General features: G+C 34.6%; 2 protein-coding genes and 1 pseudogene across 4 annotated transcripts; 1 reads left to right on the top strand and 2 right to left on the bottom strand.

Moving 5' to 3' along the window:
- The first annotated feature begins 14,312 nt into the window (after positions 1–14,312).
- LOC120182976 (O-glucosyltransferase rumi homolog) lies at positions 14,313–17,816 on the top strand. 3 transcript variants are annotated; one of them, XM_039187788.1, is made up of 7 exons: positions 14,313–14,577; positions 14,651–15,204; positions 15,649–15,748; positions 15,779–15,841; positions 16,942–17,006; positions 17,119–17,329; positions 17,440–17,816. In XM_039187788.1, exons 1-7 carry the CDS (start codon positions 14,320–14,322, stop codon positions 17,800–17,802), a joined length of 1,614 nt encoding a protein of 537 aa, XP_039043719.1. In that variant the 5' UTR covers positions 14,313–14,319; the 3' UTR covers positions 17,803–17,816. The 3 variants fall into 3 exon arrangements, with proteins under 3 accessions (XP_039043719.1, XP_039043720.1, XP_039043718.1); XM_039187789.1 differs by having other exon boundaries at positions 15,649–15,841; positions 17,230–17,329; XM_039187787.1 differs by having other exon boundaries at positions 15,649–15,841.
- A 1,958-nt stretch (positions 17,817–19,774) lies between these two features.
- LOC120183149 (cytochrome P450 86A8-like) lies at positions 19,775–21,762 on the bottom strand. Its single transcript, XM_039187907.1, has one exon. It carries the CDS (start codon positions 21,639–21,641, stop codon positions 20,046–20,048), a length of 1,596 nt encoding a protein of 531 aa, XP_039043838.1. The 5' UTR covers positions 21,642–21,762; the 3' UTR covers positions 19,775–20,045.
- A 2,679-nt stretch (positions 21,763–24,441) lies between these two features.
- Positions 24,442–55,668, bottom strand: LOC120183108 (annotated as a pseudogene).
- Between the last annotated feature and the right edge of the window lie 16,421 nt (positions 55,669–72,089).

Below are 72,089 nucleotides of genomic sequence, written 5' to 3'. Positions count from 1 at the left end.
GAGCTGGATCCAAAATATTTGGTGGGAGTAACGAATGATCCTTGACAGCGCACCCGACCATATCTTTCAGGACCCAAAACGTCATTAATATCTTGGTTTTCAATGTCATCATCATGAACAATACCTTGACTCGAAGCAATAGCATGATGCTCCGCCTTTTTCTCTCTCAATTTTTCCTAATAATAAAGTGAATAATTAATTAAAATAAAAAATGTCATGGTACAAATATAAATAAAGTCAGGTAAATTTAAAACGTCTACCCAATAAACGTACCATAATTTCTACAGCGTCAGTAGTCATAGGGGTGCCATTCTTCTTCGTATGTGTAATGTCGAAGAGTTGGATTAGACCAACTTTAGAACCAGATGTATTTTCCTACAATGAACCATAATATAATTACTATGAGTTAGTATGTACATGGAATACAAAAAACTATTTCAATAATCTATAATACATCCTCATGAGCTATACAAGCAAAGCTCTTTGATCCAGTCGTATGCGTAAACTTTTGTCGTTGCCTGCTAGCAACACCAATATGCTCTCGGTCCTACAATGTCAAACAATCACTTTTAATGATGATTTAAAATTCGTTACAATTATTTCTGAAAAATACATCATACATGTCCTTTTTTTGAACTCCAAAATCTGACTGCATCTTCCCATTGGTACCTGAGCATTCCTGGTGAGACTTTTTGCTACTTCTCTTCAAGGCTGAGATCATTCTTGAAGTATTTCTTCTTTAAGGAGCTCTTCTGGTCCCTCAATCTCTTCCCTAACGCTTGCTTCACATAATCGTCAGAGACCTCTAAAGAAAATTTCTCCTATACAGCAAATAAGTGTGCACCGTAAGTATAAATTAGTATTGAATTTCTATAGAGTATCTATTATATTGACATTATTACCTTAACAAAATCCAACGCTTGATTTTTTTACTATTAGCCATTTCGCGCCATGACTCGTAATTGATCGGTAACAAATTCGCATTAAGTCCAACTATGCCTAAGTAACCTGCTAGAAGACGTGATTCTGGGCCAATAGGTTGATCGGCATCATTTCTTGAAACTTTGACACGATGCCTAGGAGGAAGTTAGTATAATTCCTTCAAAGTTGTACGTCCTCGAGTCTTGCGCGTTCCAGCATTTTCAACTATATAATAAATTATTAAATGCCAGTTTTGAAAATGAAAAAAGTAGTAAATAATGTTTCGAAGATTACTTTGAATTTCTACTTCTTCTTCAACAGTTTCAGGAACTTCGGAAGACTCAGGTGCATTCGATTCCTCGTTATTTCTTTCTTCATGGTCTTCAGAAGCTCGAACAACCCGCAAATCAGTTATTTTTCTCCTCGACATGATATCTATAATAAAAAAACATGAGTAATAAAAAAACATGAGTAATAAAAAAATGAATTAATTAATGAATATATTGAAAGACAACATGTTAAAGGTTATAACATTATAAATAAATAAATGAAGATATAAAATCGTACAAAAGTCTTATGTAATGTCAGTTGCCATAAATATCTTCATCAACGTCCTCCCGAACCCATTGAAATTGTGTTGTATTAGTGATAGTTTCATCTAATTTTTTGTGGTAGTAGAGGTAAACATTCTGATCTTGTTTCAATGTCATCTTTACTTCCATCCCCGATGTCTATCAAGTCTCTGGGAGTATTTTGAAGCACAACATACCAACCGTCATCCATTGGATCGTAACAATAAAATACTTGTTTCACTTGAGAAGAAAATACATATGGTTCATCCATCAAACGTTGACCTGTGTGAATTAATCGAGAGAAATTCACCATTGTAAACTCGAATTTATCTCTTTTTATACATCTGTTTACATCAACCCAGACACACCGAAACAACACAACCTTTTGTTTTCCATAATAATCTAACTCAATAATGTATGTAAGATTTCCATAATAATCGACCTCTCCCTCATACGAATTATTGTCCCTTATAGTAGCATAACTTGTAGTTGACGAAGTAACTACGACTCCACAATTTTGTGTCCTCCTTAATCTTTCACGAGATTTCGTGTGGAACCTGAACCCATTAATGAGGAAGTCATTTCTCGCCAGAGATTATCATGGATAAGATGAAAGATGATTGTTTCATGCAAATCCAGGGAGGCAAATTATATGGAACAAGTACAACAGGCCAAGTCCTATACGAAGTACTCATTATTTTGAATGGATTAAAGCCATCAGTTGCAAGATCGAGCCTGACATTTCGAGGATCTCTGGCAAAAATTGGATACTTATTGTCAAATGAATTCCAAGCTAAAGAATCTGCAGGATGCCGTAATACTCCATCATCGGTTCTGCCATCATGATGGCACCTCATAGAGTCAGCAGTCTTGGAGGACATAAACAATCTTTGTAGCCTAGGTATTAGAGGGAAATATCGTAGAATCTTGACTGGTTTCTTTCTTGATCGTGCTTGAGCTTCATCCTCAGTAACATTTTCTGCCTCCCTATTCATCCATTGATATTCTCCGCATACATGACAAGATTCCTGATTTTTTCGACCATCCCAATACAACATGTAATCATTTGAACAAATATGAATTTTGTCATATCCAAGACCCAAATCTTTTTTCATTTTCTTCATATCTTTGCATGATTGAGGTATTTTTACAAAAGGAAACACTTCTCCTAGGAACTCCAACAATTGCGTAAAGGAGTTTCCAGTCCACCCTCCCAGGCATTTAAGTGGAAAAGACGAATGCAGAACAAAAGCTTTGAAAACTTTGATCCCTCATAAAGTTGTTCATTCATTTCATTCAGCAACTTGTAAAACTTTGCCGCTTCTCCATTTGGCTCTTCATCACATCCAATTCTTCTCGTCTCAATGAAATCATTAACATCATCCTAACAATAATTTTCTGTAACATACGGTTGTTGATTGTGCATATTAAATGCATCTCGTAGCATCCCTTCCATGTCATCTTCTCTGAAAGTTGGATGGTGAGAAGGAGCATGATAAGTCGAATAACTCGTGGAAGCAGATCTATTTGATACAGACTCTATAAAAGATCAATTTTCTATACCCCCGAACAAATCCAAAAATAACTATATGCTCGTACACAACTTCACGAATGTGCCAATTAATGTTCACACAATTCTTACAAGGGCAAAGAATCATATTCTCTTGGCTTGCATTCACAAAAGCTAAATTTAGAAAGTTTTCGACTCCATTTCGATATTCGATGCTTACTCTTGAGAAATCCATCCAACTCTTATCCATTTCATATTTCTGGAGTTTTAATTTAAAATGTTAATTGCGAATATTATATATACATTTATAACCTTAACATAAGCATTAAACTATCAGATATAGTCCATAATAATTTAAAACCTAAATTGAAGTTGCTCAACTCAATTACAGTTACAGAGATAATTCAAACCGATAAAAGTGTATAACAAAATATGCAAGAAAATATCAAATCTAAACAATAATACTTTAATTTCACTCATAAGCACGCATAATTTAATTTCACATAATAATTTAAGTTCACATTTATTTGCTAATACTATAGAGAAAAGTAGAACCTAAACAGAAGTTATAATTTAATTTTTAATTGTTCAATATAAATCAACATCATAATAAATTCACACTAGAGGAATAACACGCTTGGACCTTTATATATAATGCAATCATAATAAGTTTGTCTCTTAAAACAATACTTCATTTGTCTCTTAAAACAACACTTCATTATTTGTCTATTAAAAACAACACTTCATGCATCCTAAGAAAAGTTTAATAGTAACCTGGGTTTCACGTTCAAGCGTATTGTCTTGAGGAACAAAGTAGTCACGCTGGTATCGTTCAAGGGTCTTGTTCGTACTGCCAAAGAACAAAGTAAATGATGAAGTTGCATGCAAGGACTTGAGAAAGTAAAAGTAAATTCTATCAACGCAGGCGTTAAATGTTTGATCGTGTACTACTGTTCAATAATTATTTAGCTTTAACCAACTGGCGCAAAGCAAGGTTCAAACTTTACTGCAGACAGCATAAATATTTAATTTTAGTTCAAAATATAGCTGTGAATAAAATGATAATAGATGCTATACATGTTGTAATTCTAGATGACCAAGAAGTAAAATGATACCCCATTTTTATAATCCAAATCAAGATTCAAATATCTAATTCTACAATATGTATCAGTATCACAAATACAGATAATATATGGGGTGTTCGATTCTACAAAGCATAGTAATTTTAACAACTTAATCTAAATATTATTCGAATATTCAAAGACAGATCAAATATCTAATGACATCCAAATCTACAATCCGAATAACACTTCCTTTGAAATTAAAGATTAACCAGATCATTCGCTCGGATTAGAGAAACAAAATGAAAGTAAATGGGGATAAATTTTCCAATGTAATCAATGTTCTAGCGCAGTTCTAGCATTGCCTAGACAAGACAGATTTAGAATCATTATAAATCAATTAACCATGAAAAATAACATTCTAAATAACTAGCAATGCAATTATGCTCCCAAATACATGGTTCCATAATATTAAATGAAGCTACACTATTTCGTTCTCAGATAAAATTGAAAGCTAAAGCTAAACAAAAGATTTAGATTTCACCAAAGAACCTAAAACTAGCGATCTCAAGTCCTATGTGCTTCATTTATCATGTGTACAAATTACTGATATTTGGTTTAACAAATTAAATGAAATAAAAGGGAAATCATAGTGATGGACAGGGCACTTAAGAATCAAATTTGTCCCGGAAACATTTGTCTCTTAAGACATCACAGCTATGGTAATATGAAAATGCAGACACATAAGCACAAACAATATACAACTTAAGTTTATTAATTTTTACAATATCGAACTTTCAGAAAAGGTTTTCTGCGTTGATTAAATTAAATCAAAGGAATTTATTATATTCATGAACCATAATAAATGATTATTGTTTTAGTTTGAGGGTTGAGTTCAACCAATTGGCCACCAATTGGAAACCTTCTGTTGTATATATAGCTCTAGACCCTACACAAGATTGGAGCTTTCATAATGGCAACTGATATATATGTGAAATGTGAACCTATAAGCATGTGAAAAGATTTGATTTTTATGAAATGATACGATGGATCAGGATAAAGCACAGCAAGAAACGATTGTTTTGGATGGATGTGAAGATTAAATGAACAGACCGAGAGCTCTAAAGAGTCGTGTCCCAACTGACAATGGCGAATGTTGTTCAGTAAAACAGAATCAAACTTGGAATTAAAAAAAACATAGTATAAGAAAAGGAGACGGATTAGAGAACGTGGAGAGAAGCTATATATTTGATTCTGTGATAATGTGCGGATGAAGGAGCATGTTTTATGATAAAGAAATAGTATATCGTGGGCGGGAATATCGGCACTTGGACTTATGGTCTTTCCGTGCCATGTTCATCACATCAAAAGTAAATCATTCAGCAGGATGATGCATTGTGATATGATTTCTACCTACAAAACATTAATTCCGAGGGTTTGAAGTCACATTTAGCAGTGGAAAGCAATAACTTAGAAGCTATTTAAAGTGGGGTTGTGGAAGAGAATGTTGGTGAAAGAAGCTTTGGTCCTTTAGGGTAGTCGGTTTAGACTTAAACAAGATTCACAAGAATAAAAGTTGGAAAAGCTAAAGGGACTGCCCAATTCCAAATTGTGCACCAAGTTTGACAAAAGATCCAAATAGTTCAAATAATCAACCAGGAAACAAGAATTTCACTCAAACCCAGAAATTTGGCAGGGTCATAAACGAAGGTTAAAGTTCAAATAATCAACCAGGAAACAAGATTTTCTACATGCTTATTAAAATTCAAATTCTTTAGAGCTTTAATGCATACATACGTACCATTCGTTCAGTACCAAAAAATACCTTGTTGAAAGATGAAACCCACGGTGCAATTACAAACGGTGATATGGACGAAAGCAGCAGGGGTTTTGTTTATGGATTGATGGAGGCACGAGAGTCAACGGTGATGGCGCGACACTGGAACCGACAGCGTGAATGGTGGCCACTGCAAGGCCGATTGCGGTATTTTTTTTGTGAGGGAGAGTGGAGGAAGATATGGAGGATAGATGGAGATGAGATTAGGGCTCGGGATTCGAATATCTAATTTGGGGATTAATATCAATTTGCGGCGTTTGTAATCCAAACGCCGCTATAGTTATGTTATATCGCTGCGTTTTCTATAAACGCCAGTATAGTCCATATATTGCGGCGTTTTTGTTTACAAATGCTTCAAAGTAAAAAATATATTGCGGTGTTTTGTGAACAACCGCCACTATATCTTACACCTATTGCAGCGTTTATATATAAAAACCCTACTAAAGTACTATTCTATGTCGGCGTTTGTTATAAACGCCACTACTGTCCAAATATTTTACGGCGTTTGTGTTTAAAAACGCTACTATATATTACAACTATTGCGGCATTTGTACAAAAACGCCGCTATAGTACAATTTATTAGCGGCATTTTTATACAAACTCCACTATATATTAACTATATTACGGCGCTTTTAGATATAAACGCCGTAAAAAGTCAATTATATAGCAGCGTTTTTGGATACAAACGCCGTTAAATACCTTTATATAAATAAATATTTGATTTCTTCTCTACATAAACTAAAATTAATACCATGTATTTTTATGTAATTAACAACAACCATACATTTTAATTAAGACATAACTGATTTATAAAACTACTTAACAACAAAATACATTATAATTTATAAACATTAATTAAAGTTATGCATAAACATTCTTCACTCATATTACACCTATTGAGGCGTTTAAAGTTATGCATAAACAGTCTTCACCATAAAATTAATACTTAACAACAAAATACATTAAAATTTAGAAACATTAAAGTTATGCATACAAAGTCTTCACCATATTGTTCACTTGAATTTATTCTTCACTACTCCTTCGTGGGGAAAGGACATAAGAAAGCTGTTTTCCTTGTTTGACGATGCTTCGTTGCATTTTTCCTCTGTGTAAACTCTATATGGAGAAACTCTTCGTCCATTTCACCAAATAAATCTCGTACATCCGGTTCACCAAGAAGAGTCCTTGCATGCTGCAGTGCTTCACTTGAAACCGATAACAACCTTCCACCTACAGTATGAAACTTGATTGAAGGTGGCTTTGGAACTGAATCAAACATTAAAAAGAATTTAAATAGAAGATAGAAAAGTTTACTTGGAGTATCAGTAGAGGCAACGTCGTCTTCATTGAGGATATATATTGCTTTTGCAATTGAAGATTCTTTCAACGCCACAGATTTAGCAATTTCGGTTCTAAACATCGGGTCTTTATCCACTTCTCTATCATCGTTCTCAATAAGCTTTGAACATCCTACATACGTGCGATCTATGAAATTTGGGAGTACAAAATAAAAATATAATGGCATAAACTTTCAGCGATTAATTATTACCTTCAATTAGGAGATTGGCCATGGAAGGGTATTTTGCAATATGAGGGCCTTTCGGGTCATCATCGACTTTCGACGGTAAGTTCGGACTGATAGCCTCCCAACGATAACTCGATCCATCGTCAGAGCAAAGACGCCACGTTGACATTCCGACGATAATTTGTCTTACTGAATGAAACACCTGCTATTTGTACCACAACCATTTGTTCACGTTTTGAAAAGTTATTATTATCATATTCGAAAGCTATTATTTTTGTATTCGAAAGCAGAAAAACACAGCTCCCAAGCAGTAAACCAGTAAAACAATATGTATAGATATTCTTTTCCTATTCGAAAGATATTATTTTTATCCATTACACCAGCTTTCTGGGTTTTCCCCATTTTCAGAATACCAACAAAAAAAATGAAAAAATTTTGTACTTACAGAAGGGATCAAATCGTGCAATCGTGAGATAACTGTTCGCCGGTGAGAGGACCGATTTGGTCGCCGAGACAAACAGAAGAGGACGTCGCTTGGAATTGGGTGAGTGTTGTTGTTGTACCAGAGAAATCCCTTTTAGGGAAGCATCGTTGAAATGAATTTAGGGATCGGGCAGAAGAAAAAGGTGGAGCATATATTAACCCTTTGGCGGCGATTTTTAAAAAAATGCCACTATAAACAAACATATGGCAGAGTTTGTATAACAAACGCCGCTAAATTATTAATCTATTACCACGTTTTTTGCACAAACGCCGCTATAAACAAACCTATTGCAGCGTTTATCTGATAAACGCCGCTAAATTAATTCTCTATAGAGTTGTTTGTTGGACAAATGCCACTATAAACAACCCTATTGTGGCATTTTTATACAAACGCCGCTAAATTACTACTCTATTGCGACGTTTATTGAAAAATGCAACTGTAAACAAATCTATTCCGACGTTTTAGCTATAAACGCCGCTAAATTACCACTCAATTGCGGCGTTTGTTGGGAAAACGCCGCTAAAGAATAATTTGGTGGCGTTTAGATAGTAAACGCCACTACATGCTTAAATTTTGTGGCGTTTACCCTAAAAACGCCGCTAAAAACGCCGTTATAGAACACTTTTGCTGTATTGTAACAAACCATCTATCTTTGAAATTTTAGATAGGTTTATAGCATCCAAAGATTAGAAATCCATGTTCCTACAATGTCATGTGGTCTTGGAATACACAACATTCCGACCATTGTTACCTCATTATGACCACAAAGTGGCAGCATCAAGGTGGTAATGAGCATGCATGTGAAGACTTTTTTTTGTTATGATTCTTGCTGGTCGAATGAGCACGATTACAAGGACTGTGTGCACACGGCATGTTCATACACCCACGGTAATGCTATTAATAAAATAACGGCTGTTGGTACTATACTTCGGGACTGACAACTAGATAGATTTTCAAATGTTAAGGCTTGTATTAGTAGTCTTCGAAGAAAAGTTAATAACGGTCTCTCTAGACGTCTCAACAGGAATAATATGGCTCATTTCTTTGCTGCGAAGCATGAACTTCAACGACTACTCAATACGGAAGAGAAATATTAGGCCCAACGATCGTGTGTCAATTGCTATCTTATGGTGATCAGAATGTGAGATTCTTTCATGCCTGAGCTAGTCAATGACGTAAGAGAAACATGATTCATGATCTATTTGATAAATTAGGACATTGGATGACAAAATATGATGATTTTAAAGAGATTGTAGTAGATTATTTTTAAGAATTATTTATTTCCCGGTCAAGAAGATAGTATCCTTGATGTTATTGATATGGTAATTAACTCCGGATATGAATACAGAATTATGAAAACCTTTTATAACTGACAAATGACATTGCAGGGATATTAATCCTAATAAAGCCCCTTGCACCGATGGCTTACTATGAAGTTTCTTTCGTTTATATTGGGATGTTGTGGTACAAGATATCATTGACCTGTGCCTACAACTTATTCGTGGACATCTGTATATGATTACGATTAACAAGACAATTCTCATTTTGATCCCAAAAGTTGCTAAGCCGGAACATATGAGACAGATAAGGCCTGTAAGCCTTTGTAAAGTTATCTACAAGATTGTGTCTAAGGTTCTGGTTAACCGTCTAAAACCATCTATCTCACTATGTATAAGTGATAACCAAGGAGCATTTCTACCTGGCTGGCAAATTGCGGATAACACATTAGTTGCTCATGAGTTATTACATTATATGAACTCTAAAAATGGAATTAATAAGGGTGAAGCACTCAAGTTAGATATTCAAAAGGCTTGTGATCGAGTTGAATAGGGATTCTTAAGAGCCATTATGTTGAAACTTGGTCGTTCTTCTTGGAAAAGTTTAAGAACAAATACATTGGGGATCAGTTCATTCGACAGATGAAACAATAATTCATGAGCTTAAAGCAAGGGAATCACATTGTATATGAGTTCGAGTGCGAATTCAATAAGCTGAGTCGATTTGCAACAGAGTTGGTCTATAAATAGAAGGACTCATGTGATTAGTTTGTGGAGGGTTTACGCCCTCGATTGAAAGAGTTGTTATTGGCACTTAACCTCTCTTCATTCCAAGAGGTAGTGAACAGACCCAAAGCCCTGGAATGAGCTCAAAATGAGAGGTTTGTGGAGCAAAGAACGTAATGGAATAATAGAACTGGTTCCTCGTCCAGTGCTTTCCAATCAAAGAATGGTCGAGGTTCAACGAACTCATACCATATCAGAGTCAATGGCATATTCAGTTAGAAGATCAAATCCTAGAAGATCCAAACAAACTCACTCATTAGAGTCAGGAGTGGATAAGCCAAATCAATGTCAGCATTGTGGAAAATCTTATAGTGGTGTGTGCAAAAGAGTTTCTGGAGCTTGTTCTAAGTGCATATATATATGACATTTCATTTGGGATTGTCCATTGTTGATAGGAGAGTCTACTCAAACAGAAAGATCCATTGTTGCACCTATGAGAGGTATAGATCGAGATTGAGGTAGAGGAAGGAATCAATCTGAGTCGATCGCTTAACCTGAAGTGCACTCCACTACTGGAGTATATAATATAAATACTAGTGAAGATTGAGATAATCCTAAAATCATTGCAGGTACTTTTCAGATAGCTGGTAAATATGTTTTAGTTCTGATTGATCCGGGATTGAATTACTCTTATGTTAATAGTAAATTGGTGAATGACTTAAGAATTTCAATAGAACCTATTCATAGCATGGTAATTGTGACTAATCCATTAGAACTTAGTGCTAAAGTGAGACATATCTGTTGATGGTGTCATATATATATATATATATATATATATATATATATATATATTATTCAAAGTGAGTGGTGTGAGAAAACTTTTTAAAAGAAAGATTTTTGTGTGATTTTATTTTATTTTATTTTATTTGGGAATTTAGAGGGAAATCAATAAATTTTGAGAATATAGGAAAATTGGGAATTTAGAGGGAAATTGGGAAATTTAAAGGGAATAGAAAAATTTGGGAAGTTGGCGGCAAATATAGTGTCCAACAAGATATTTTGGGTTAATTAGGCTCATGCTTCTCCAACAATCATCATTTTTCCACTTGTATTTGATTTTTAATTTCTTTCATTTTAGTAATGGTTTGATTGTAAATATCTTCTTAAATTTTCGATGCAATTTATAGAAACACTATGTATAAACTATATAAAGTAATAAAGTATATAGTTTATATAAACGGTATAGTTTATATAAACGGTATAGTTTATATAAACGGTATAGTTTATATTTATATTATTTTTCATTTATATTATAATTGTTAGATAATTTTTTGTACAAAAATTAAACGGTATAGTTTATATTTATATTCTAGAGAATTAATCACGTTTAATACTAATATTCATTTATTATCAAATTAATTATTATTTTATTGCCAAAATTATTTATATTATTAATGTAAACCATTAATATTTATTACATAATAAATACTTTTATTATTAATATTATTTTTTCTTTATATAAATTAAACTATATAATTTATATAAATTAAACTATATTAATTTTCCTTTGCATTATTAATAATGTTTTATCTAATTTACATTTAAATAATTTTATTAATTTTATTAAATAATTTTATATAATAGTTCTATTTATTAATATAATTATCATAATAAATATTTTATTATAACATTTAAAAAGTAATCATATTAATATTTTAATTACATCATAAGTTAAAAAACTGATAATTTATAAGATTTTCATGGTAATATATAAGTCAGATAAATATCAGATCTGGTCATTAACAAGTTGGATCATTTACAGGTCAGGTTGAAAACAGGTCAGGTTGAAAACAGATCGGATAATACCAGTTATTTACCAGGTCAATCTCGGGTTCGGGTTCATATCAGTCGGATGCAGGTCGGGTTCGGATCCACAATTTCCAGGTCCAAATCGAGTTCATGTCAACACCAGTTCCGACTCGAGTCTGTTTCGGATCTCCACAGTGCAGGTCAAAAATAGTTTTGACTCGAGTCGGTTTCATTCAGTTTTACAGGTCGGGGCAGCTTTTTATAGTCCTGGTCAGCTTTTTATAGCCCTACATATCATGTGTGACTTTTAAACCAATCATATAACATCACACATAAACATGTCGCGTACTCATTTAGTCTATGTGATTCAGACACGCTATGTCAGCTTCTCCTTTTATATGTTTTTAAGCATTAACCGTTAGTTAACTAACGAGATAATGTTTTTTGATTCAAAATAGAACGCTTTATATGTGTTTTGTTGTATTATGTTAATATTTAAATGAAAAGAAAATAATTTTTAAGATAATATTATTTAATTTAATCAAAAATGAAAAATAATAAAAAAATATTTTCAAAAAAAATTTATTATTAATAATGATATTTTATCTGAAAAATATATAAAAATATAATTTCAAAAAATAAACTTAATAATGCTTTTTTTTAACAAACGAAACGTGGGTTATGTGTCCATTGTTAAAGTAGGACTAGTTGCAATAAACAAACTATTAGCGTTGCCGTGTCTGGCTGGCTTGACTTGCCTAATTTCCCAAGATGTAACGCAACTTATTACCGCCGTAGATTATGGATTTGCCTAATTTTCCAAGATGTAACGCAAGTTATTTTCAGCGTACATTATGGATTGGGACTATTATTGAAATTCAAATTTAGAGATTATGTGGTAAATTATGCTTTTAATTTTATAATTTTGTTATAAAAATTAACTTGTATAATACTTTACATGAAAATTTTATTATTTAGATTTGAAGAGTCGTAGTGAATTTTTCTTTTGCGGAATTGCGGACTTTAAAATTTAGATTAATTAAACTTTTTTTAAATATCATAAATTAATTGAATTAATTTAGTTTGTGTAAACTTAATACTCCCTTTATCCCAAATTTATTCACTGTTAGATTTTTTTCATTCTTTTTAATTTTGACTCATTATGATTTAAAAATTATTATTGACTCATTATTATGATTTAAAAAATTAAATCAAGTAATTTTGAAATATATATTTTATAAAATTTAATTATTTAAAATATTTAAAATAATTTAATATGAATACAATATAATATTTGTTCAAAGATAACTCTTAAATCATTTGACATTAAACACTCACAGTTATAGTGTTCGAAGAAGTCGTTTAATTCATGCGTGTAGACATAAAATTAATTAATGTAAGTCTCATTATAATTTTCGTAGCAGATTTATATATATAAATATTAAATGAGTTACAAGGGCGTGCCGTAATAGGCTAGAAAAGGTACTGGTCTCTTAATTTTAAAATAAATATTTTAAAAATTCTTAGTATTATGTTTTAATTTTTTTAATATTTTAATTACTCTTTTTTTTGCTAAATTTTAAAATGTTGTTAGATCATAATTTGTTTGAAAAGTGAAAGTTAATTCCTTAAAAATTTAAAATTTTTGTTTAAAAGTTTTAAATAAATCTATCTAAATTATATTGTTATCCACCAAAGATGGATTGTTTACATTTAAGCCTTATTAGCTTTACATTTTTAATGAAAAAGCATTTTAAAAATTAATCCAAAATTTTCCCGACCTTCCAAGCAAACGGAAGAGTTCCCTTTTTAGGATTTACGTTTAAACGTTCTCTTGTTTTGACAAAAGACCAACATTTTTTCAATTGAAAAACCAATATTAAAATCAAGATTCCAACTTTATGAGTATTAAATTTGAGTATTAAGTGTAAGATTTTGATTTTGTATAAAAAAGAAAAAAAGACGTGAAAGATCCATCTCTCTCTATGGAGCAAGAAAAACGTACGATATATGTCACTATAAGATAATGTATTCTCATCATTAAAAATATTTAAAAAAATGTCAAGTCAATAATTATGTTAATTTTTTAACTATGAATAATCAAAATGAAACCAAAACGTAACGTTGGGTCTGATTTAAAAAAAATAATAGTTGAGTGATAAAAATAGAATAAAAGTGATATATGAGATACTAAAAGTGTAGTTTTCCCAAAATAATAAAAGCCCTAGTAACCAAATGAACGTGATCTTCCCTTCACCTAGTCCCTCTCCTAAGCTTCATTAAATTAATTTTCAATCTTCAATACATTGATTCAATGTGAGAGACAATGGGCTAACCACATGTTTATACGCATCAAGTCACGCCATGTTTAATGTTATTGACAAAATTTAGGCCGAAAGTAATAAATAGATTTGTAGTTTGCCACGAGCCTCGAGGGTCACCATTTCCATATGACTCTGACGTAAAGGTCACATAATCGACTTGTTTTAGTCATTTTGACCTTCATAAGAAAATGCACTTGGACCTGTTAATTTGGTTTATTAGCACCAAATATTTGAAGTTGCTGCCTTGCTCGAGATCGTCGTTGAGCTTTAGCTATGTTAGGTATAAAGAAGAAATACCTAATTAAAGAAGAACCCGCCGACGGCAAGCCTTCCATCCATGGAAGAACAAAGAAAAACAACTACAATTATGACAACGATAATACCGGTTTCTGTCTCATGTCAATGTCAGAATTACATAAACCCATTACGGGTACATCTTGGCGACCCGTCAAGAAGGCGGCCGCTTCCTCTATCGCCGCCGTCTTACTCCTCATTGCCGGTGTCCTAGTTTCCGTTGGTTGGATTGATGCTGTAAGTGTTGCAGAACCCTTTCATGGTTCTATATATAATTATATTTGCTTTGCTTATGTTGGTTTCTACGTAGTCGGTATTTTCAGGTGTTTATTCCTACCAAAACATAGTCATCGGTTCCAATTCAACAACATCAAGACAGAAACCGGAGTTTCTACTTGAATGTTCGACTGATAATGACCAGACACAAACATGTCCGAGGGACTATCCTACTACCACTAGTTCAGACATTAATACATCGAACCTTACGTGCCCTTCATTCTTCCGATGGATTCACGAAGATTTACGGCACTGGAAACAAACGGGGATCACACAAGGCATGATCGAGCGGGCACGGAAGATGGCTCATTTCAGGCTGGTGATTGTGAACGGCAGAGCATACGTAGAGAAATTCAGGAAGTCAATACAGACGAGAGATAAGTTCACTTTGTGGGGTATATTGCAGCTTCTAAGGTTGTACCCTGGAAGATTGCCGGATTTGGAGCTGATGTTCGACTGCGATGATCGACCCATCGTTCGTTCCTTGGATTATCAGGGTCCTGATGCTCGACCACCTCCGTTGTTCCGATATTGCTCCGACGAATCGAGCATGGACATCGTGTTCCCAGATTGGTCCTTCTGGGGATGGTAATGGATAGTTTACAAATATACTATTGATTTTAGGGTTAAGTACAACCTAAACTATCAGTTTTGATCGTTTTAGTACCTAAATTTTTTATTTTTTTCAAAACACATTTAACGTTTAGTTTTCATTTCATTTTAGTATCGCTGTTAAAAATTTAACGCATTTAGTGCTTAAATTATCAGTTTTGATATGTCTTAATACCTAAACTTTCAATTTTTTAAAACGTTAGTATGATTTAAAAAAAAAGTTTATGTACTAAAACGAATTAAAACTAATAATTTACTTTTGCTTTTATTATTTATTATTCATAATATTTCATAATCATTCATAAAGAATACATAAGTGTTCAAATATAACATCTTTAAAAAAATATTTGCTTGTATTACTTATTGAATTCCAATATTAATGAAATTAATAGCGGAATTTGGGTACCATTTTTTTATTAGGGCTGAGACCAATATAAGGCCATGGGGAAATCTGTTGGAGGAGATAAAGAAAGGAAACCAGAGGACGAAGTGGGAGGACAGGGTGCCCTACGCTTATTGGAGAGGAAACCCCACCGTGGCCCCTACTAGAAAAGACCTTATGAAGTGCAATGTTACCGACAAAAATAACTGGAATACCCTCTTATACGTTCAGGTAAAAGGTTTTTTCTGGCTAAAATTCTATAAACCTCCCTCAACATTTGCACTTTATTTTAGTAAACCCCATTATTATTTTTAATACCTAAATAAGTACATATCTTTTCATTTATTACTAAGTACTTATTTCAAGTATAGTTTTGATTATTTTATAGGTTCATTTAGATGTACATTAAAGGTCAGAAAAAATTAGTTCATTAGAGTACAAGTTTATAATAAATGTGATTTATAAATTATCGAAGTAAAATGACATAAAAAATCAAAATTTAACATTTTTTTAAAAATGCAATAGATTAATTGTTTAGATTTTCACACCATTTTAAAAATATGAAAAAAAAATAATTTAATGTTTTAATTTATAATCGCTGTAATTTTATCTATTTTCTTTGTACAGAGACTAAATTGCTTAGTTTCATAATAGAGGAACTAGTTTACTTGTATCCTTATAATATAGGGATGCACCTCATAATTCAACCATATAAATAAATATCAGAAAACATGTTCCCTACCAACGACTCAGCTTTTCATTATGGTTGGGGAGCGTCACTTCCGAAAAATGCTCAAGAATTTTATCGGAAAGTTTTTTTTTGGATAAGTAATTTTATCGGAAAGTTTGGATTGTTGTTTTGAGTGTTTAGCGTTGATTTCAATAAATAAATAAAATAAAATATCGTAAGAGGTTAAGTTATTTTAGATACATGTTTAAAATTATATTTATTATAAAATATAAAGAATAATGAATACGTTTTGATAATTTTATATCAAAAACATTTTTTCAAAAGTCAAAACCATTGTTTTGTTCTTCTTAATTTTAGGTTTAGGTTAAGAAATTATTTAAAAGAGACGTTTTATTTTAAAATTTTAATGTTCTTCATTGTTTACGGTATTAAAAAATGTTTATTTATAGGCGTGATCAGCCTGAGCTATTATTTTATATACTCACAGGTCACGGTTTATAAGGCGGATTTTTAATGTTTTTATATGTGATATTTAAAAATTAAAAGCTTAAATACTAAATCCTAAAATCAGCAATTTCCTTGTCATTTCATTTCTAGTATTTTTAAATTCATTTATATATAATTTATGTTTAAATGTCAGGATTGGGGCCGGGAATCTAAACAAGGGTTCAAACAATCAAATCTAGAGGACCAATGCACCCACAGGTAATCACTGATTGTTCAGATCAGTTTCATTAAGAAACTGGACAGAAATGATTGCTCCTCCATAGTCCTTATAAAACGACTTCAGTAGAAAAGTGGTTATTATGTGTTACAGATATAAAATATATACAGAAGGATGGGCGTGGTCAGTGAGTGAAAAATACATTCTAGCTTGTGATTCGATGACGTTGTACATAAGGTCCCAATTCTACGATTTCTTCATAAGGGGCATGGTGCCATTGCAGCACTATTGGCCCATTAGGGTAAACAGCAAATGTAAATCCCTCAAGTTTGCAGTCGAATGGGGTAACCTTCATCCCCACGAGGTATTTTTTTCTGCGACTTTATTCTCGATTTCCTATTCTCTTCTAAATTTCGTTAAAGATCTAAGAAATGGGAAATTTTTATTTATTTTTTATGTTTTGAATTCATTTAGGCCAAAGGAATTGGAGAGGCTGCTGGAAACTTCATACAAGAGGATTTAAAGATGGACAATGTCTATGATTACATATTTCATTTGCTAAACGAGTACGCCAATCTCTTGAAATTCAAACCGGTGATCCCTCCGGCAGCCGTCGAGCTATGTTCGGAAACGATGGCGTGTCAAGAAACCAGTACGTGGAGGAAGTTCATGGAAGAATCGTTGGTGATGTCTCCCAGAGATGCAACCCCATGCGCCATGCCTCCACCTTATAAGCCCCCAGAGCTACAAGACTTTCTTGAAAGAAAGGCTAATTCAACCAAGCAAGTGGAGATGTGGGAAGACCAATATTGGCTTATTTCAGATAAAAAACAATAAAATAAAAAATTGTTGGACCTTGTCTATTACATTGAAGCTTTTACATTTAAAAAAAAAATAAAGTTCTGATTAATAAATCAAAATATCTAAACTTTTTGTCTATCAAATTTTCCATAACTGGCATGATATTTTCTAAGCTTAGATATCAAGTAACTGAAAAATCAAACTCAAAACCATCTTCACCCCGTGACATTTAAGATAAAAACCATCACCCATGAAGAAGAAAAAACCTAAACGTATCCTATGTTTGGATTAAGAATACTTCTAAAGGACGAGAAGGAAAAGAAAAGAAATGTGAGGAAGGGACAAAGTACACATCTCTACTAGTACTACACAACCCAAACTTCCCTGTTGAAATCTCAAAAGGGACAAAGGAAGATTAGTCTCATTCGTATAACATTTTGCAGGCATTCCTCAATGTTAATGACCATAAAAAGCCTTATTCAATAGACAAACCTCACAACTGTTTCAATTTATATCCTACGGGTGCTCTTTTGCTTCGCTGGATGTCCGCGAGCTTTCTTGGTGTTCTTTCCTTGATCCAATGATGAACTCTTTCACAGAACTTTGTGCTGATAGTATGGTGTTTTTATTCTGCAATTGAATATCATCTCAACTGAATCGCAACCAAATGGAGACAAAACCAAATACTAGAACCAATTTCACAAATAATGATAATATGGCACATAAACACATCACGACATTCGCCAGATCCTCAAACAAAGAATGTAAAGATCAAGCATTCGATACAGGTTTTAGCATTCTACTTCAAGAACTCAACAAACTAAAAGCCGATTCGACAATCAGCATGCTATACGCACTGAATATATAAGGCAAAGTTAAATTTATGCCTACCAAAGTAGAGAAATTTGGACTATTTTATGGAATTAAAGGAAATATAAACGGGTGCGGGCTCTATGGAATCAGAGAAAAATAAGAGTTTAAATCCACACAAAAGCTTGAAATTACAAGCATATTGAAACTTAAGAAGCTTAGTGCAGCTTATGTACATGAGATCATAAACCACTAGACCAACCATTTAAATTCCGCAAGACATTAGCAGCCAACATTTACAAACTATAAAGCTCCCTGTATGTTTATGGGTTTAATTTCTACTTGTGTATTTTTTTTCTTTTTCACATATTCTTGAAGGGTTATTTTTCTTTTTCCTTTTCCTTATAGAATGATTGTTCGTGTTTTATCTATTATTATGTTAATTTAACAATTTTTCATTTATCTTGACATATCTCTTGATCAATAAAGTTTATTGGTCTCGTAAAGTTAGATTTCATTTGTGATAATTTATCAATGCATTCGAAATTATTCATCGAACGATATGTCATATTGATCCTCTCAAACTCCATGTCTACATTAATATTACGTCTAAATTTGAATAGAGACGATAAGATTATTAACATTGGTTAGGTTTTTCTTTTTGGAAAATAAAATATGTAATCAGTACATGATTTTGATTTATTCTTCTTTATCTCTCTGGCTTTCTATCATGAAAAACTAGAGACTTTATGTTAGTAGATAAACTTCTAAAATTTTAGGTGACAACCTATTATCAATAAAAAAATTTAAAATATATGATAATTTCTATTTTCACGGAACGGATATCTTCGGTTATCCACTCAATCTATCTCTGATTTTTATAATATAATTATATTGCTTTTAGTATACCATACCATTTTATTTAATAAAAAACTAACTTTTTGTCGAAAAAAAGATGAGGATTTTTTTGTCATAGTTCAAGTGAATATGTGGGTCTGTTATGGCCTACAAACAACTAATTCCATCTCCCACGGTTAAATGAAACCAAGACCATATAATATTACTTGCTGCAGTAAATCCTGATAGAAAATTATGCAAGATCTTGAAGAAAGTTATATAATTATGTATACTAATATATGATATTAATTCAAAGATTAATATTTGATATAATACATCATAAATAAATTAATGATAACACGTCAATAATATTCACTTTTATTTTAATAATATTAGAAACAAGTGCAGAAATATACACAAACGAAAGAAGATGATAAAAGAATGTTATAGAATAACCCGCACAAAAGAAAACAATAATTATTAAATTGTTTTTCGAACAAAAATAAATAAATAAAAGGCTTATAAAGAATATGCCAAAGTTATGAATTAACCTCCATGTCAGCATGACCCCCACTTCCAAGTAGAATTGAACTCTGTTTTCCACCCTCACTCACGCGCCGCCCTGAAAACCATCATTCGCCGTTGCATTTACCATGTAAATTCTCTTCACTCATAATCTTTTCAACAATGCCTCCCAAATCTCTCCCATGCACGTTTACTTTAAGACCATATTTCATAAACAAAGTCAACGAAATCTTCTGCTCCACCTTATGCCCAGGCGCCACCGTCAGCTTATGCCTCAACAGCGCCGCAGCCGCAACCGACTTCATTTGAAGATAAGCCAAACCTTTGCCCAAACATATTCTTGGTCCCGCATTGAATGCGACGAATTTGTAAGAGTCATGCGTGATGAACTCCTTCCCGTTCAGTGTTAACCACCTTTCGGGACGGAACTCGAGGCAATCGTCACCCCATATTGACTTCATTCTCCCTACCGAATATATAGAATACGTAACCGACGATCCTGCCGGAACAAAAGTTCCGTCCGGAAACACGTCATCGGCCACCACATGCTTCGAATCCTGCGGCACCGACGGGTATAGCCTCAGGGTTTCCGACAACGCAGCCTTCAAATATATCAACCGATCAAGTTCTTCGAATCCCAAAGGTTCATCAAGCCAAGTTAATGTGTCGATGCCGCGTGTTTCGATCAGGACGGTGCTGATTTCACGTAGGATTTTGTCTTCAACGGTTGGATGTTGAGTGATGAGCCAGAAAAACCAACAGAGAGCAACGGATGACGTGTCACGTCCAGCTAGGATGAAATTGAGCGCCACTTGTTGGAGAAACTCGTCCGAGTAAGATTCTTTTTTCCTCATGAATCGGGAGAGCAAATCGTCGTGTGGATTCCCATCTTTTTGCTGACTCAGCAGTTCTTGCTTACGTGTAACGATGACGTCGGATAAATAGTGGTTTATGTGGAGAACGCTTCGGCTCAGGGTGGCTTCTAATCCAAGCCGAAGCCATTTCTTGATCTTCCACAAAACCTCGGGCAAAATAAACCGTTGAAGGGAGGCTTCGGTGGCTCGGTCAAAAGCAGAAGCGAAGCTGTTCTCGAGGAGCTGTTGGGCGCATGTTTGCGGGTCCTTTCCGAAAGCTAAACCACAAATGTTATCAAAGGTGAGCCGGAGCAACACGTCTTGTAGATCGACCGGTTCGGTTTTGTTTTGAGCTTCTTCGAGGATCGGGCAGAACCGGAACTTGATGGCTCTACTCACCCACCGAGCCATGGCTTGTTTAAGAGTCCTAGTCGTGAATTCCAGCGCAGCGGTCCTCCTCTGGAACAGCCACGTGTCACCGTCGGAGTTGAAGATGCCCTGACCGAGCAGATCATGGAACACGGCTTGCCACGTAGGACCTTTGGGGTAATTGTCGAACCGGGTCCTGAGGATGTGCTCCAAATTCTTCGGATCGCACGTGACCGTCACGAGACCTTGTTTCTTGGCCAAGAAGGGGACGGCACAAATGCAGGTCTGGTACGTGCCGCCGCAGGCACGGAGGTTGTCGGAGATCCAGTCATGCAAGCGGTCACAGTTCTCAATCAAGCCAGGAAGACTGCCCAATAGAGGCCAGACACGTGGACCACGCAGAGACCGTGAGATGAACGTGAACCACAGTAGGTAAGCTGTGATAGCCGCCAAAAGTAGCAGAGCAGTCGATACATCCATAATCACAACTACAACAAACCAAACCCCCTCCCAAAAGAATTTTCTCGAGAAACAGACTTTTTTCTTTTTCTTTTTTTATGGGGAAAGTTTTAAAAGACAACTTACCTCAAAATGGGGCAAAGTGGAAAGGCAACCCTAAACCAGATAAAAGGAAAATGCCTGCTTAATTCTCTTTGTATTTTACGAATGTAAAAAAATGAAGATAGAAGAGGTATAGAGCAAAATGGGGGGGGGGGTGTTTATAGAGAGATGATTTATAGGTGAAAATATAAAGAGAAGCAATTATTAGAGACAGACTGTTCCCTTGAATTGCACCATTCTTCGTCTTCTTCTCTCTCTCTAACCATGAGATGCACCACCATAAATATGCTGAGAGGTTGTTGAAACTCCTTAAAGATTCAGAAGGAAAAGGGGACCGACAAGGTCTTAAATTCAAGCAAGAGAATTTAATGAGTTTAGTTGAGGAACTAAGACAGACAGATAAAGACTGTAAAATGGAAAAGAAAATATAAGACAGAGGATGGAAATGAATATATTAAAGGAAAATAATCAAACCTAGAATGTTTAGGGAAGGAGGAGTCCTAAATGAAAATGGGCAAAGTCATGTGGGATTTGGTTAGGTGAGCAAATCCACCACCACCAATTTACTACCAACGCTCCGTGCAAGCAGCTGCTGCGTGCCTTCTCTTCTTTGTTTTCTTCATTCCGGAGTCCCATTCCTACCAGATTCAATTAGGGTTATACTGTATCAACCATTCTCAAATTCATCTATCGATTTTAACCATTCTATTTGAAAGTATCAACATTTTACAAATTATATTATTCTATTAATTTAGATCTTTAATCACATTTTAAATTTAAGACTTCATCAAAATTTAAATTGAATCTGATAAAAGATGCTGTTATAAGAACTACTTTCTTTTATTTTAATATGTTGCATTCAAATTATTTATGTGAAAGACAATTATATTTTAAGAACATAATTTAATTAGTACGAACCAAATGATCTCAGTGATTAAAAGATTTGTTGTTATCATTTGAGTTCTCGGATTCAAACATCGCGTATGTCAGCGATATAATGTTCATTGTGAAATAGTTTAGAGTTATCTTTGAATAAATATTATTTTATATTCATCCCAGATTTATAATAAAAAATAACATGATTAATTAGTTTCAAAAATTTCAAAATTAAACTATAGTTGGGCTATATCTATTGTAATTACAACAAACATCTTGTCGAAATCTAAATTTACAGCGAACATGATTATCCATTTGACTTTATTTTTTCTCGTAGTTTGTTATCGTTGACTTCTGTGTATCATTCTCTTCATGTTTCTTCTTTTTAAATTTAGCCGGGTCTTAAGTTTCTGTCTATATGCAGAGATTTTTTACGCAGAGATTTATTTGCAGAGATTACTTTCCACTACATACGCGTATATGAAGACTGTTCAACTATGTATTTATTTATTTATACATGTATTATATTTTATCTTTATTTTTAATTTTTTGACTGTCGGATGTCTTCCACGGAAGCTGCTCTCAACCTGGCGTTGAGGGCAGCCTGCTACCCTACCTCCCCTTATCCCATTGCATATGGGAATAGGGTTTTGTTGTCGTTGTCGTATCTTGTCGAAATCTAATTTTTTTTCAATTATTCATTCATTTATTAATTATATATATTCTAAAATTTATTTTTATTCATTTATAAAACTTTTATATATTATTAATATATATAATCACACTTCAAAATATCTTTAGATCCACGTCGATTATAATTAACCTTGAGAATATATATATATATAATATAAGTTTGACTCTCTCTGGGCCTTTAAAAGGTTCCTTTGTTAAAAAAGATGTGCCCATTATGCCTCTGAATTCTGATAACCTGCCATTTATCCTGCTACGTGAGAGGAAAGTCAAACGCATATCGACCTGAAAGAACTGGTGCGTTTCTGCAGTCTGCAGCATTATACAATACGTATCTATGTAGTCCAAGGCAATATAAGATAAATTAATTTTATTTTCAGATCCATTAATCTTTTTTCTTTTTATATTTGATTACAAGGAAAAACAAATGGGTTTGAGTTCAACAATGGAATAAATTACGAGACTGATAACCTAACCAACCACCATTGTTTTAGCGAGAATAATTAATTTCGATTATGACGTGCCCTTCAAGGCGCTGAATCATGTAGGAATTTGCTTCTCCACTTTGATGCAGTCAAGAAAATAGACTATTGTTTTCTTGTTTGGAATTCAACTGTATGTATTCGGTTTGGTGGGTTATCGAAGATAACAAATTGACTTCCCTTTATCTGGAAAATTAGTAACAAATTGACAATCATCTGGTGTATTACACTAATTACATGAATTTTCTTTTTACACTTAGAACAGTTACATTTAAATATATTCAGACCCACTGCTTCCAATAAAAACCACCACCTTTTTCTTTCATTCATCTGTCAAATTATTTAATGCATTGTATAACATAAGGCACATGCATGGTGGAAAGTTGATAATCAATATGCCCAAATGGAGTCCAAGACCAAGTGATAATGAAAAGGGAAAAATAGGTCTGGACAGCACATTTACATGTCACTTGTGATCCGATTCATTACTTTCAGGAATGAACACATAATTTTATACTAAAGCTACGAATTTAGAAATTTATATTACAAATTTAGAAATATAAAATTACATTATCAATAAAAATATAAAATTATATGAAAATTTAAAAATTTCAAAGTGCAACCGCACCTCCAGCGCCCTTCAGTTCATCACTAATTAAGAGGTGGTCTTTTATTTGGTTGTACCAATTACTGTGGCAGATGGAAATGTTCCCTGCATGTCTTGACAGTGACTTTATTTCCTTTCTATTTCAACTGCAATTCTCTCTCTCAATTCTTCCCTCTTTCTAATAACCTCTCGACAGAGAAACTTGGCGAGTTAACTGATAGTTTCCATCTGCGGGTCTCTCGCTTCCGCTGTTTATGGTATCTACTTTTGAACAGAGGAAGAAGAAAGACGATGTGTATATGGTGACATGCCAGACACTGTATCAAAGTTCTACAATCATATATGATACATATAGACGTGCGTGTGTGCGTAGAGAAAGGGAGAGGTCAGAAAGATTTTATAAAACAAAAAGGATGGACAAATCCAAACCTGTGCCAAATCCGGTAGTTTTGACTCTTCTCGAGATTCCTGCTTATTGCTGCCATGGCCAGTGCTCTAAAACCAGCAAGCAGAAAGCCCCATCGAAATTGCTTCATTAAAGTTTTTACTAGATTATTCATACATTCTCTGATCCGCCATCTGCAGTACAAAAAAAAGGCACTAAGCTTTTTAAGAATACAAAGTTAATTAGTTTATCCGGTAAACACTAATGTGTTATGTTAGGGTATTTGTTAGGCCACAACCTATCAACCAGGTTGTGCTTCTTTCTTGGAAGAGAAAGTTTCAGTAGCTCATCCAGTGAACACTACTGCGTTGTCTTCGGGCATTAACGTTTCTAATTATATGCTGATGTTTCTTTTGACAAAGCATGATTTCCACTTTTAGGTGAAAATCATGCACTTCAGACGGCAGATAATAAATCACAGTAACCCCAATGTTCCAAGCATAGTAAGCATAACAGTATAAAATTGAAAAGAACCAAAATTTTAACCCTCTTGGAATACATTACTAATAACTATAGGCCGGTTGTGTGCTAGTGCATGAATCCCAAGTATGCATTATATTTGTATCAGGAGCTGAAATAAAAAAACAAAAAAACATGCATGAGCTGCATGATGGTAGAGAAGAGAATCTCACCTCTCGAGTGTATAACATAAATCCATTGAAAAGGAAAGTGTTCTATACTTGCTACAGAACTCTATCAACCACCCAACAAGAAGAGCTAGTGCTCCAATTGCCATGACAAGAATAACATTTGATGACCTGCACAACTTAGCTCAGTCAAAAACCTGTTCAATCCGTTAGAACAGGGTCGTAATTTACGTTAATAAAAATGCAACAAGATCCGTATACCTTGTTGTCTTGGTTATGGCCATGAGGGCAGTAAGGATAGTCACGACCGTGTGGATTGTCCTTTTATAAACTTCACCGATTGTAGTGAGGTATACAAAGGTGCTCACCACAGCCAAGAATGAGTGCCAAAAGTCAAAAAACTGGAAGATTTCCCAAATTGCTATTCAATATCAGCTCAAAACAATTAGCTGAAAATATGATAGAGAACTTTAGCAACAACGGTATGCAATAGGTCCACAGATTTACATAAAAGTTGGATTTGTGTTTTTTCATAGTGTACTTATGATATGCTTTTTCAACGTTTGTCATGATGAATAATGTTATCCTTCATTAGGGGGAAAAACTACCAACATATACCTGTAAGACACCAAACGATAACGCACACCAGGTGCCCACATCACATGCATGATATAATCCACTCGAAATCCCACTTGTCGCGTAGATCACCCATTCTGCAAAAGCCTGCATAAAAGCAACTAAGTTATTGACTAAAAAACAACTATCAAAGAATGAGTAAGCAAGTTCATGTTGGATTATTAGAATTAGTTCAATTCCAATGCTTAATGTTCCTTTACTCAAAAGTTGGTTGATATTAGTTATCTCAAAAATACTATAACCATTTCAAAACTTTTTCTGCATATTAATACCCTTCCAATTAATGGTTATGCATGCCTTTGAACTGCTAAATGCTAATGATTCATCACAAAAGATTGTCATAAATATAAATCATATGCAAATGCAAGCGAGCCCATGACATATATGGCTCCCTTCTGCCTGAGAGTCCAAAAAGAAGGAAGCACCGCTGCACCATTTGATGCTATTAGAGCAATTGATTGCCATATGTGTTCTGCATCAGTTTCCAAGTACGGGATTGTCTAAATTTGATTTAATAGAAGTGAGAATAAATCTCTACTTTGGAACCGTAAACTATAATGTTGATGAATGTTAGTGGCAGGGATGTCAGACACATTTTTGCATTCACCCTTGTAGTGTGTATTTTTGTTCAGGTTTTATTTAGTATATATAACGTATATAATATAGTTTTGAAAATATTTTTTGAAAACGTATATAATATATAGTTTTGAAAATATTTTTTTTGAAACATATATAATATATAGTTTTGAAAACATTTTTTGAAACGTATATAATATATAATTTTGAAAACATTTTTTGTAACAAATATAATATATAATTTTGAAAAATACTTTTGAAAACGTATAATATATAGTTTTTAAAATACTTTTGAAAACGTACAATATATGATTTTAAAAACATTTTTTGAAAACATATAATATATAGTTTTTAAAAAAAATATTTTTAAAAACTTATAATATGTAGTTTTTAAAAAGAATTTGGAAACATATAAAATATAATGGTTTTGAAAAATATTTTTTGAAAACATATAATATATAGTTTTTTTAAAAAAATATTTTTAAAAACTTATAATATGTAGTTTTTAAAAAGAATTTGGAAAATATAAAATATAATGGTTTTGAAAACATTTAAAAAACATATATCATATAGTTTTTCATTATTATTATAATTTTTATATTGTTTATTTATTTATTTTATTATTTATTCTTTTATTAGGGGTCCAAACCCGATTTCAAAGGGTTCAAATCCGAATATCCAAGCCCAACTGGGCAGCCTGACCAAGCAGACCCGATAGGAGCCCAACAGAGAAGCCCAAGTTGCCTGACCCACCAAACTAAGGTTCAGGTAATCAGCAAAAGGCACCGCACGGTTCACAACCGTCAGATCGGACGTGAATCAAGGGTTTAGATTGAAGGATTTTAAACCTTAAATCATATAGCACTGGCATCGCATATGTGGCGCGTGGAAGCCACACGCAAAGCGTGGAGATCGAAAGCCAACAACCGACCGAGATCGAGACTGAACCATCCCAAAAATCCCGGTCGGACAACATGCACGAGACAAAATCAGAACGATTAGCTCAACAAAACACGAACAACCCACGAATCCCATCCCTTTCAGGACTCAAAACGGCCAAACCTGGGGTTATAAAAAGCCACTGGCGAGGCCAAGAAATGGGGGACTGAAAAAACACCTGAGCAAGCCGAGAAACAACAATCACCGAAACAAAAACAACCAACAACAAAGAGACATCACCAGAACAACAAAAGCCACATCAAGAACATTAAAGAGCAAGAGTTACCCAAAACCAAAAAACCAAACAATACACGAAATAGCAAAGAAATCAAACCAAACAACCCATCCAAATACCATCAAAAGTAGAAAAAGCCAAAGCTTTTTCCCATCGAAAGGAACAAGGACCGTAAAAGAGCGGCGTTGGAAGGAAAACACCTGAAAACGAAATGTTTTCCTCAAAAAGGTAAGAAAAACCGAAACTTGTTCGTTAGATCTACGCCGATTAAGCCTTATTTTGGGGGTTAGTTTTGGCCTCGGGAAGTTAGAAGGGTTCAAAAGGGGATGATTTGATTTTTTTCGACCACTGATGGTGGTGGCCGAAACAGCGGATAACTGTGGCGGGGCTACGTCGGTGAGTGGTTGACTGTTCGGCCGGGTGAGAGAGAATGGAGAGCGTTAGAGAGAAAGGGGGAGAGGTGTTTGGATTAGAATAAGAAGAAATGATTTTTTGGGTTTAAAAGGGGTTATATATACGGAGGACTAAAATGCAAATAGTAGATTCTTAAATTATTTTTGCAGTCCCTATAAGTTTGAAGTGTAATTCATTTTGGTCACCCATTGTAATTTTGCCCCTGAATTTCAAATTGTTTCAATTTAATCCATGTTTAAGATTCTTATATTTTACAAATTAACCCTCCTAACTTCATATTATTTCTTGTAGCTTTACAATAATATCAATTTGGTCCTTAATTTTAATTTCTTTACGATTTAACCCTTTTTAATTTAATTTTTTATTTTTTTCTTTCAATTTAATTTAATTTTTATTTGTTTTATTCTAACCCTTTTCATTAGTTAACTTTGTTTTTTATACCTTTTATTAAAAGAGGAAATCTGCATCGATCAGAGGTAAGGAATTTGAATCGAGTCTCTAAATTTCAATTTAACTTTTAATTTTTGGAATTAAGACAACCGAAAAATTAAATTGGTACCGAAAGGACAGTACAAGGGTGCTAATCATTCATTGACTGTAACTGACTCCCATACCCGACATATTTCTGGTAAAACACAGATCAGGTAAGAGGATAAATCAAGGTGTCCAATCAACCTAATTTTTTTATTTAAAAAAATGATCGGTGACGACTCTAACATATTTACTTAAGTCGAAATCCAATTCTGGGCCCACCCGAAAGATTGTTACGATAGCTTGGCGACTCCGTTGGGGACAGGTAAGTGAATCAGTCTAAATTTAATTTCCCATTATCTTCTTAAGAGAAAATTATAATAAATTTTAATTTATTTATTCAATTCTTCTTATTTATCTTTGATTATTTCTTTAAATAAATAGTTGTACTAATGTTTTTTTTCAATGATTTTAGCTTTTTTAAATGCATCTCAGGATCTATACTCAAGCTCCAAACCCTTTTATAAGTGGAGGTGAAAGCGACGTCTTTGTTTACTGTTCAAAGCATGCGAACTAGAAAATATACGATTAAGACTTGTTCAAAATTAAGTTAACATGCGGGAGAGAAATCATGTATGGGTAATAATTAAAGCATACAGGTTAGATATCATGCGGGGTAGGATTACTTTTTACTTTCAATATTATTTTGATTATTATCTTACTGACTTGTTTCCCTTTCATATTTTGTTTTCTTTTATTTTATCATTTGTATCATAAAAAAGAGGTGTGGATCCACAAAGAGTATTTGTTAAACACAAATAATTCACATTAATGGAAAAAAGGGTTGTAATGCAAGAGGTGAAAAATGAAGAGGTCCGACTATGGTAATAGAAGACTCAGAAGGAAAAGGTAGACAATTTGCAAGGCAACTATGTGTCAAATTTGGTTGGTTATGTTTTTGTCAGCCTTAAGCAGAAAGACGTTCAGGAACTGAAAAGCATTTGGGTTAGCTGGAAAAGCGACCAAAAACAGAGATTCTACCAACGGTATGGTGATATCGCGCTTATACTCCATGTCAAGATTGATGAGCCCCTAATTCAAGCCTTAGTACAATTTTGGAATCCGGTTTACAGCTGTTTCACATTCAATCAAGAAGATATGGTGCCCACAATTAAAAAAATATACTACTTTGCTGCATTGTGAAGAAATCAGAATAAGCCGAGTCTACACCAAGTTCATCAAAAGTCAGCCTTTTAAGAATGGGTTGGAAAAGGTTGCAGGAGTAGATGAAAAGTGGGTAATTGACCGGATAATACACAAAGGTAAAGGAGAAGGAATTGCTTGGACCCACATCGAGCAATTAATGAAGAATCATCCTGATGAATGGAAGGTGATTGATCTCTTCGCATTGGGTATCTACGACTTAGTTATTTTCCCAAAAACCTTAGGATACATTGAGGCGGCTGTAGTAGAACTGCTTGAACAACTTCCGACGCGAGTGAACCCGACACTGACAATATTAACTTAAACTTTCCATTCACTCAACCATTGCAGAAAGACTGGCGGAGGAAGATTTATAGGGTGCACACAATTTCTTCAGGTCTGGATCCATAGTCACTTCTAGAAGACTGACAGGATTTCTTATGGCCGATTCAGCACCACTTATTCTCCTTTGGGGGAATTATTTACACTGAAATGGAAAGAAGGTATCCTAAAAGAGAAATGGTTGAAAGTTTTCACGCATCTTTAGGATAAGGACATTACCTGGAGAACCCCTTGGTTAACCCATAGTGACATCCTTTATCGATGTAGAGACTCAGAAGTCTAAACACTACTTGGATTATTGGGAGAAGTTGGATATTCCCCACTTTTGGCGCTTCGCCAATATGGGGCACGTCAGTTTGTCCAAACTACACATGAGATATGTGGATCGGAATTTGCATACCATGAGGATAACTACAAAGAAGAGGGTCAAAAATGTAGTTGAGTCATGGAAGAATATGTCTTGTATGGATGTCGTGGCTGCTAAAGACATGCTTACTCTAGACTATTTGGAATGACGGAAGGTAAGAAAGAATGACATCATTCCTGTTCTAGAGCATGAAGATACTTGAACCATGGAAGAACATATTAAACCAGTCCCCCTCCAAACTAGAGATAACAAAGAAAGAATTCGAAGTCGAAAAAGAAGAGCTAAAATAAAGGCTAAGAGAGTTAGAGGCTGTAAGATTCCAATGGAAGTTAGATGATGATACTCAAAAAGATCGGACAGACAAATTAGAAAAAGAACAAAAGAAAGTTTATTTTGTACTAGAAGATTTGAGAAAGGGGTATCAAGAACAAGTTCAAAACAATTCTAGCCTAAAATAATCTTCTGAATACTGGAAAAGTTAAGCCAGTAACCTGAAAAGAAAGTTCGAAGGACAAGATGAAAAAGAGTGAAAGCCAAAGATATGGTCATTCGAGACTTCTTAGAACAAGTACGGAAAGCAACACATCACTTGCACGGTTTGGCGAGAGAAGTCGTAGTGGTCTGACAAGGTATTCAGCCAGTGACAGATGAAAGAAGAAGACTTGTCAACTTGTTAGAAGCCATTTGTGGTCTAGAGGACTTAGTCAGAATGTACCTTTAAGATATTTTTATCATAAGAAATAACACTTTTGTCCCAATAAAGATTATTTATAATAACAGACGCGTTTTTGGATCAATACCTTGAACATTTCATGCATCATGCATTTCTACATACTTTGCATTTATTATTTTTTCTTCATTTCTTTACATTCACATTAACTAACAAAAAATATCTCATCAAAAAAAAGATCAAACACTAGACATACCACCCCAAGCATTGGACATACCTCATCTTCATAATATCTGTTTAAAGAAGAAGAAAATGGAAACAAAGATAGCTCAACTCGAAGTGAACATGCTAAGGTTACAAAGGGAGCTGGAGGAGAAAATAAGTCAGGATAATCAAAGCACTATGGGATCGATCACCAAAAGACAAGAGTATTTGGTTGATCAAATTGTTGCAAAGTTATCTGGATTGAATCAAGCAAGTGCACCTAGGGCAAGGATATCTGAAGGGGTAACTATGTCACCTACCCCGCAGGTGGTTATCTCACCTGGAATCTTACCAGGGCTTCAAGGTGACTTATCTGATGCAAAAACAAAAGCCTCGTCTGCTGTAAAAGTACAGACTTCTGTATCCAACCCTGAGAATAATCCGGATGATTACCATATACTGAATTTTGATGAAGAATACAAGACAAAGAAAATGGAAGAAAATATCAAGCAGTTGGAAGACCAAATGAAAATGGTTAAGGAAGACCACGATTAATATAGAGTCTATGCCTTGGAACTAAGTTTAGTCCCAAATTTGCTTCTTTTTCCGAAATTCAAGGTCTCTGAGTTTGATAAGTTTGATGGGAACAACTTCTAGTCAGCCCACATTACTATGTTCTGTCAAAAGATGACATGATATGTAGGAAATGACCAACTCCTGATTCATTACTTTTATGAGAGTCTGTCTGGTTCAACCATCCAGTGGTACAACCAATTGAACCGGTCTCATATCAAGACTTGGAAGGATCTAGCCAAGTCATTCTTGGAACAATATAAACATGTAAACGACATGAGACCAGATCGAGTTATGCTGCAAAGTATGGAGAAGAAGCATAACGAAAGTTTCAGACAATATTCACAGAGATGGATGGATTTAGTTGTGCAAGATCATCCATATTTGGATGATAAGGAAACCAGGAAGCTCTTTGTGCAAACACTGAAGGCTCCTTACTTCGGGTACCTGGTTGCAATCATATCTGAAAATTTTTCTAACCTAGTTATGGTTGGGGAGATGATAAAAATGGCCATAAAGCAAGACAAGATTAAAGGAGGGGAGGCCAACAAGGAACCTCTTATGAAGAAGAGGGATAAAGAGGTCAACAATATCAACACCTACAACAACAACAAAGGTGTTACAATCTCTAACCCAAAATCAACAGCAAATGTACTGTTAGGTACTTCTAGACAAGATTCAAGGGAACATTTCGATCTTATTCCCATGACTTACAAAGAACTTTATCATCAACTCTTTGACACTCATATAGTGTCACCATATTCGGTGGAACCTATGAAACCCCCATACCCCAGGTGGTATGATGAAAATGCACATTACGAATATCATGGCGGTGTTCCAGGACACACTATTGAGAACTGCCTCACATTCAAGAGGATCTTGCAGAGAATGCGCAACAAGAATTGGATCTACTTCAACAACTTAGGAGCACCGAATGTTGTACAAAACTTTTTGCCTAACCACCAAGAAAGCGGGGTTAATGTAATTATTGAGGAAAGGAATAAGAGTGTCAAAATAAGTGTTGCTGAAATAACGTCTCCCCTAGCCTGGGTATGAAGACAGATGGTGAAAGTAGGATTTCTTGTACCACGTTCCGACACACAAAATGTAAAGATGGTAACAGCTGTTGTTACCACAATGAAGAAGAACATGATGTGTAGGATTGCTCGGAGTTTAAAGCTTTGATCCAGCTTATGATGGATAGAAAAGGAGTTGGAATTCTACGAGGAAGTCTATGACACTCTAGAAGTGGATATTTGTGCTACTTTAGATTCATCTGAAAGAGGAAACGGCATGAGCCGTCCTTTATTAATCACCCCTAAGGTGCAGTCGATAGAAACGACACTGGCAAAGATAGTGATCACAACACCCAGACCTTTTCCCTATAAAGATGATCGACAAGTGCCTTGGAAATATGATTGCCAAGTAAACACTGTGAAAGAAGGTGCTCAGGAAGTAGGGCTAGAAGGGGGAAGTGGTATTCCCAGGAAATTCATCCATCTTAGAGACTACTGGAGCTATTTAAGAGAGACAAACCAATAGTAATAAACCTATTAAAGAAGAGGAAGTGGTGGAATTTCTGAAATTCCTAAAGCATAGCGAGTGTAGTGTTGTAGACAACTACACAATTTGCTAGCACACATTTCGATGTTGGTAGTACTACTGAATTCGGAGGCACATAGAGATTCACTACTAAAAGTCTTGAATAAAACCTTCTAACCACAAGACATACCAGTTAGCAAGCTAGATAGACTGGTCAACAATATTCAGTTTGACAATCTTATCTCATTTTCTAATGATGAAATCCCATCTGGAGGAAGAGGTCGGGCTAAAGCATTACACATTACAACTCACTGCAAAGGGTATGCCTTGCCAAATGTGTTAATCGACAACGGGTCTACTCTGAATGTGATGCCTCTAGTCACTCTAAAAAGGCTACCAATGGATACCTCCCACATGCGAACATGCCAGAGTGTGGTCCGAGCATTTAACGGGATAAAGAGGGAGGTAATCAACAAGATTGAGGTACCCCTAACCATTGGACCCGCTACTTATAACATAAAGTTCTTGGTGATGGACATTATGCTTTTGTACAACTGCCTTTTAGGAAGGCCTTGGATCCATCAAGATGGAGTAGTACCATCAACGCTGCACCAGAAAGTTAAATTTGTCATTGACGGGGCTCTTGTAATCATTAATGCCGAAGAAGATATAATGGCAAGTGTGACCATTGATACCCCTTACATAGAAGTAAATAGTGAGGTTGTAGAGTGTTCATTCCGCTCCCTGGAGTTTGTGAATACCACATTTGTGGCTGAAGAAGATAAGATTTCCAAACCCAGGCTCTCTGAATGCACCAAGATGGAAATCAAGCAGACTTAGGGAAAAGGTGCCAATATAGGAAGAGGATTTGGAAGTCTTTTGCAAGGAATGATTGACCCAATTTTTCCTATCACGAAGTTAGACCAATTCAGGCTTGGATTCCAGCCCAATCACCAATAGAAGAGGAAGGAAATTCATAAGTGCCAAGAAAGAAGATTGGCGAGATTGACCGGGAATAAATTTCAGTGGGAACCAATGGTTTTCCATCCTCTTCATCACATATTTAAATCTGGTGGCTACGTGTTTAAGACCACCTTACCAGATTTGGAAGTTGCTTTGAAAGACTTGATTATCAATGCCATAATTACAGAGAATGCTGAAGATGCGGATAGATCTGGAATCCACCCATTGTCACCTGGGTTCGTGCTTAACAATTGGACTACTGAAGAGCTACCTGTGGTTTTCAAATTCCTTTCAGAGTAATACTCAAACTCTCCCTATTCGCCTATACCCAGAGAAATAGGTTATCTTTTGTAAGAGTGAATAAATGGTTTTTTTTATCAATATTCAATAAAAGATGCAGTTTCTTTCCCGGTAAACATTTATTCCTTCTTCATTTCATTTTAATTTTTCTTCATTCTGTGTGGGATACTTTCCTCTCGCATACACACATTTCTTTTCTCCTTTCCTTTTCAGGTCCCTATATATTAATGATGCAGATAATGATGATTCTGACCCGGAGGTGGATTTTGAACAGCTCAGTTATCTTGGGGAAATTAATGAATGTGATAATAAAGAAGAATGCAACTTACCTTCCGAATTATTAAGAATGGTAGAAAGAGAGGACAAACAAATATTTCCACATGAATAGAAAATTGAAGTTTTGAATTTAGGCACAGAAGAGGAAAAGAATGATGCTAAAATTGGCACAACTCTTTCAGCTGAAACAAGACAAAACTTGATAGACTTACATCAAGAATACAAGGATGTGTTTGTATGATCGTAGCAAGACATGCCTGGGCTAGATACGAATATGGTAGTCCAAAACCTACCTATCAAACCAGAATGCAAACCCGTACAACAAAAGCTAAGGAGAATGAGACCTGAAATGCTCCTTAAAATAAAAGAAGAAGTCAAGAAACAGTTCGATGTTGGCTTTCATCAGGTGGTCAAGTATCTGGAGTGGGTGGCTAACATAGTGTCAGTTCCAAAAAAGGATGGAAAAGTGCACATGTGTGTCGATTACTGAGACCTTAACAAAGCAATTCCTAAAGATAACTTTCCCTTGCCGTATATAGATACCTTGGTGGATAATACAACAACAAATGTTTTCTTCTCATTCATGGACGGATTCTCAGGATATAACCAGATTAAATTACATCCTGATGACATTGAAAAAACCACATTCATCATAATATGGGGAACATTGTGCTACAAGGTGATGGCCTTCGAATTAAAGAATGTTGGGGCAACATATCAAAGTGCCATGGTGACTTTGTTTCATGACATGATGCATAAAGAGATTGAAGTGTATGTTGACGACATGATTGTCAAGGCACAAACTAAAGACGACAATGTCGAGAATTTGAGAAAACTTTTCCAGAGATTGAGAAAGTATCAGTTGAGGTTGAATCCAAACAAATGTACCTTCGGGGTAATATCTGGAAAGTTGATAGGCTTCGTGGTTAGCAGGAAAGACATCAAGATTGATCCAGATAAAGTCAAAGCCATCCAGAATTTACCTCCCCCATGAACATAAAAAGAAGTTCTAGGTTTTCTAGATAGATTGAATTATATAGCATGGTTCATATCTCAACTGACCGACAAGTGCAACCCAATTTTCTTCCTTCTTCGAAAAAATAACTCTGGAACATGGGATGAGACTGCCAGACCACATTCGAGAAAATAAAATAGTATCTATCTCACACTCCTATCTTAATGTCTCCCATCCCGAGCAAACCTTTATTATTGTATTTATCCATATTTGAGAATTCAATGGGATGTGTCATGGGCCAACATGATGAGTCCGAGAGGAAAGAAAGAGTCATTTACTACCTGAGCAAGAATTTCACTGATTACAAGGTTAGATATTCACCCATTGAAAAAATTTATTGCACTTTAGTCTGGGCTACATGAAGGCTCTTATAATACATGATGTACCACACCACCTGGTTTATTTCCAAGTTAGATCTGGTAAATACATGATGAGTGTGCGTGCTCTCCCTGGAAGGTTAGCCTGATGGCAGAACCTATTATCTGAATTTGACATCAAATACGTGAGCCAAAAAGCTATAAAGGGAAGTGTCATATCTGACTTCTTGGCAAGCAGAACTGCTAAAAATTACAAGCCATTGGGCTTTGACTTCATAGATGAAGACTTGTTGGCTATATATCTAGAAGAAACAAGTACTTCTATATGTGATTCCTGGAAAATGCATTTTGATGGTGTATCAAATGCATTAGGGCACGACATTGGGGCTATATTGATCTCACCTGAAAGAAATCATTACCCGTTCACTAGCATATTGAACTTTAATTGCACTAACAACATGACAGAGTATGAAGCTTGTGTTTTGAGGATTCGAGTTGCTATTGGAAAAAATATAAAGACATTACGAATATATAAAGATTCGACCTTAGTGATCTATCAACTCCGAGGAGAGTGGGAGACAAATGATGTAAAGCTGGTAGAATACAGAAATCTCATATTGGATCTACTTAAAGATTTTGTTGAAGTCACTTTCCATTACGTGCCTAGAGAAGAAAATCAAATGGCCGACGCTTTAGATACCTTAGCAACAACCTTCAGGGCTGGCAGGGAGTTTGACATGATGTCAATTGACATGTATTCGTATGAGTACCCGACTCATTATTATTAAATCGAAGATGTAAAAGATACCAAACCTTGATACTATGACATCATGCAATACATTAAGAATAAAAGCTATCCGGAAGAGGCCATCAAAACTGATAAAAGAACAATCAAAATGATGACAGCTGGAAATGTTCTATATGGAGAAATCTTATACAAGAAGAGTCATGATCAAGTCTTGTTAAGATGTGTACATGCAGAAGAGGCAAAGATGATCTTAGAAGAAGTACATGCCAAAGTTTGTGGAACTCATGCGAATGGCCATATGATGTCAAGACAAATTATGAGATGCGGGTACTATTGGTCCACATCAGAGGGCGACTGCATTAATTACGCTAGAAGATGTCATAAATGCCAAATATATGGGGATAAAATAAATTTTTTGCATCAACATCTTCACATGATGACGACACCGTGTCCCTTTTCTATGTGGGGGCATGGATGTCATTGGACAAATCCATCCAAAAGCTTCGAATGGTCACTGGTTCATTCTCATACAATTGACTATTTTACCAAATGGGTGGAAGCTGCGTCATATGCCAGTGTCACTCAGTCCACTATTTACAAGTTCTTGAAAAAGCAGATCGTTTGTCGCTATGGTTTACCCGAAAGAATCATTACCGATAATACAACGAACCTGAACAATAAGACGATGGACGCTGCTTATGAATAATTCAATGTTAAGCATCATAACTCTACTGCTTATAGACCGAAGATGAATAGAGCAGTAGAAGCAGCAAACAAAAATATCAAGAAAATAGTGGATAAAACGATTGAGACATTCAAGGATTAGCACGAGAAATTACCTTTTCCTCTATTTGCTTACCGAACTTTAGTATGAACCTCGATCGGGGTAGCCTTATTTTCATTAGCATATAGGATAGAGGTAGTATTGCCCATTGAGGTGGAGATCTCATTACTCCGGATTTTGTTAGAAGTCAAACTAGATGATGGAAAATGGGTGCAAACTCGATATGATCAATTGAACTTAATAGAAGAAAAGATGTTGAAAGCCATTCATCATGGTCAGCTCTACCAAAAATGAATGATCTGAGCACACAACAATAAGATGCGCCCAAGAGAATTCCAGGAAGGAGATCTTGTACTGAAGAAGGTCTGGCCAATCCAAAATGACTACAGAGGGAAATGAATGCCAAATTAGGAAGGGCCCTATATCGTAAATAGGGCTTTCTCCGGAGGAGCGTTGATCATAACTGAAATGGACGGGCCAGAACTACCTAATCTCGTTAATTCAGATGTAGTCAAGAAATATTTCACTTAGGATGAAAACCCGCAAAGGGCATTTTGAAACCAATGATGGATCCAAGCTGAAAACCCAAAAGGGCAGCTTGGATAATGATCCTAGATTCGCGCAAGGGAAAGGTCCCGGATCAAGGCAGTAAAGCATCACGACATCCGAGTCTTCTGTAAACTTAATAATTCGGAGGAACATTACACTCTCCCAAACGTTAACACATTTTTGAAGTCCCCTTGACAAAAACTATACTCAAAATTCATCCAACGGTGTGTCAGTTCAAAGGCGTCCTCATTATCGAGATCTAGGGCATATATTTGTATTGACTTCTTAGAATGTTTTCCATTTACTTTTTTCCCTCATAAATAAATGTGATAATTTCTCTAAAAAATCAATTCTTTTTAAGCATCTTAGATTGAATTTAAATGAGAATGGTTTATTCACTTTTGAAAAGATAATTGTGTATTACTGTACAAAGATTTTCTGAAAGGTACAAGTGTTTAGAAGCCGATAAAGGTCTTTCGCACCATACTCAAGATAATGGGTTCTAGTTCATTAAAAGACATTGTTTAAATCAAGACTAGAAATAAACCCTCTTTTTGCAAGTTCACAGAATATATATCAGATTTAAGCATGTTGAAGAATCCAAGATCAAGAATCAGAAATTCAGATTCCAGAATCAAGAGTCATCAAGACTGACAATAAGAGATTAAGATTTCTCTCTAAATCCTAAAATAACATATTTCACATACGCATTTTAGGTATACATAAGAGCATTACATCCATAGCATCGCATATATGCATAGTTTTGCAGATTTTTGTTGGAGTCAATTTCAACTTCACAGTGAAAGATATTACTCTCGAAATGGTACAACTTACATAAGATTGGATTTCAAATTCACAACGAAGGATATTCGACTCGAAACCGATTTGAACTCAACTTCACGACAAAGGATATCGTGCCCAATAAATCGATTTAATTTCATGACAACGGAGTCATCCGTAACAACAAAGAGCTATCTCCTAGCCTAATTTACAGCATAGCTCAAAGCGAGAAGGGTTATATGCCAACGAAAAACTTTTGATTTTGATTCATTCAGCTCAAAGGCATATCATCTGCTTAATAACAACGAGGAACTACTTTCCAGTTGAATTTTCAAATCGATGTCTTTAATTCAAGAAGAAAACCAAGGTTGACTACGATTTGGCAACAAGAAGCAACATTCCAATTCAAATTTTGAACTACGATTTCAACTTCAAAACGAATGATATCATGTTCAAAGAAACATGCAATACGACTCAACAGCAGGAAGATGTCCTCTATGTTTTCAAATCTTGACTCCGCAATAGAGGATAGTTGATAAAAGATTCGTCGATAACATTGAACTTGATTTTAAGCTTAGAAGTCGACAACCCTCACAGGAACATGCTGGTTTCCAAGTCCATATGCACCGAACAAAAATTTGTGTCTTTTTGTCTTTGCCCTATTTTCGTTGCACGATAATGGGCAAAAAGGGGTAACCGTAGTCACTCATTTTCATCCGGGTTTTATTTAGTATATATAACATATATAATATAGTTTTTGAAAACATTTTTTGAAAACGTATATAATATATAGTTTTGAAAACATTTTTTGAAACATATATAATATATAATTTTGAAAACATTTTTTGAAAACATATATAATTTATAGTTTTGAAAACATTTTTTTGAAACGTATATAATATATAGTTTTGAAAACATTTTTTTGAAACATATACAACATATAGTTTTGAAAACATTTTTTTTGAAATGTATATAATATATAGTTTTGAAAACATTTTTTTGAAACGTATATAATATATAGTTTTGAAAACATTGTTTTAAACATATATAATATATAGTTTTGAAAAATACTTTTGAAAAAGTATAATATATAGTTTCTAAAAATACTTTTGAAAACATATAATATATGATTTTGAATTTTTTTTTGAAAACAAATAATATATAGTTTTAAAAAATATTTTTGAAAACTTATAATATATAGTTTTTAAAATGAATTTGGAAACATATAAAATATAATGATTTTGAAAACATTTAAAAACATATATAATATAGTTTTTCATTATTATTATATTGTTTATATTATTTATTATTTATTTATTTTTTTAGGGGTCCAAACCCGGTTTCAAAGGGTCCAAAGCCGAAGATCAAAGCCCAATCGGATAGCCTGACCTAGTAGACGTGATAGGAGCCCAACAGAGAAGCCCAAGTTGCTTGACCCAACAAGCTAGGGTTTGGGTAATCAGCAAAGGACGCCGCACGATTCACAGCCGTAAGATCGGGCGTGAATCAATGGTCCAGATTGAAGGGTTTTAAATCCTAAATCATATAGCATTGGCACCGCACCGCACATGTGGTGCGTGTAAGCCACACGCAAAGTGTGGAGATCGGAAGCCAATAACCGGCCGAGATCGAGACTGAACCATCCCGAAAATCCCTATCTAATAGCATGCATGAGACAAAATCGGAACGATTAGCTCAACATAACACGAACAACCCACGAATCCCATCCCTTTCGGGACTCAAAACGGCCAAACCCTGGGCTATAAAAAGCCATTGGTGAGGCCAAGGAACGGGGGGACCGAAAAAACACATGAGCAAACTGAGAAACAGCAATCACCGAAACAAAAACAACCAACAACACAGAGACATCACCGGAACAACAAAAGCCACAGTAAGAACATCTCAGAGCAAGAGTTACCCGAAACCAAAAAACCAAATAAGACACAAAATAGCAAGGAAATCAAACCAAATAACCCATCCAAATACCATCAAAAGTAGAAAAAGCCAAAGCTTTTTCCTATCAAAAGGAACAAGGACCGTAAAGGGGCGGTGTTGGAAGGAAAGCACCCAAAAACGAAACGTTTTCCTCAAAAAGTAAGAAAAACTGAAACTTGTTCGTTAGATCTACACCGATTAAGGATTATTATGGGGTTTGGGGGTCAATTTCGGCGGGGAAGTTGGAAGGGTTCAAAAAATGGTGGTTTGATTTTTTCGACCACCGGTGGTGGTGGCCGGAGCAACGATTAATGGCGGCGATGCTACGTCGGCCGAGTGGGGAGAATAGAGAGCATTGGAGAGAAAGGGGGATGGGTGTTTGGTTTAAAATAAAAAGAAATGATTTTTGGGTTTAAAAGGGGTTATATATACAGAGGACTAAAGTGCGAATAGTAGATTCTTAAATTATTTCTACAGTCCCTGAAGTGTAATTCATTTTAGTCATCTGCTATAATTTTTCCCCTGAATTTTGAATTGTTTCAATTTAATCCCTGTTTAAGATTCTTATATTTTACAAATTAGCCCCTCCTAACTTCATATTATTTCTTGCAACTTTCCAATAATATCAATTTGGTCCTTAATTTTAATTTTTTTTATTTGTTTTATTCTAACCCTTTTCATTAGTTAATTTTGTTTTTGATACCTTTTATTAAAAGAGGAAATTTGCATCGATCAGAGGTAAGTGATTCGAATCAAGTCTTTAAATTTCAATTTAATTTTTAATTTTCGCAGTTAAGACAACCGCTAAATTAAATTGGTACCGAAAGGGCAATACAAGGGTGCTAATCCTTCCTTGACTGTAACCGTCTCCCGAACCCGACATATTTATGGTAAAACGTAGATCAGGTAAGATGATAAATCAAGGTGTCCGGTCAACCTAAATTTTTTATTTCAAAAAAAAAAATTGATCAATGGCGACTCTAACACATTTACTTAAGTCGAAATCCAATTCCAGATCCACCCGAAAGACGGTTACGACAAACCCCAAAAAGAATTTACCTTGATGTGATACAATCTCAGTACTACAATCAAAGCCTCCATGGTTCCGGTCACAAGCACAAAAGCTTAGAAACAGAAAATAGTGCAATTAAAAGGGAATGAAGATGCACTTCAGTTCTTCAAAGAAAAAGAAGAATGCACTTCAGACATTCATTGTGTCCTTAAGCAAGGAATCACATAAATAAAATATTTTTTAATATAAAAACTTATAAAAATGTGGAGATGGCTAATACCTATATGTTAATCCACTTACATCAAGAGCAGATCTGCAATCACCATGATAGGAGCACCTTTTCGGCATCTTTCAGTGAAATAGACTTAGTATTCTGCCCGATGGAAGTGCCACCAGTGCTGTTTAGATTCCTTAATGCAATATTCCAGATTCCTTCTTTAATGTACAAGATGTAAAAATCGACCATTTCTTCACTTGAACTGTACAATACAAAAAACATGGAGCCGTGACTGCTGCTTGACTTGTTTGCATAATAGAAGTCCCGGTTAAGAAGTGATGGCAATCCACCGTTTCTATCTTATACTTCATAATTTATCTTTTTTTCTGACGTCAGCCGAACATGGAGATTTCCACCAGCTGCACCACGAGGAATATCCAGAGTAAAATAAGTTCAGGTATCTACTCCCTCCAAATGAGTAATTGCTTAAAAGGGGCTCAAGACGTAAATTGGAACCACCCATCATCACTTTCTCACCATATGGCAAAAAATTGGATTCAAAAGGGGTGGAATCTTTCCCGAGAACCGTCTGCATTCAACCATTCTCAGCGTGTCAATAACTTACTCCTGCCAATGAGTTTCTTAGAGCATCAACAAAAGGAAAAGAAAGTCTAGGAATAAAACTGTTCATAAATCTAATTAAAAATAATAATAACACTAAAATGGAAATCAGAAATCAATGGTTGCATCCCGTTACTCAATGTCCAAGTGAACAATTAGAAGGTAGAATTTCAAAACCAAAATTTGGCCCCTCTTGCTTAAAATGAGACTTCTTTGAACAATCCTCAGTATTTAAAGCCATAAACTGATTGAAGTTTCACCCTTTCAGTCCTTGATATCAGACTATCAAGATATGGTGTCCAACCCACAAATGAAATTTACACCGTCATCTTCTTATCGTTAGTTTTGTGTCACCACTAACGAGCAAGTAAATAATTTCTCTTTCTATTTTTCTTTAGACCTGATATCTAATTTATCCTCAAAGATGTGAATGATATTATTCAATGCACAGAATTTCACAGGAGCATCATAGTATAAAGCTAAAAGATAAATAAAAATAAAATAAAATGAATCAATGAAACTTATAAAGAAGCAAGTGAACAGAGATTACATGTAACACATTTCTTGACAATGCCCACCTGAAGCATTTATCTTTCAGATAAACAGTTTGGCCCAGCCTTCCCCAATGGACTTAAAGGTCTTGAAAATCAAGGGAATAGCAAACTTTTGAGACATTACTTTGGGACCCACCAATTACCTTCGAAAGATTGAGGGCTAGAACAGAAATATACCACTGACCAACCTTTGGGGAGTTAATGACCAAGGGGACTTATTTAAGTTACCAGAATAATCAGTAGAGTAGCTGAAGGCATAGCACCATATCGAACATAGCATATCAAGTCAATTCCGCTACTATTTAGAGTGCTACTTGCAGGTCTTAACCTTACATTTTCTGCTGAAATGGTTAAGAATTCAGCTATTTGTAGAATCTCTAAGGTGTATATTTTCATTTCTTCATCTCCAAGGCAAGAGGTCTCAAAATTGTTCTTGCAAGAAACCATGCGTTGATTGAAGAACCCAGATGCAGAACCATTTTCAGAATTATTGTGAGAAAGACTACATGAAAGCTGTTCAACAGTTTGGTTGCAATATGCCCATGCATTATTGAGGTTACACATCCTTCCACGATGATATTTGCAGCAAAGGAGTAAGAAGGGCCTCTAACAATCTGCAAACCAGAGCAGTAGCTTTAAATTCAATTTCTAGTTGAACCTATGGAACAAATGTACCAAATCCTCTTCTTGAAGAGGATAAACTGGCACAAAAAATAAGAATGAGATAAATAAGAGCAAAAGCTAACATCTTCAAACAAGAATTCAAGGGTTCACCAGAAGAGTTCCTTTCCACCAAGCTTAAATACAAGTAAGGATTAATTGGGCAGAGATAACTTGTAATCTGGCATCAAAAACCAGTATGTATATTTCCTTATAACCATCTAACAAGTAACAAGTTTCTGTCATGCAGATATTACCATTAGAATATCCATATATCAACAAAGTTCTATACGTGGTTCTGCATCTTTATTTTCCATTTGTGCAAAGGATTCCACAAGTAAAGAAAAATAGTAATTTTCTCTTAAGTGAATTAAAAACACAATATATTGTTGGGACCGTCGCGCACCCCATGGCGCAGCGGAAACAAAACTCGACGGTCTCACCAGCGATCCAAGTACAAAAAACCGAAATCGGGAGGAAGAGATGCGAATACTTACAGTGGTTCCTTGAAAACACAAGAACAGCAGTGAATAAGGTGGTGTAGATCGATTCGAATCGAAAGGCTCCACGAAATCACGTCTAGGCCTCTACTCATTCACCCGATTGAGAGCAATATTTTTTTTCCCAAAACTGTTTTGAGAGAAAACGGCTGAAGGTTTGTGTGTTGCAAAAACGGCTGCTAAACCTAACACACCCTTTTATAGCCAAGTTACACTAATCATATTAGGGTTTTATTATTTCAAATTAATTAAATCTATATTTAATTAATTGGAATTTAATAATCCTCTTATATCCAAGTTACCCTAATATTATTGGGGATTTTATTATTTCAAATTAATTAAATCTATATTTAATTAATTGAAATTAAATATTCGTGATTATTAAAACATATATTAATTAACTCTAGATATATATTTAGTAACGTACAACAAATTGTACATCTTTGCTCATTTCAATCCTAGGGTGTGACCTTGTAGGTTCTTGTAACGTTAGCAGTAATTATTAGAACAATTCTAATATTACATACAATGAGTGACATCTAGCAATATATCATTGTCACCTAAGTTACAAGAAATATGATTCGACATATCATCTTGGTGATTACTCTTTTATGTATTACATCCTTATGTCCTTTATATCTAGAATAAGCACAAGTCTTGGAATAGTCACACTTGTATAACCCATCTATTGTTTCTTGATATCTAGAGTAGACTTTAATTAACGAATAGTTTATGATATCTCATATCAACTTATTCGAGCATGGCCATGTGTTTCTAGTCTTACTCAATCAAGTGGCATGTGATATATTTCCTATTATGTAGGAAGGACAAATCATATCTTAATCATACACACCCACTACATATATTGAGATATATTCAATAACAGTCTTTATAGAGCAACCAGTTACGGAGCTTGTTTAGCTGCATCAAAACATACAACAATATATGTTGGGATAGTATTGATCTCAAGTCTGAGGATCATACATATAGTCATCACCATGAGCAATGTTATGACTGTCACATAATAATCCAAGGAATATGCTCATGGTCGGTCAATCCAATACATTGCTATCTAACAATATAATCATGTATCAATTCTGACATCTCTATGTCAATGACAACTCATTGTCATCAATCAATAACATGTTAGTCTTAAGCGTATTATTATTGTCCATGCCCATAATATACTTGACTAGGGATCTTTTAATAATAACAATTGTCATTATATGGACTTTATTATCTTCCAGTTTATGTTAAACACATATATAAATGAAAATAATAGCTACAATGCCTTTATTCAATAAAATCGGTAAATAAAGTATTATTACAATCATCATATTATTGGTCTTTGGGCATACTCTAACAATCTCCCACTAGCACTAGGACCAATCACTCACATATCTAATACCGAGTGACTCAGTGTGACGATCATGCCTCTTCTGTGTAAGAGGCTTTGTAAAGGGATCAACAATGTTGTCATCTGTGTGTACTCTACATATTTCCACATCTCCTCGATCAATGATCTCTCGAATGATGAAAGCACCTAAGAATATGTTTGGATCGTTGATGAGATCTTGGTTCCTTTGCTTGTGCAATGGCTCCATTATTGTCACAATGGAGTTCTACAGCATCTGATATGCTAGAAACAACCCCTAATTCTGATATGAACTTCTTGATCCAAACAGCCTCTTTTGTTGCTTCACTGGCTGCAATGTATTCAACATCTATTGTAGAATCATCTACTATGTCTTGCTTCGAACTTTTCCAGCTCACAACACCTCCATTAAGACAAACACAAAACCCGATTGCGATCGTGAGTCATCCTTGTTAGTTTGGAAGCTGGCATCAGTATAACCTTTTATACTAAGCTCTTCCCCCTCTCCATAGACAAGAAATTTATCCTTAGTTCTTCTTAAGTACTTAAGGATATTTTTAATCGCAACCCGGTGATTTTCACCAGGGTTTGCTTGATACCGACTCGTCATGCTTAGAGCATACAATACATCTGGTCGAGTACATATCATGACATACATTATAGAACCAATAGCCGAAGCATATGGAATATTATTCATCCGTTCTCTTTCTAGGACTTGAAGGACACATTTCCTTAGAAAGAGAAATGCCATGTCTCATAGGAAAAATCCTTTCTTGGATTCTTCCATACTAACCTTTTCAGCACTTTGTCTATATATGTACTTTGACTCAGACCTAGAAGTTGTCTTGATCTATCTCTATAGATTTAACTCCTAAGATATACGCTGCCTCACCCAAATCTTTCATAGAAAAACAACTAATTAACCAAGTCTTAACAGACTATAAGTAGGTATATCATTTCCTATGACGAGTATGTTGTCTACATATAAGATTATGAAAGAAACAATACTCCCACTAGCCTTCTTATAAACACAAGGCTCATCTTCATTTTTGATAAAACCAAACTCTTTGATTGCATCATTGAAACGAAGATTCCAGCTTCGAGAAGCTTGCTTTAGTCCATAAATAGACCTCTGTTTCCTGGAAAGACAAAACCTTCTGGTTATGTCATATACACATCCTCTTCAAGTTTTCCATTAAGGAAGGCGGTTTTGTCATCCATTTGCCAGATTTCATAATCATGGAATGCAGCTATTGCGAGCAGGATCCAGATGGACTTAAACATAGCTACAGGGGAGAATGTTTCGTCATAGTCTACACTATGAACTTTTCGAAAACCTTTAGCAACTAATCTCCCTTTGTATGTTTGTACATTACCATCTATGTCGTTTTCTTCTTGAAAACCCATTTACACCCTGTAGGTTTGACCCCTTTAGGTGGTTCAACCAAAGTCCATACTTGGTTTACTGACATGGAATCCATCTCAAATCTCATGGCTTCAAGCCATTTCTCAGAGTCTAGGCTAGACACTACCTCTTGATAAGTCCTTAGCTCATCTTGATCCATAAGAAGAACATCTCCATGTGTCGTAACGAGAAATCCAAATCTCATAGGTACACGATGTTCTCTTGTGGATCTACGCAGTGATTGTTTCTAAATCTGTTGAATGCTCCTCAACAACTTGTGAAACATGCTCAACTCCAGGTTCATTTATTTGTTGCTCTTGAACTTCTCCAAGTTCAATATTTCTACCCTTCCCTTTCTTTGAGAGAAATTCTCTTTCGAGAAAAACTCCTGTTCGAGCAACAAATACTTTGTTCTCGTTAGGGTTGAAGAAATAATATCCCTTAGTTTCTTTAGGATATCCAACAAATATACACTTATAAGATTTAGGTTCGAACTTTGTAGACATCTGATGTTTTATATAAGCTTCACAACCTCAAATCTTCATAAAAGACATACTGGGACGTTTCCCAATCCATATCTCGTATGGTGTCTTTTGAACCGATTTAGATGGAACACGATTTAGTGTGAAAGCGGCTTTTTCAAGTGCATGTCCCCAAAAAGAAGTCAGAAGATCACTATGACTCATCATCGACCGAACCATGTCTAACAGTGTTCGATTCCTTCTTTCAGAAACTCCATTCCACTGTGGTGTACCAGGTGGTGTAAGCTGTGAGACAATCCCACATTCTTTTAGGAGTTCATCAAACTCTATTCTTAAGTATTCTCCACCTCGATCTGATCGAAGTGCCTTAATACTCTTTCCTAGTTGATTTTGTATTTCATTTTTAAATTCCTTAAACTTTTCAAGGGCTTCAGATTTATGGCGCATACGATAAATATACCCATACCGACTGAAGTCATCGGTAAAAGTAATGAAGTAATGGAATCCACCTCTGGCTTGTGTATTCATTGGTCCACATACATCACTATGTATTAACCCCAATAAATCATTTGCTCGCTCACCTTTACTATTAAAAGGAGCTTTAGTCATTTTTCCCAACAAGCAAAATTCGCATACATCATATTGTTCGAAAACAAATGAATCTAAGAATCCATCTTTATGGAGTTTTGATATATGTTTCTCACTTATATGGCCTAAACGACAATGCCAAAGATAAGTTTGATTCAAGTCATTTGTTTTTGATCTCTTAGTATTTATGTTATAAATAGTTTTATCTTAATCCAAAATATAGAGACCATTAATCAATTGTGCTGAACCATAAAAAATACTATTAAGATAAAAAGAACAACAATTATTCTTAATAATAATCTCAAAGCCAATTTTGTCCAAACAAGAAATAGAAATAATGTTCTTAGTCAAACTAGGCACATAATAACAATCCTCTAAATTTAAATCAAGTCCACTAGGTAAAGATAAAACATATGTCCCTATAGATAATGCAACAACTCTTGCTCCATTTCCCACTCGTAAGTCCACGTCTCCTTTAGGCATATTCTTTCTCTTTTGCAATCCCTGTACAGATGTACAAATATGAGAACCACAACCGGTATCTAATACCCAAGAAGTAGATGTTGACAAATTAATATCAATAACATAAATACCTGAAACAAACGTTCCGTTTGCTTTTGCCTTCTTGACCTCTTTAAGGTAAACAGGGCAATTTCTCTTCCAGTGTCCGGTCTTATCGCAATGGAAACATTTTCCTTCTTTGTTAACTCCCCCTTTGGGTTTCAATGCATTTTTCCCTTTTGGCTTGGTCTTACCATTACCCTTAAACTTGCCACTACCTTTTTCTTTCCCTTTGCTTTGTCCTTGTGGACCATCAGAATGGGCTTAGGTCCAACCTTTTTCATGTTACTTTCAGCAACATGCCAAGTAACTGTGGCAAAGTCTTGTAAATTTCATTCATGTTGAAATTAAGGACAAATTGGCTAAAGCTATCTGGAAATGATTGCAAGATAACATCGGTAGCCAATTCATCTTTAAGAGGAAATCCTAGCTTTTCCAACGTTTGGATGTAGCCCATCATCTTGATGACATGAGCTCCGACAGGAGTTCCCTCTGCCATTTTGCATTGAAATAGAGATTTAAAGGTCTCATATCTCTCTTGACGTGCTTGCCCTTCATATATTTCTTTGAGATTTTGAATCATCTCATATGCAACCATGTCCTCATGTTGCTTCTAAAGCTTAGGAGTCATGGTGGCAAGCATTAGACATCCAACATATCATCCATATGTTTCTTGAATTTGTCTTTGTCAGCTTTTGAAGCATTAGATGTCAGTTCATCAGGAACAGGTTCCTGAATGACATATTCCTTCCTTTCCTGTTTGAGAACGATTCTCAAATTACGAAACCAGTCAAGGAAGTTTATGCCATTAAGTTTATCCTTCTCAAGGAGTGATCGCAGTGATAAAGTGTTGTTTGGCATTAAATCTACAACAATGGAAATATTAAAGTAAGTGAATTTATCGAATTAAAATTTATAAATAGAACTTTATTTACAAATTACTCCCACTATTTTATTCAAAATTAAAAACCCTCTCTGTTTTAATTTCGGAAAAATTCAACGAAATTTTTTCTAGTGGGTGAGGATCCATAATACATCAATTTCCTAAATCAGCTTTGGCTTTTCTTTTAGGATAGTGATTATTTAGGTAAGTAACACTTTACTAGTTACATCTTATGTAACTCCTCATTTTGGTGAACAACTTTTGTTCAAGTCATCTCATGACTTAACCAAATATTTAACCTCTAGGTTTCTAATCCTATTAGAATAACCTAGTTAAGTTATTACCAATATTTCAACCGATGAATATCACTTGCTTATTATTCGCGTTTAACCAAGATAGATTTATGTGCCAATGCTTTGGCAAAGCCCACACAATATCGATCAAAGTCTTAACGAGGGTAAATATCGGACAGTTAAGTTAACTTAGATTATAAAGAGGGATTTGCGTAATTATCTCATCATTATTCATTTTAATATTAGGCCATTATTGATCTCATCAATATTTATTCTTATTTTATCATTTGATGCATTGCATACATAACAAATATAGCAATAAATAAGATGCAATGGTTATAGCCCAAAACAATGACTAAAGTGGCCCATCCCAAGCCAATGGGAGAACCAAGAACCCTAAAGCCTAAGACTGCTCTCTAGGTATCTTCTCACCATTTTTCTGCTCCTTGTGAATCTTCATAGGTTTACAATTTTAAAAGAAACTTGTTTTACATACGAGGGAGTAAGATGAGAAGAGAAATATAACAGAGATATAGAAAGGCACGGCTCACAGACCGTATTTCAAAATAAACCATTGTGAATTGAACAAGGGCTATAACCATGCAAATCAAACACCGTGCAAAACAAACATATCATATATATATACACGTTGTTACGCCTTTGTTAAAAATATTAAAATGGGCCTTCAGTTTGTACTGCTGATGAGGGGTCAAGGGGCACAATACTTTTGTTTTCATGAAAAACTTCACGATTTGATAACAATTATCAACAGAATCGTGCTTTTGAGATTTTCAATCCCGAAGGTTTTCTGCATCGGAACAACCATTGTTCTACTGCTAAACGCTATCTGCTATCGCACTCCCATAGATCATCCAGCAACAAATCGATTGAAAAACATATTAACAAATAACATATTAATTGTTGCATGTATCAATTCGAACAATGATATCAACATATTTATCGAAATCGATAAAACTAGAACATGCATCTCATACATATCGTATCAACAAAAAATTTAACCCAAAATCAGATCGTACAAGTGGCTCTGATACCACTGTTAGGACCGTCGGCGCACCCCATGGCGCAGCGGAAACAAAACTCGACGGTCTCACCAGCGATCTAAGTACGAAAAACCAAAATCGGGAGAAAGAGATGCGAATACTTACAATGGGTTCCTTGAAAACAGCAAGAACAGCAGTGAATACGGTGGTGTAGATCAATTCGAATCGAAAGCCTCCATGAAATTACGTCTCGGCCTCTACTTAGTTCACCCGATTGAGAGCAATATTTGTTTTTCCCAAAACTATTTTGAGAGAAAACGGCTGAAGGGTTTGTGTGTTGCAAAAACGACTGCTAGACCTAACACACCCTTTTATAGCCAAGTTACCCTAATCATATTAGGGTTTTATTATTTCAAAGTAATTAAATCTATATTTAATTAATTGGAATTTAATAATCCTCTTATATCCAAGTTACCCTAATCATATTGGAGATTTTATTATTTCAAATTAATTAAATCTATATTTAATTAATTGAAATTAAATATTCTGTATTATTAAAACATATATTTAATTAACTCTAGATATATATTTTAGTAACGTACAACAAATCTTAGGGTGTGACCTTGTAGGTTATTGTAACGTTAGCAGTAATTATTAGAACAATTCTAATATTACATACAATGAGTGACATCTAGCAATATATCATTATCACCTAAGTTACAAGAAATATGATTCGACATATCATCTTGGTGATTACTCTTTTATGTATTACATCATTATGTCCTTTATATCTAGAATAGGCACAAGTCTTGGAATAGTCACACTTGTATAGCTCATCTATTGTTTCTTGATATCTAGAGTAGACTTTAATTAACGAATAGTTTATGATATCTCATATCAACTTATTCGAGCATGGTCATGCGTTTCTAGTCTTACTCAATCAAGTGGCCTGTGATATATTTCCTATTATGTAGGAAGGACAAATCATATCTTAATCATACACACCCACTACATATATTGAGATATATTCAATAACAGTCTTTATAGAGCAACCAGTTACGGAGCTTGTTTAGCTGCATCAAAACATACAACAATATATATTGGGATAGCATCGATCTCAAGTCTAAGGATCATACATATAGTCATCACCATGAGCAATGTTATGACTGTCACATAATAATCCAAGGAATATGCTCATAGTCGGTCAATCCAATACATTGTTATCTAACAATATAATCATGTATCAATTCTGACATCTCTATGTCAATGACAACTCATTGTCATCAATCAATAACATGTTAGTCTTAAGCGTATTATTATTGTCCATGCCCATAATAATACTTGACTAGGGATCTTTTAATAATAACAATTGTCATTATATGGACTTTATTATCTTCCAGTTTATGTTAAACACATATATATAAATGAACATAATAGCGGTAATGCCTTTATTCAATCAAATCGATAAATAAAAATATTATTATAATCATCATATGATTGGTCTTTGGGCATACTCTAACATATATATATATATATATATATGTATATACATATATATATATATATATATATATATATATATATGTATATATACATATATATATATATATATACATATATATATATATATATATATATATACATATATATATATACATATATATACATATATATATACATATATACATATATATATACATATATATATATACATATATATATATATATATACATATATATATATATATATATATATATATGATCAACCATTAAGATGCCTAACCAAATGACACAGTCAAGAATGACATAGAAGCACTAGCGAAAATGAAGTCATGAATAAGGGCCAAAATAGTGGAGCTAGTAGTCTTACCATCTTCGACTGTGTTCTTGTAGGCCCAACACCATTGAAAAGACCAAAATACAGAACACTGGCAGATATCTGAAACACATATTTTAAAGTTATAACACAAACGTTTTTCTCAAAAACATATCAAACAACAAATGAGGCCGTTTTGGAATAATCCATCCAAACTAAACATTTTAACCCAGCCACCTCACATCCCTGATTGTGCTAAAAATATGCCAAATGGATGATGTATATTTGCCCAAGGATTCAGTTAAACAAATTACACAATAATCCAATTTATCTAAGGACGTAAGTATGGCATCTCTTTGGCATAAAATACATTTGATAATGATAGCAAACCTGCTCATTTGTCAACTCCATTGTGACGCCAGATAGAATAGTGATTATCCTACAAGCGCTCCAACAGATGATTCACAAGAGAAAATTCATCTAAAAAAAATCCAGAGAAAAAAGTCTCTAGGGTTTAATAAAATATTATCAAATCAAACAATGCCAAAATCAGTCCACAAGCCGGATTGTTATAGCAAAAAATCGTCTTTATTCGAATTTTGCCAAAAATAGCAAAATCCCGAAAATCACTCTAAATTGAAATTCGAAATAAAATAAGCAATCTCCAAAAAATCCGACCTAAATCGAATTTAAATTGACTTCCTAATTGACAATCGAAATATTACCATAAATAGTAAAAAATATCTAATTCTAGTGATTCGGAGGGGAAAACGGCAGAATTTGAGGTTGGAAAAAAGGTCACATGGAGCGTGCGCGTCGAAAAGAGCTTTCTGGATTGGGGTCTTATGCGCGATTCTGATACCTGTAGCCAAAGTTATTGCCAAAAGACTGAAACATACTCAAAATGACCCCAGTGAGGAACATGTCACAATCAATTCCCGCCTTTGCGCTGATCTGCCAATTCATGGTATCTCAGCACCATCAATGTGCAATATGACAGCTCATCATCATCTGTCTCGGATCCCCTGCATCACATTGTCATATTTCTTGGTACAGGATAACACTGCTCTGAATTTTGCAGTACTTGTGTTCCTTCATAAGAGCTGTTAGATAGCCAGACTAGTTCCGCAACATAAGAAAATCTCTTCAAACTTCTAGTCATTTGGATTCATGAAGTTAGTAATTATAGATGAAAAAAATATTTATGTTCGTTTGCAAGATACTTCTTAATGAAGTGTTTGAGATATCTGGCAACGGGAGGCTGCCTTCTCTGAAACATATAATTGGCAGCGCACTTCTAGGAACTTTTCAACACTTCTAACATCCTGCAAGCAGTTCAAAGCATAAGCAAAAGACATTACACAGAGGAGAGTTGAAATATTTTTAATGATTTGCATCAATAAAAGTAGAAATGTAGCATAAACAAACAGAAGAAATTCAACAATACTGATTAACCTAATAACCTAATCATATTGGATGAGTTTACTTACAAGGTTGACACTTGACTTCAATGCTATTGACATAGAGGAGAACCAAGGGGGTAAATCAACTGAGACAAGGCAAACTGTAAACCGAATGAGACATTACACAGTAAAGCAACTAGAAAAGTAATACTATCTGATTCATCACCATAGTTTCTGAACCACTCCCAGTTTCCAATTCACAACAGATTGGACTAAAAATAGCACAAAACATTTAACTTTCTTTTCTCTCATGCATACGACTTGCTGGGAATAACACCTCCTAGCTTCCCATAAAAGGAAACAAATCTAATAACCATTATGACAGAAAGGAACGCCTTCAAACTTGATAGTTCCAAATCATTGTCTCTATAGCTAATTTAACTTAGTCCTGCTGAGGCATAATTCCAATCAAATATGATGTAATACTTGAGTTAAGGAAGAAAACTTACACTAACAATCAAACTTGACTAGGAGAATTCTAATATTTTGCTATCATCGTTAAAATAGACAAATAAGATTGAAAAAAAAACAAAGAACGTGTAAATTAAAATTAACAACAATAAGTAGAAACAGCAATCCAATCACTTAAGCTGAAGTTAAAACTTCAACAACCACTCATCAATGAGAGCAGTTTATAACAAAACCATTAAGAAAAAACAGAGCAAATTGACCCGAAATGGCTAATAAAAAAGACAGCGAAAATAGTTTTACGTACCTCGTATATAACGCATAGCAAAAGGTCTGCTCTGGGTTTCTGGGTATTTGAAGCTAGATATAGTGAAGGTGTTATATTCACCATGTTGCTCAGTTGAATTACAGCGCCAAAATAAACAAGAAAAGAGAGTAAAGAGACTTAGAATGAAGCTACAAGAAGGGGAAAGAATCGAATTTTCTGCCATTTTCTTTGTGGTGATTCCTACAGAGAACCAAAAAAACAATGACAGCAATCAGGAGATAACTTAAAAATAATGGAATTAAAAGCACAAAAGATGTATGTCCTAACCATTTTTTTAATATGTGAAACAATTATTTATTGTTTTAAAAAACAGTTATGATTTTAATTTGGAAAAATTAGTGATTTGAAATTTATTTGAATGAAAATGGATAGGAGTTGCCATCGACCTTTAAGTTAGGTAGGTCGAATACCTAAAAATGTCTTTTAAGAAAAATCATTTTTTAAGACAAAAGTTGGTCTACGTTTACCAAAGATTCGATTAAAACGGGCTCGGGAGTCGGTTACGCGTGGGGAAGGATTAACACCCCACAACCCCCAAAATTGGTACTGTTTCCCTTACATATCGTCGTAATGATGGAAATCATGAATCGAATACAAAGTTAAACTATGATCTGTTTATTGAAATTTAATTAATTTTCTTCGAATTAGTAATTTAAAGAAAATCCTTTAACTCGATAAAAAATCTTGAAATTTGCTATCCTCCGTCAGAAAAGCTATTTAAACTATTTCTCATTCGTAAAGAATATTCCTCCTCAGTGATAAAACACGAATCGAATAAAAATTGACACTTTGCTTAAAATAAAAATAAATTAATAGAACAACATTGACTCATTTGCATAGAAATATTTAATTAATAAAATAAAATAGATTTATTTCAAGTCACATTTCGTTTGAACGTCGTATTAGATTGTACCACTTCGATCAAATGATACTTTCCACGCTCGTTCTACAAATACGTATTCTTGAAATATTCGAATAATATATATATATATATATATATATATTAATGAATAAAGAGTATGAAATTTTATATTTCGAAATAAAGATATATATAAATATTATTTAGAAGCAAAACGTACCAAGCCAACATACATAAAACATGAAATATGCTTGTAGTGTAGATGTAGTTAAGTGCATAATATATATATATATATAAGTATACACAATAGTCGTAAAATATTAATTAAAAACATATCAATGGTAATATATTATAATCTTAACATAAAATGAATAATTAAAATACAAGGCGTTCATAAAATATAAATGGTGATAAATACATATATATATATATATATATATATATTTAAGACTAAAGAAAATGAAACGCCTAAACATATAATGTAACAACTTCAGGGATTAAAAATAAGAAGAAACAAAACAGTGAGGATCTAATGGGAAATAAATCCCAAACACTAAAATACTAAAGATGGTGACTAAATAAATATAAAGCTAAACATAATATTCAAAACATAAATTGCATAAAGCTATATTTCAGTAATCATGAGGGACCAAAATACGAATATTCAAAATTAGTAGCCAAGAAACTGAACATGAAAACAAATAATGGCAAATAGTAGAGGACTAAAATAAAACGCGAAACAAATAAAGAGCTTAAAATGAAATGTTGAACTTTCAATATATGACTTGATTGCAGTGGTTACACAACTTGAGGGACCCCAAGTGCTATTCTCCCATGGGCCTAACGCATGGAATCCTAACCCATTATACTATGTCGTTTTAAAAGCCAAATATATGGCTAAAATTCCAAGCAGAAATCTGTTAGCCCCCCTCACTTTTTACTTCTTTATTCCTTTATACTCTGGAGAGACCCCGAACTCTCGCAAACTCCCTCTTTTTTTCCACGAATGTTCTCCTTTTATGGTTGCAAGGTAGTGGTGGAGTAGGTAAATGTTTTGGTGGGATTTAGTTTATTATTTTTTAATGGATTAGTGGATTTAGGTTGGATTTTGATGGGATTTGGGTGGGATTTGGTGAATGATTTGCTTTGTTTTTTAATGGATTTGTTTGCAGGTGAATGATGACGATCGTGGCTCGGCTGTCGGTTCACGCGTTGGTGGAGCTGAGCGGTGATGTGCACGCGTGCCAACGGAAGCTGGAGGGTTGCTGGCGGTTGGTTCGATGTAATCGGGTCAGAACTGGATCCGACTTTGGGCCGAAACCGGGTATTCGGGCTAGCTGTTGGGTCTTGTAAATTTGGGTCCAACTTTGGGCCTACAAAACATAAATGTAAAACACAATAATTAATAATAATAATAATAATAATAATAATAAATATAATTAATAATATTTTTTCGACTGGACAAAAACGGGTGTCTACAGTTGCCCCTCTTTGCACATTCTTGTGTTAACAAGAATAGGGCAAATATGAAAAAGACAACTAGTTTTTGTTCGATTCTCTTTTTTTTAGATTTGTTGTTGGGAGACGACACTACTCATACATGATGAAGAGTTCGGGTTGTCTAAGGGTGACACAGCTCCTACGTGACGAGGAGATCTGGTTATGGGATGACATTGCTCATATGCGATGAGTCTTGGCCATCTTTAGGAAGGGTGATAAAACTGCTCATACTATGATGAATCCTGGTTATCCAAGGTTGACACGGTTCCTCCGTGATGAGAAAATCAGGTCAGGGATGACACTACTAATACTATGATGAATCTTGACCGTCTAAGGGTGATAACACTGCTCAAACTATGATGAATCTTGGTTATCCAGGGTTCACACGGCTCCTACGTAATGAGGAGATCTAGTCAGGGGATGACACTGCACATACTATGATGAATCTTGGCCATCTAAGGGTGATAACACTGCTCATACTATGATGAGTCTCGGTTATCCAAAGTTGACACGACTCCTACGTGATGAGGAGATCAGGTCGGGTGATGACACTGCTCATACTATGATGAATCTTGGCCATCTAAGGGTGATAATATTGCTCATACTATGATGAATCTTACTTATCCAGGGTTGACATAGCTCCTACGTGATGAGGAGATATGGTCAGGGATGACACTGCTCATACTATGATGAATCTTGGCCATCTAAAGATTTTGATTTCAAACGAAATCGACTCAGATAATTCTTCAAAAGAAATTGTCTCAAAAGACACAAAATTTTGTTTCCAAAGAAACAAACTTAAAGATTTTTCTTAAAAAGAAAATTATCTCAAAAAAGACAAAATTTTGTTTAAAAAAAAAACACCATCAAAGGTGATAGACAGTCATCTTGCTCCTTCATGTTGAGGAAATATCTTCAGAAGATATGTGTCATTTCCGAACATTGATTTCCTGAAAGATCAAAATAATGCATTTTTGACTGACTATTTTGGATATTAGGATAGATGTCAAAATTGCACATGACGATGAATGTAAAGATGAAATTTTCATGCATCATGTATATGTTGATGTATGTATTTTTTTCTTGGTGGGAATGATTGCATAAGCAGGCTTCATTCTATCCCTGATTCAGTTTGTCTTCATTTCCACCAAGGTTTACTCTTTCAAACCTTAACCTAAGACAATTTGTTTTCCTTGCCCCATCAAATTTTGCCCCAAATATTTTGGGTTCCCTTACCCCAGCTTCGAATCTTGAGCTTTGGAAAGATATTAGTTGAATTCCAAGATATGCTTCCAGAGAACTTATCTTGTTTGAAAATGTTTTTCTTCATTTGAATTTTCAAAATTTTGAAAAATATCAAAAGAATTTTGAAAGAATGTTGCCTCTTTGAAACAAATCATAAAACAGGAATTCATTAGATATCAAAGAATCAACTGCTCTTTTAATTTTTGATAGCTGCAAATCTTTGACAAATATCAAGATTGAAAAGTTGGTTTAGAGGTTGGCTACCTAAATCATAAGGTTTGTTTCCTCAATTCAGTCATTGTGAAGATCATAACACATCTCTCTTTCTTGAATTGACATTTTTTAATTGGATACGAACAAAATGACACAACTAGCATAGTTAATAGTTAGACATTTCAGAACACTTCTGTTTCAGTTATATGAAATCTTATATTTGTTCAAGTTCCGTAGACTCCTCTAGCCAATGTAATGCAGAAATATCGGTCTAAAATGAAATTTCTGAGTGATCGTGTGAGTTCGAATTTAACAGGCTTTCCTCAACTCCCTTAGTCCATATTCATCAAACTCCTTATTTAGATAAATTTGATTTTACTTGCCATTATTTGGCTAGCTGAATCTTATTCATAAAGTCGGGGCGTTTAACCAATTGCTCTAGAGGGACAACTCAAGCTTTATTGTATATATATATCTTATAATTGCATTTGTTCGGCTAGCTGAAGGATTTATGTCGTCACAAAGTCTTCGACTTGACAATCACAGTGGAGCATACACCGAATTTCTGAGTACCCAATCAATGTCATGGTTTGAATGTAGTTTATTCATAAAGCCAGAGCTTTTGAGTTTCCTCTATAACCAATTGCTTTAGCGGAATAGCTCAGCTTTATTGCATACATATATATATATATTCTGGATATACAGATTCCACTTCTTAAGCTCGCTGAGGAGAACCTGTTATAGTCCCGGTGTTTGTTGAAGGTCAGAAAATCTCATCGTTAAAGTTTAATTCCCAAGCAACTGAATTAAACTAGATTCACATACTTGACCATTTCATCTGAGAAGATCATTATCATCATTAAACGTCATCAACAGAAATAGAAACCAATTAGTTTTATGTGCTAGCTGCCCCATTTTGTTCGTTCCTAACACATACCTGAATGCCAACCTTTGATGGACTCTTCATGAGAAGAGAAAACTAGCTAGGTACCTGCAAGAAAGAAAGTATGTATTCTAGTGTATGTTATAGATTAAGATCAAGGGGTCCTTGTTTTGCAAGGTTCAATCTTGTCATTTGTCAAAGATTTACAACCTCAATTATTAAAAAAACTTTTAATTGAGATGATATTCAAAGAATTTAAGATTAAAATTTGTTCTTAGCTAATTTCCTCAAAATGAAGCATTTTATTTAAAATGTTTGATCATAAACAGATTCAAACAAGATAACATGCATTTGATGATGCAACAAAACTTCTGATGGATGCCCTGCCGACTCCTGATCAGAATGCTCCATTACACATTGAATGTCAATACCCCTAAATCGATCAGATCTTGGACCTTTTGCTTCAATACCCTATAATTCTCAGTGGTGTGCCCTGAGCTCCAAATATGATAGCCGCATATGGCGTTAATAACATGACCTTCAGGATATGGGTATTCTCTTGGTTTGTATTGAACTAGAGTCACCAGGTTGTTCTCAACTAGCGTTGGGAGCAATTCCTCATATGTCATTGGGATTGAATTGATATGAGTCTTTGTACGAAAAATATTATAAGACACGATCCCCGGACTAGCTAAATCCACTAGACTGATCTCAGCTCTTTCCTCAATGTCAGTATGGCTAATACTACATTTCTGGCCATTCTTGATATCTCTTTCGATCATTTCTTCGCACATGACGATGTCAGAGAAACTCTTAGTGGCAACCCCTACCATGTAGTCAATATATGAAAACTGCAATGTATCTATGAATAGAGTGATGAACTCTCTTTTAGTCATTGGTGGATGCACTTGAGATGCGACATCCCTCCACCATTGAGCATATTGTCGGAAGCTCTCATCACTCATTCTGCAGCATTGTTCGATCAGTGACCATATCAATCATGTGCTTTTATTGGTCTAGAAAGGCACTAGCCAAATTCTTCCAGGAGTGGACTTGAGTACGGTTTAATTGGTTCTACCACCTAGAAGCGGGTCCATTCAAACTGTCTTGGAAGCAGTGGATCAACATCTGATCATTTTTGGTGTATCCAATCATCATTCGAATAAAAATCGTGAGATAGACATTAGGGCAACTAGTCCACTATACTTTTCAAACTCGAGCATTTTGATTTTAGGTAGAAGCAGCAAGTCAAGAACTAGTACTAGTTTTGTTGCATCCATTTGGTTGTGAGAGCTATGTCCTCTCATTCCCTTGAATATCTCTCTACACCACTATTTTAAATTCTCCGAGATCTCATTATTGGCTCTTCTCATTGCCTTAGGAACGAATATGTTATGATCTGTAGAATTATCCCGAGGATTTAACATAGTTGTAAGAATTTTAGTAGAAGAGAATCCTGTTTGATGGCTTGGAAGCTTGTGGGGCGAAATGAGTATCGGTTGATTAACATGGGTCATCACACCTTCAGAGTTTCCTCTGATCGAAGAAATCTTCTCTTTGCCTCTTTCTTAGTTGAGCCCAACCAATTTTTCTACCATTTGGTGTATTAGGTCCTTTTGGTTTTGCAAGATACACTCCATGGTGGCCTTTTGTGCCTGCTCAATTTTATATTCCCACTCTACTTGCATCTTTTGCAAATTCTCTTCTAGTTCTTTCTTCAGTTGCTCAAATTTGGCTACCATTTTCAGTACTGTGTGAATGCAATTACCGTTAGAATAACTTCCTCAAAGTCCCCCACAAAGTACGATTAATGCATGTAAAAATGCTTAAATGAATGCCATGCAAAATGCAATGATGCAAATGCAGATGCAAAAATGTTGATCCTAATGATAAATATCGTAGAATAATTTTCATAAGGAATAAAAGCCTTCACATTACAAGACAGTCCATTTTATAGACATGTCTTCGCTTAGGTGTTGAGGCTGAAGTGGATCGCCGCTTCATCTTGGATCTTCGTCCTTGAAAATACCCCTAAAGTATTTTGTAGCCTAACTTCGTTAATGCCCCAGTAGTGCTAAATTCAATGCATTGCTTCTTGATGATTCGCGATTAGATGATAGTAGATAAGAATCTACTGCTGGATTACTCCTCGGATCAATGAATCATTATTTCAGTCTCGAATGCTGCATGATCTTCGAGCAAGCCTCATTCTTGTATTCTGAACTCCTTTTAGCTTTCAATGCATGCCTGCATTTACGACTGCTTTATTGAAAATTTTTATCTATTCTTTGAGAAGATTTCCACTTGAGTAACCCCTTGCGGATCAATACTCTTGCATTATGTCACGACGATGCAATACAATGCAAAAAAGGATGAAAATGACACAATCAAAAGAAAAAAATAGGTTAGTGTATACAAACAAAAGAGAAAAACGAGTTAGTACAAGCAAGGTAATCAATAGAGTTAAAAGATGATATCTACATATAAATATAACACCTACCCAATCATGATATTTACCCGAGCATTCTTTTATTATATAGAAACCTACCCAAACATGCTTTCTACCCATAATGATTATTTTCAAGGAAATGATCCTAACTGCATGGTATCTAGTTCGCATGATTTTATTTAACAAAATTTAAAGCAAAAAGAAAAGGTTCAGAAATGATCCTCCTTTGTGTACAACTATTTTGGGTACCTACTGTCGTATAGAGGTTCGATATGTCTATACCTAGGGTGATCGTTCTACGATTCACTATATGTATGGTTTCGACTCTATAAGGAAAAGGTACTCGAATTGCCCTTGATGTCGATGCCCCTTAGGCTGCCAAACCCTCGATCCTCACCCATTACAGGTTTCGAACGGAATGAGTTCAATTTGAAAGGATAAATTCCCTCATGCCTATGCGGAAAATAAATTCACATGAAGAAATAAGGTATATAAATATCGAAGGTTACTTGCTAGGCCCGCACGGAGAATAAATTCTCATGAAAGCGTCGCTTTCACCCGCACTTGGAAAGGGTTTAGAGCTCCGGTATAGAGCTTATGTTATGAAAATGCCCGTGATGTGTGTGAGGAGGAACCTTTTGACTCAAAAGGAAAATGAAACCACTCGACAAAAACTTGGACAGATCTCAAAGAAAAGATTCAAATGTTAGTATGACAATAAAAAAAATGAAGTAATTAAAAACTTCAATAAAAGGATAATCAGTTAACTAAAGACTTAACTCATAATTTCCACCACAACGACAATGGGTAGGTGACTTACAGCCTGACTCTCTAAGAAAAGTCCTCAGCGGAATCGCCAAGTTATCATAACCATTTTTAGGTGAAACTATTATTTATTGTTTTAAAAAACAATTATGATTTAATTTGGAAAATTTGGTGATTTAAAATTTATTTGAATGAAAATGGATAGGAGTCGCCATCGACCTTTGGGTTAGGTAGGTCGAATACCTAAAAACGTTTTTTAAAAACAATTTTAAGAAAAATCATTTTTTTAAGATAAAAGTTGGTCTACGTTTACCAAAGATTAAAATAAAACGGGTTCGGGAGTCGGTTACGCATGGGGGAAGGATTAGCACCCCCACAACGCCCAAAATTGGTATTGTTTCGCTTACATATCGTCATAATGGTGGAAATCATTAATCGAATACAAAGTTAAATTATGATCTGTTTATTGAAATTTAATTAATTTGATTCCAATTAGTAATTTAAAAAAAACCTTTAACTCGATAAGAAATCTTGAAATTTGCTATCCTCTGTCAGGAAAGTTATTTCAATTATTTCTCATTCGTAAAAAATATTCCTCCTCAGTGATAAAACACAAATCGAATAAAAATTGACACTTTGCATAAAAGTAAAAATAAATTAATAGAACTGCATTGACTCATTCACATAAAAATATTTAATTAATAAAATAAAATAGATTTATTTCAAGTCCCATTTCGTTCGGACATCATATTAGATTATACCACTTCGATCAAATGATACTTTCCACGCTCGTTCTACAAATACCTATTCTTGAAATATTCGAATAAAAAATATATATATTTATTAATGAATAAAGAGTATGAAATTTTATATTTCGAAATAAAGATATATATAAATATTATTTAGAACCAAAACGTATCAAGCCAACATACATAAAACATGAAATATGCTTGTAGTGTAGATGTAGTTAAGTGCATAATATATTTATATATATACATAAGTATACACCATAGTCGTAAAATATTAATTAAACACATATCAATGGTAATTTATTATAATCTTAACATAAAATGTATATTTAAAATACAAGGCGTTCATAAAATATAAATGGTGATAAATACATATAAATATATTTATATATATATGTAAGACTAAAGAAAATGAAACACCTAAACATATCATGTAACAACTTCAGGGATTAAAAATAAGAAGAAACAGAACATCGAGGATCTAATGGGCAGTAAATCCCAAACACTAAAATACTAAAGATGGTGACTAAAATAAATATGGAGCTAAACATAATTTTCAAAACATAAATTGCATAAAGCTATATTTCAGTAATCATGAGGGACCAAAATAGGAATATTCAAAATTAGCATCCAAGAAACTGAACATAAAAAGAAATAATGGCAAATAGTAGAGGACTAAAATAAAACGTGAAACGAATAAAGAGCTTAAAATAAAATGTTGAACTTTCATTATATGACCTGATTGCAGTGGTTACAAAACTTGAGGGACCCCAATTGCTATTCTCCCATGGGCCTAACGCATGGAATCCTAACCCATTATACTGTGTCGTGTTAAAAGCCAAATATATGACTAAAATTCCAAGCAGAAATCTGTTAGTCCCCCCTCACTTTTTACTTCTTCCTTTCTGTATACTCTGGAGAGAACCCGAACTCTCGCAAACTCCCCCTTTCTTTCCACGAATGTTCTCCTTTTATGGTTTCAAGGTAGTGGTGGAGTAGGTAAATATTTTGGTGGGATTTAGTTTATTATTTTTTTAATGGATTAGTGGATTTAGGTTGGATTTTGATGGGATTTGGGTGGGATTTAGTGAATGATTTGCTTTGTTTTTAATGGATTTGTTTGCAGGTGGATGATGACGATGGTGGCTCGGCGGTTGACTCACACGTTGGTGAAATTGAGCGGTGATGTGCACACGCGCTAATGGAAGTTGGAGGGTTGTTGGCGGTCGGTTCGATGTAATCGGGTCAGAGTTGGATTCGAATTTAGGCCGAAACCGGGTCTTCAGACTAGCTGTTGGGTCTTGTAAATTTGGGTCCAACTTCGGGCCTACAAAACATAAATGTAAAATGCAATAATTTGGGTGGGATTTAGTTAATGATTTGCTTTGTTTTTTAATGGATTTGTTTGCAAGTGGATGATGACGATGGTGGCTCGGTAGCTCGGCAGACGGCTCACGCGCTGGTGGAACTGAGCGGTGATGTGCACACGCGCCAATGAAAATTGGAGGGTTGTTGGTGGTTGGTTCGATGTAATCGGGTCAGAGTTGGATCCAAATTTGGCCCGAAATCCGGTCTTCGGGCTAACTGTTGGGTCTTGTAAATTTGGGTCCAACTTTGGGCCTACAAAACATAAATGTAAAACGCAATTAATAATAATAATAAATATAATTAATAATATTTTTTCAACTCGGATAAAAACGGGTGTATACAATATATTTGGAAACGGTTTCCTAAGTCGTTAATCTAATATTTCAGTGGGCGTTGTTCTTTAAAATGCCAATTAATTGACTGCAACCATAGTTCGAGTCAATTTATGAAAAAAGAGATGGAAAAAAACACGACGTTCGAGGAAGAGTAACGTGTCAAAACGCGCCACCCCGTTCAAAGGAACTGTTTGGTATTTGGTATTTGGTATTTGTCCTAGAAAGCCCAAAGCATTTGAACTATTGAGAAAGCAAATTTAAGATGTCAAAATCAAACAGATATTAGATTATTTCTGAAAATCTATTTTGCTAGCTGACCTACCTTATTTGATTTAATTAAAAAAATAACAAAGTCTTTTGTACGGTCTTAACTCTTAACAAACTCCTCTTTCAAACTTGCTTTTTTTTTTCAAAGCCTGTCGCTTTAAAGAAAAGAAAAGAAAAACATACCTCGATAAAACTTATTTAATTTTTTAAAAATTCAGGAAATTTTAGGCAGAATTGATCAAATAATCCATGCGGGTGGATTATTTGGTCTAATAGATCACTTAGACTTTTAATTTGGGATATACGACAAATGTAACAGTTCCCAAGGAACTCATCACGTCGGGGTGACGAGATCCAACAAGTATAAATATGAATTTTTTGACCATTGTTCAACGGCCATTTTTTAAAAAAAAAAATTCAATGGAACTCGTCACGCTTCCAACTGAAAAAAATTGTCTTCCCTTTAAGTCGTGCACATCATCTTTAATCTCTTACATAACAGACAACTTTCATCTCTTACACAACACACTCCTTTCATATTCAATCTCTTATACAACACACTCCTTTCATCTTCAATCTCTTATACAACAAACTCCTTTCATCTTCAATCTCTTATACAACAAACTCCTTTCATCTAACCAAAAACATTTCAAACAATGAGCAACAAATTCTTCACAGTTGTCCATTATAATGGTGAAGTTCTACAAATTGATGTTGGTGTTGTGTTTAAGTTACACAGACCCATCAATATGATGTTCCCTCTTGATGTATCTCATCGCCAAATGAAGCAAAAACTTGAGCTAAAACTTGAAGCTTCTGTTTCATGTTTAAGTTATCGGCACCTATTATCCTCAAATCCAATGACGTATGGAAAAATTCAGCTTGATGATGATGATGATGTTGCTGTTATGGTTGGACTTCATCAATCATCAAATAGAAATATGGTGGAGATGTACGTCGAAACCACGAATACAACTGATATTCTGACGTCATCAATACCAGCTCAAACAACAAAAGAAGCATGACCCTCTGAACCACATGCAAGTTATGGTGATGATAACCTTGTTGGACGATTCGGTGAAAGCCTTGCTGAATTTAGCGAGGATGATGAAGATATTGTTCCGTTGGTAGACGATGACGACACAAAATTAGTTGAAGAGCCCGATTTTTTTGAGGCTGCTTCAGAGGGACCAGGTTTGTATGTTGAGGCTGATGTATGGGAGACAACTGTTTCACGATGCCAAGGATTGCAGAATGCTCCAAATGTTTGGGCAAGGATAGACCCTCAACCTGAAATGCCTCACCATGATTTTCCTCGGTATCATCATGCAATTGCAATGCATGACATTAACTACGATGCTATGTGGAGTCATGAAATATTTGATATGCCAGAGTTATGTGCAACACACTGGGGTTCTTCAGACGAGCGATCATCTGAGTTGGCTATTGGGTTTCAGTTTGAAACAAAAAAAGAGGAATAACTAGCAATCAAAGAGTATTGCATCAAAGCTCATCTTTAATTCTATGTCGCGGAGTCGGATCAAAAGACTTATTTTGTAAGGTGTATACAACATGATGTTGGTTGTAAATGGAAGATACGAGTATCATACCTACAAAAGAAGATGTTTTGGGAAGTCACAAGGTTTAATGCAGAGCACGAATGTACAATAACCTCCTTGACACAAGACCACATACATTTAGATTCGGATGTCATATTCTCTTATGTGAAACTGTTGGTGGAAAAAAAGCCAAGAGTACCCGTTTCTATGTTAGTGGCATCCATTCGGAATACATTTGGTTATATTCCGACTTATTACAAGGCATGGATGGCTAACCAGAAAGCAATGACCTTGTTGTACGGTGATTGGGATCAGTCATATAATGAGCTACCACGTCTGCTGCAAGCAATGTAATTTTCATCCCTTGAAGCATTGTTAGGTACTATACTGATCCTGCAGTCATGCTTGAGGGAGACGTTATCCCTGGGAAGAGAATTTTTGGTGGCTAGTTCTGGGTGTTTTAGTCAGCTATTGAAGGGTTTAGATTTTGCAAACAAATGATTCAAGTCGATGGCACTTTTCTGGATGGGCTCTACAAACACGTTTTGATGATAGTCGTTGCATAAGATGGAGACAGAAATATTTTTCCCATTGCCTTCGCCATTGTTAAAAATGAATATGAGGAAACTTGGAATTTCTTTCTCTCCAACTTGCATTCTCATGCTGTCACTCAAGATGGGGTTTGCATGATCTCAGATCGGTCACCTGGGTTGTTAAGCATAATTTCTAGACTCGAAAATAGATGGACGGCTCCGCACGTATATCCTGCGTATTGTATACGTCATATTGCGTCAAATGCAATGAAAATGTTTAAGCAGAAAAAGATCAAAAAAGAGATTATCAACATGGACAAGTACCTTAGCATTTGTTATTAATTATTTCTGCTTCATTAATGTTTATTTTTCAATAACATTTAATTTACTATTTTTTAGGGTATGCTATACTCCAACCAAACTTCTACGCACGACTTGAAAATTTGAGAAGATACGGAGATGATGTGTATGAGTTCGCAACTGAAATCCCTACGGAGAGATGGTCATAAGCATATGATGTTGAGGGTCGACATTACGACCATATGACTACCAACCTTGTTGAATGTATCAACTCTGTGCTGAAATGGACTCGACATCTCCCAATAGAAAGTATTGTTAGAGAGACTTACTTTAATTTGGGTAAAGTATGGGCAGACAAAAGTGCACAAATTGATGCCATTATCAGCGATGAGAGAAACTGGGCTCCAGATTTAGAGAAGGCAATGCAAAAGAATCAAACACATGCGACATCAATTTTTGTCTATAATTTTGCTAGACTTGATTATGTTTTTGTTGTCCAAGCATTAGTTCGACCACATGACTGAGGTAATTTTACAACATACACTGGTAATCTGAATAGAAGATGGTGTGATTGTGGTCGATTTCATGCTTTTAGGTTCCCATGCGCTCACTCTGTTGCTGCATGTATGCACATCAATGTTGACCCATACTTATATGCTAATGAATGTTATACCTTGCACACTATGCTCAACATTTATAGTTGTGACTTCAAGTACCTCCCAAATGAAGCATACTAACCTACATGCACAATTTATGAGGAATGGTTGCCAAATCCTCAATTATGTACAAAGTTACGGGGTCGACCTGAATCTAGCCGAATTCATACCGATATGGATGACCCTCAAAGAGAGTCAGGTTAACCCAAACTTTGTGGCCACTACAGAGGTGAAGGTCATAACAAAAACATTGTCCACATCTTCCAAAATATCGAGATGGACGTTAAACTACTGTGTAAAGTAGTATCGATACCCCCTTGAGTATTGATACCAATTTTGCATTCTAGAATTTGACCCGTTTGGAAAATACTGGTAGTACTGGTACTAATAAGTGAGTATTGATACTTTTCTTACATTTGGTATTGGTACCACATGAACAATATCGGTACTGTTTTTTAATTGAAAATGAAGAAGGCAAATTTGTAATTGACAATTTAAAATTTTAATTTAAAACTCCATTAAAGTTTTTAATTGAAAATTTACTCAAAAGTAATCATTTAGATAACTATAACTTCCCATTTTAATGATAAATAAAATTTTCAATTTTAATGAGACAATAGTTAAATAATAAAGACAACGTCATACATAAACTAAAACCATACAAATCAACATTTGTACATATGCCATTTTTTTTATCTCTCTTTATAAATCGATCTTCCTTCGTCTTTTTCTTCAATTTTTATAGTTCTTCTTTTAATTTTTTCTTCCCTCTAAACTAGTCGTTTGCTACGCCGCTTCGGTAAACCTTCACACTTTTTCTTCTTATTCTTCTCCTCTTTCATTTTCAATTTATTCTTCTTATGCTCCTCAATTATGTACTTTATTGCCTCCTTTTCCCACTCTTCATATGAAAAATAGCTTGAATCCGAATCGTCAATCTCCGAGTCGGTATTGTGAAACCCATAAACACCGTTATCCAAATCAATCCCAAATTTTTCCATGACCACATATTTTATATTCTCAATTTTTGGTCACTTCTCATACATCATAATATTCACTGTAAACCCCTATTTATACTAAATTTTCCAAAGTAGTTGTTGGAACTCGTCACACCGGCGTGACAAGTTCCAGTTAATTTTTTTAAAAAATTTGACCGTTCCACAACGGTCACACCGGCGGTACGAGTTTCATGTAGTTTTTTTCAAATTTGTTAAAAAATTATAAAAGTTTGATATTATTTTTAACTTCAAAATTTTAAAAATGTACACATAAGTTTTAAAATTTCAAATTTTATTACACTAAATATCAATGAAATTTATAAAAAAATGTATACACAATTTATAATTTTAAAAAATTACACTTTAATTAAATATTTAAAAAATTAACAAATTTATTCTTAGCAATGATTTTTTGATACAATTAAATATTGAGTACAAAAACTTAAATAAACAAATTTATTACTTATATTTGCGCAATTCTTGCCGATGTCGAGGCGTGGTAGAATGGTAATGATGTGGTACTCGTCGATTTCGTCGTTGTCGTCCACCTTTTTCATTTTTGTCTTCTTCTGGTTCGGGTGTAATGAACATTACTCCACATTCGGGTGAAAACAATGGAGTATTCAAGGTATTTGACGCCATCATTGACGTCATCGACTCAAATTAAGATTGTCCATGATGAAGAAGATGATCCCATGAAACTTTTTCTTCCGGTTCTGAGGAAAATTGTTGTGAAGGTGACACTTGAACCCACACACTTCCTTCCCAAGCCACTTGACTCTCCATCGATGGTTGATATGCACCATATCCACCATAATTTTCTTGTGATGGATAATAATTGATAGAAGCATAAGATAAAGATGTTGATGAAGATGATGATGATGATTTTTTCCATATTTTTCTTTTATTATTTCCACTGGAACCGCTCCTCCGGCGTTGTCAAGTATGATTTCCCATTTGCTTCATAATTTTGGAGGCAGGGAGAAACATCGAAATCAAAATATTCGGGTTGTACCTCAGAATGATTAGGAAATCGTAAATGTCTATTTTGTCATTGATGTATGAATGTAGCATGCTTCATCGGCCAATCTTCGCTATGCTTCCCACGCGCATCTATTTTATACAAATCGTAAATGTTAAATATGGACCTTTTATTGGTTGGTGAAACCCAAATTGTCACAAAACACTATCGGTAGCATGGATCTCAGCAATTGCAAAATGGAGCAATGGTGTTACGACACACCATGTCTCTACTCCTTCAAAGAACATTAGCGGTAAACACCGTTGGATATCCGACTCATAATAAGGCATTCAATTAAACTGTCAAAAGTATTATGTTATTATAATTAAACAATTAATATTACAATTTCAAAGTTAATGCAAAACATATTAAAATTTATCGTATGTCTATCGGCGATATCAATCCTCATCAGAATATCTACTTTGGTTGCACCCAACAACTTTATATATGTTATTCGATGTCGCCATATAAAAAATTACGTTATTTATTGTCATTTTCAAAATATTTAAATAAATATTATAAAATATCAAAACTTTAAATATATGAATTTACCTTGCGGCGAGAGGAAACTTAATAGAAGCGAATGTAATAGGCGTCATAAACAGGAGACAATACCAGGCCCATGATTGGAGCAAAACTAAAAAATCCGCTATATCCGCTTTTTTTCCTCTAACGACTATGATCTCCTTATAGAGTTCATGATACAAAAAAAAAAAAAAAATTGCATAACCCCAACTATATTGGCGATATATAGTGAAATCCTCAATTACCGGAATATATTGGGTGTGCACCAAATTGCCCGATTTATCCGGCAGCAAGATCTCTCCAAATAACGTCATAAGATATCCTCGAGCTGCATATATCACCTTTTGCTCCGTTGATTGTTCATCTACTCTAGATTCTCTTTCCAACCACGTCATCCGTATCCGTAACCCATCAATGACATCGGCTGGAGCCTCCTTTCCCAATAAATT

The sequence above is a fragment of the Hibiscus syriacus genome, unplaced genomic scaffold (genome assembly GCF_006381635.1).
Source record: "Hibiscus syriacus cultivar Baekdansim isolate YM2019G1 unplaced genomic scaffold, ASM638163v2 tig00112738_pilon, whole genome shotgun sequence".
NCBI lineage: Eukaryota > Viridiplantae > Streptophyta > Magnoliopsida > Malvales > Malvaceae > Hibiscus > Hibiscus syriacus.
Note: the sequence above shows the minus strand (reverse complement) of the source record. Positions and strands in the feature narration are given on the sequence as shown.

Excerpts from the sequence above, each read along its gene's own strand:
- LOC120183149 (XM_039187907.1), bottom strand. The coding sequence starts at position 21,641 with ATGGATGTATCGACTGCTCTGCTACTTTTGGCGGCTATCACAGCTTAC.
- LOC120182976 (XM_039187787.1), top strand. The coding sequence starts at position 14,320 with ATGTTAGGTATAAAGAAGAAATACCTAATTAAAGAAGAACCCGCCGAC. Across the intron at positions 17,007-17,118 it reads GAGGACCAATGCACCCACAG|ATATAAAATATATACAGAAG; the intron begins GTAATCACTGAT and ends TATGTGTTACAG. Across the intron at positions 17,330-17,439 it reads GTAACCTTCATCCCCACGAG|GCCAAAGGAATTGGAGAGGC; the intron begins GTATTTTTTTCT and ends GAATTCATTTAG.